This window comes from Macrotis lagotis, chromosome X, assembly GCF_037893015.1.
Source record: "Macrotis lagotis isolate mMagLag1 chromosome X, bilby.v1.9.chrom.fasta, whole genome shotgun sequence".
NCBI lineage: Eukaryota > Metazoa > Chordata > Mammalia > Peramelemorphia > Peramelidae > Macrotis > Macrotis lagotis.
In genome coordinates, this window is record NC_133666.1 from 423,361,198 (window position 1) to 423,433,286 (window position 72,089).

Genomic DNA, 72,089 nt, shown 5'->3' on the forward strand with positions numbered 1-72,089 from the left:
TCACAGAATTTTGAGCTTGGAAGAGAACTGTGCTCCTATTTAGTCCAATTCATGTCTACAAAAGAACCCTTAATACAGCACCACTTATCAGAATGCATCCAGGCTCTCTTTGAAGTTATCGAATATGACATAGAATACTGGTCTTGGAATTAGGAAAACTCAGGTTTGAATTCTTTCTTATGTTTATTAGCCATCAGCTCCTACCTCAACAAAGGGTTATTGGGAAAATCAAAATCAAATAAGATAGAGCTATAATGTCCCTGTCTTCCTGATATGACCTCCTATAATAACCTATTTATGGGAAATCCTCCCCCCCCCCCCAGAATAAGCCTGAATTTTCTTTTTTACAACCTCTCCCTATTATTCCTAGTTATTTCCTTTGGGGATAAGTAGAGCAAATCTAATGCTTCTTTCATTTAGAATGCCAGGCCTGAATTCAAGAAGAACTGAATTCAAATCCAGTCTCAGACCCTAACAAAATAACTTTGTTACCTGTCTCACTTTCCTCAACTGTAAAATAAAGATAAAAAAATGGCAACTATTTCTCAGGTTTGTTGTGAGGTTCATATTGGTAAAATGCTTGACACAGTGTCTCAGATATAATAGTTGATTAAAAAATACTTGCTTGCTTCCTTCCTAGCTTTCCTTGTCTTTGTATGGCATGACCTAATGAGATGATACTTCTAAAGTGCCAAGCAGAATAGTAGTAGCTATAGAAATGCCAGTTGTTGCTAATGTTGTTGCTATTATTATTATTATTATTATTATTATCTTTCAAATATTGGAGCTCAGGCATCATTTCACACCCTGTGCCTTCTCTTTTTCAGGCTAACTACCTTATCTAAACAGTTAAAATCCAAACCAGCTAATTGTGAGGATCAGGACAGTCTTATGTAAGAGATATCTCTTCCCTATCCTTCTAATACCTTTGCCTGGAGAAGGAAAAAAAAAAGATAGTCTAGAGGTTATTGAGCTCACCACAGTGACTACTGGACTGAAAGGCTGTATTTTCTCTGGCAGTGCTTACCAAGTGACTGACTGTGTGCATTTTATCATCTCAGCCAAGTCTTTTTCCAGTCCATAGAGCAAGCACATGGCAAAGACAATAGATTTTCTCTGATGGTAGAATGTGATTCTCTCAAGTTCAGAGTAGTCTTTTTCCTTCTGAACATTATTTAATTAACTCTGAATCAAAAGGAACAGCCACCCAATGTCAGCAGAGTGAAAAACAGGATTGCTGTCACTCATCAGTCAATGAAATTAAGGAAGGACCCAATAGGGCTTGTCATGAATTGTAGTTATAATATACAAAGCAGTCAGTAAAACAAAACTTATTGTCAGTGAGACAATTGTACTTTGAAGCTTACAAAACTGATAAATTCTGAGGAAAACAACATTGTGAACTTTGTGAGAAGTGTTTTTAAAACAGTCACATGCAGTTCTCTTTGTTGAGCTCTACAATGTGTATTTCTTCCCATTTAGACCACGAAGAGCATTAACTTTCCAGATGGATGGATTTTCTTATATATCTATTTATCTTTCTCTTCACATTTAGGTTTTTATTGCTTTCTCTGAAACAGCTATGTGCTTTTTGAATTAGCTTTAGCAAAAGTATTTCTAAAATCCCCCCAAGGTGACATCCTCAGAGTCGCTGACTGTCGATCTAAAATGTGAAAAGACTTTCATGGAAATAGTTTAGTGCCTCTTAAATGTGCTCTCTAAGGGCAATAGGACATGTTTTCCCCCAACCTTAGTCCTCACTTGAGATGGAAACTCCAAATTAGCAGTTTAAATCTGTGAATTTAAATTAATTAAAACTGCTTAAATCCATGGCTGACGAGAACCTTGAATTATGACATTAATACCTTGACCATGGCAATAACAGCTCTTATTTAAAGAATGCTTTACCATTCTTTCCCCGCTTTCCTTATAGAAGCCAAGTGTGATAATTAGAATAAATATGATTTTTCTCTATTTTGCCTATTAAAAATGAGACTCAGGAAGGTAATCTCTTCAATTTAAAGTTCTATGCATGGCTCATGTTTCAATAAAATGTCACTAGAGTCTAGTTATCCATCTACTCTGTACATTCAAGATAAGGGAAAGGGAAGGGAAAAAGACATTGATAAAAACTGATTTTCTATAACACTAAAGTTTGCACAGTTATCATTTGATTTTTTTTGCAAGGCAATGGGGTTAAGTGACTTGCACAAGGTCATACAGCTAGGTTATTATTAAGTGCCTGAGGTCAAATTTGAACTCAGGTCCTCCTGACTCTGGGATTGGTACTTGACTACATCACCTAGTAGTCCCTATCATTTGATCTTTAAAATAATCTTGAGAGATAACTACTTCAGAGATTATAATTCTCCTTTACAGAGGAGACTGATGCTGAGAGAAATTAATTTTTATATGATCATATAGTTTGCAACTATTAGAGATAGAATTTGAGCTTGGGTTTCTCTTAACTCAAAATTCAGAACACTTCCCCACAACAAGTTTGGGAATATGTCTAAGTAGAAAAACAATGGTACATACAACAGAAACAGAGGAATTTAAAAGAGGGATAAGTTTGTAGGGAAGAGTTCAATTTAGATGTGTTGAGTTTGAGGTGCTTCTGACAGGATATCTAGGTGGAGATATTCGGCATCAAGAGTTAATGTTGTTAGCCTAGAGTGTCTAAGTACATAAAAAGGCAACAATTTTGAAAGATGTTGTGGAGATGCTTCCTAGGAAATATATAGAGAAGGAAAGGTTATCATGAACTATTTAGTAATGGGGAAGAAATGTGGGGAGCATGGGAAATACTTTGATGTAGGTGATACTTGAGGATGTAAAATTAAATTCATCCAAATGACCTAGAGTTCTTAAGTAAAAATAGGAAACAAGGTCCTTATTTGGGGTAGGGAAGGAATTAGACTTAGAAGAAAAGAAAGAATAAGAAAGGAGAGAAAAGGTTTGAAGTAACCATTGTGGGGTTGTAATAGATTCTATCAGGGTAGAATCAAAGGACTTGAATAGGACAGTGATGGTCTTGTTTAGATAAATGATATGAATTTGTTATGCACCCACATTGTGGCATGACTTCTAGCACCATAAAACAGCAGGAATAGATTTTACATATATATATATATATCTCATTATTTTTATAGAATATGTCATATTCTATAAAATTATATTAGACATAGATATGTATATGTATATATATATATCTATTTATATAGATATTATACATATAATATCTATATTTATTTACACCTTAAATTGGGATTTGATAAAGCATAAGAACCAAGAGAATACAGGAACAAAGGATTCAAGGGCCAAAGACAATGTGTAATTAAACTGACCAACTATTGATTCAAGACATAAGTGAGGAAAGGGTGGATAGAGCACCAGTCCTGGAATTGGCAGGACCTGAGTTCAAATTCGACCTCAGACACTTAATAATTGCCTAGCTGTGTGACCTTGGCAATTCACTTAATCCCATTGCCATAAATTAAAAAAAAATTTAAACAAAGAATGAGTATCTAGAGCAGGGAAGTATTAAGGAATTAGAATTTCTAATGATGATGATGATGAAGAATAGTTTTTAAAGGAATAAAATAGAGGAAAAGTTTGGATGCTAGAAGTTTCCAAGCACTGCTTAAGTTCTTGAAGATACTATGACTATGAACAGTAATAAAATCTAAAAAATATCCATTTCTGTGGGTGACTGAAGTGGACTGAAAAATGTGAGTCATGGGAATTGAAGAGACTGACCAACCTGGAAACATGATCTTTGATGGGACAGAAATATGAATTTCAAAGTCCCCAAGGATAAAGGAAGAAGTTAGAATAGTGAGGAAGACTATGTACATTGGTCCTAAACTCTTTGAGAAAGAGGCCAATGAATAATTTTACCAAGTGGGAGGGGAGGAAATACATGTTTATGAAATATTGATTATGTGTTGTACTAGTCATTTTTTTACAAATATTCTATAATTTTATTTTTAGAATAACTTTGTGAAGTAGATGCTATTATTATTCCTATTTGAGAAAACTGAGGCCGGAATCACACAGCTAATGTCTGAGACTGGATTTAAACTCAGTACTTGTGTCTCCAGAACCAGTATTCTATCCATTGTGCCACCTGGCTGCCTCAGGGATTTGGATATATATATGGCTAAAGTCAATCAATCTACAGGCATTTATTAAACATTTACTATGGGTCAGACACTAAGCTAAGCATTGGGTTATATAGTGGAACAGAAAATCACCTTTACCTTCAAGGTGCTTATATTATCAGAAGAAGAGAGTTTTCTGAGTGATTGTGGCAAAGTGATCTGGAAATGTAGGTGTAAAGGGAGCATGTGACTAATTCTGCTTCTGCCTTAGAGTGTTGGGTCTGTCAATGAGAGAAGGAAAGACAGCACTAGAGAGAATTTGAATATACACCCAGTGAGAATTTTCTCCATTTCATTCCAAGAGGGTAGATAACAGAGACCCAGAAGATGGCTCATAAGCAGGGTGATGCTTGCTCTGCCTTGCCTAGTCTCAAAGACTATGATCTTAGATGGAATCCTGGAATCAGGATACCTGGGATTTGGATGCTCAATGCTCATCACAGAATGGCTCAATAAGGTGGGGCAAGTCAGCAATACTTTCCGCCCGAGATATTCTTCCATCTACTATGTATATTACCTTGAAAATACTTAGTTATTTATATATTATCTCCCTTCTTAGAATGTTAGATCCTTTAGACAAGTACTGTGTTTGTATTTTAATTTTTCTCTGCTTTTCTTTATTTTCATTATTTTTTTATTCTGTATTTTAAAAACAAATGTGTCTTCACAGTGTCTGGCACATGATAAATACTTATTAAATTATTATTTATGGACTGAACAAATGCAGTCGTTGAGAGAAAAATTAATTTCTGAGTTAAAGGAATAATGATCCATTATAACAACTTGAAAGAGTCCCTTAATTAAATGGGAAGTGGTAATTCTGATAGGAAACCAGAGGCTGCTTTTATATAAAATGTATGTAGGCATACAAATCTAAGTTCTTATCTTAATAAAGCTATCTTCTAGTCTTAAAGTTCTAGGCAACATTAAGGAGCAGCTAAAATCCTTCTTACATACTTCCTTCTCACTCAAAGTGGTTCTTCCATGGCAAGGGAGGAGGCAACAGCCAACAAGGGTAGGCAGACATCAGGGGATGGGACTACCTGTGGAAACATAACTTTGCTTTGATTATCTTCCATACTTTCTCTTCCTTACACATCCACACAGGCACACACCCACACACCCACACACCCACACACCTCAAATTGCATTCATGATTTCTTTAGAACATAAATCTCCCTGTCACCATGTTCCAGTGACTCACAGTTCAAACTATGATAATGACTCACAGTAGGCTGGCTTTCAGGTTATGGCTGTAGATAAATATTTTTATTTAATAACAAGATTCAGACCCAGAGAAAGCTGACCTTTTCCATACAGAGTTTCCTTTCTAGGGTATCATAAAAGATTACATGAGCTCTATTACCTGAGGGCTTTCAAAAGGACATTTAAGGGCTTTGAAACACAATTTTATTTTAGGCAAGTTGGAAAATGGCAAGGATTGCATTGAGTTGTCACAGAACCAGTAGCAAAGAAATGGGAGTCAAAGCATTCACTGGGATTTTTTTTTGAAGATCCTGGTGAAGCTGAGACTGATTTGAAGCCCAAATCAATTCAGTAAATAATATACCAAGCAACAAGATACAGTTCTGTGCAAAATGTAAATTTTTGTGAACAATATTTTTTTGATCTATTACACAAATAAGGAGTCTTAAACTCAGTTGTCTTTTTTGGTTTGGTTGTGTCCAGCAGTTTTTTTTTTTATTTACAATATGTTTCCTAAGTAACTTTATGGTATTAGAATGTACAGTGAAGTGATTATGGACATGTTCATACACATACCTGCCTACCCTTTTCATGAATTGATCAATAAATCAGTATTCATTGTGCCACCTGGCTGCCTCAGAGATTTGGAGAGGGTATTATAAAAGAATAAAGTCAATTAATCAACAGGCATTTATTAATCACTTACTATGCAGTCAGACGCTAAGCGGAGCATTGGGTTATAAAGTGGAACAGAAAATCACCTTTACCTCCAAGATACGTACATTATAAAAACTTTACTGTTGTGAAAGAAGAAGAAATATTTTGCTTAATGGTCTCACTCAACTCCCTTGCATAACCCTACCAGTCCCTATCACTCCTATGTCTCTGTTGTCTTTATCCTTCTCTTCCATTTGTGCTCTCTGGAAACCTTGTTCTGTGCTGAGCAAACTAATTTTGATACCACAGTACCCTGAAATCATATATATTTCCTATGCATTTAACTGAGACTTTGCTTCACTCCACCAGAATGCAAGTTCCTTGAGAACCAGGACTGTTTTTGGTTTTACTTGGTCATTATATCTAACATGTTACACATTGCCTAGAATATAATAACCACTTCCTAAGTATTTTTGAATTTAAGATGTTTCGCATTTTTCTTTCCTTCAGATATATCTCAGTATCAATGAGATTAGGAATCTGGCTTTAGCCAGAAGTTCTTCAGAAATATACTCAATTTCAGAGCTGCAATACTTTGACCTTTATCACTGGAGTCAAAGTTATGCCAAAATATAATAAATATGTCTGATACATCTTTCTACTGGGGTGGTTTGTCTATGTACCTTTGTTGCCCCTGGGAAAGATAAAGGTTAATGTATGATCTACTTGCTACATAGGGGAAAGGAATATAGTCAGTTATATTGCCTGGGAAAATTTATGTGCATAGAAGAGTGCCCAGGAGTTATGCTCATTTTATTGCCCCATCCTCAATTACTGTTAACTACTAGTTACAATCATGGATGTTGAGAAATATTTATTTTTTCTCCTGTAAAAACAAACAAATAAATAAGCAACCATGGATAGGTCACTTTTAAGTTTAGTTGGCATTAACATCTTCCCCATCACTTTCTTAAGTCTAGACAAATAACAAAGTAATGTCAAATCTTGATTTGATGGTTAGCTGACTGAGGTTTAAATGCTCCCAAGGAAAACATAACAACTGGTTCTCAGGAACTAGTATAACCTGACTCTCACACACCCCAGTTATAATTCTCAAGCCTCCAGAGGAATTTCAAAGTGATATTAAGCCATCCTTTATCTGGATTTTCAGTAGAAGGTAGAATTGGGAATCTCAGACAACAGGCATTAAAAGGGCAATTAGAAACTTGTTGAAAGTAGATACAATGCCTACGTCATTTGTTCACACTTAAGAGAGAAGGGAGTATAGAGTAAGAATTAGAAGGGACCTTAAAGATCAGTTGCACAAAAATGTCAAAAGATAGATGAAGAAATGAAATTCCAGTAAGGATCTATGACCAGGTGTCTTGATTGTCAGCTTCATTTGAAATCTATTTTTTTTCCATTCCATTTCCACAGTACCTATTGTTAAAACTATCTTTGATATTTGATCAAATTGAATGAAACAATATATGTCAAATTGATATGTAATCACATAAGGATGTATAAATATAATGTATCAGTACTATATTAATCTTAGAAAACCACAGTCATCAAATAGACTAATTAAGCTAATTGTTTGCATTAGGAAAATAGGAAGAGAAAAAAGGAATCCAAAATAATTATTAGCATTTCTGCATGTACTAACCAAAACCAGGAGGAAATTTTAAAAGGAAATAACTTCAAAATGCAGAAAAATATTTGAGTGTGAATCTTCTAAGACACAATTAGTACAAAACACTTTACATACATAATTCAAGTAGACAAAGTGTCTACTATGTGCCAGGCATAATGCCAGGTAATGGAGCTACAAAAAAGAAATAATCAAAATTAAGGACTATTTAAACAACTAAAAAAGATTCATTATCTACAATTGAATATACCAACATGGTAAAAAACAACAGTTAGATAAATTGCTTTATAGATTTAGTGCTAAAGCAATTGAATCACTAAGGGGTGACTTTGTAGAACTTTGTAGACTATATTAATTATAGTCATAAATGTTTAATGTCTTTTATTTTTCATATTATTATTTCCTAATGTTTCACACACGCACACACAAACACACACACACATACAGCATTGAACTTTCTCTCATTGCAAAGAAAAACATAAAAAATTAGGGAGCAAAATATACAGACGTGGATACTTCATGTGAACTTTTATGCAACATAAAAAGTCCAACAAGTCAGGGAATATAATGAAGTAAAGTTGACTTAATGGGGAAGTATCTTATCTCAAGCTGTTTTTATAAATCAGTAATGAAACTTTTTGAGACTTTTTATGTATGTATGTATATATATGTAAAATATGCTTATATTATATAATATATATACATATATATATATATATATATATATATTTAAGTAGATAAACAGACCTTATTGGAAAAGCAAAGCTAAGAAGCAATCATTAGCCTCATGTTCAATAAACCCAATAATGCAATGTTCTACAGAGTAATTTCCCAGTCAATAAGAACTACTAGAAAGACTGAAAAGTAGTTTGTGGAAAACAAGTTTAAATGAACATCTTATATTATTTATCACTATTAGCACCATATGGTTAACACAATCTAAATGTAAAAGGTCACACATCATTAAGCATAATAGAGGGAAATGGCTATGGGAAGAGTTATTAACTAAACAAAGGGAAGAGGTGATCATGACAGTTAAAATGAACAATATCTGTTTCATAAAGTTAAAGAGTATTCATGAACTAAATTAATGATAGTAGGACAAGAAGAGAAATTTATAGGAAAAATATTTGTCTTAAATATCTGATAAAAAGTCAAATTACAAGATAGGGAATTATTACAACTATTTTAGGACAAGAACAATATACTACTAACTAATCAAACTATATTAAACAAATTCAAAAGAATTAATTCAAATTATCAATAGCCATAGAAAGATGTCCCCAACCACTAACATAAGACAAATTAAATTCAAATTATAAGATGAATTAATTAAAGTAGATTCTAAGTTTTCACTCATTCTTGCAAATTGACAGGATTACTAAAGATGGAAGACATGAGTTCTGAAGGGCCTACGGAATGAGAGGCATGTTAATAACCATTTTAATGGAACTATAACTTGATTTAATTTCTAGAAAAATTGATGAACTATTCATACCCTTTCATTAAGTGATTTTGCTATTGGGAATATATTTTAAGGAGGCAAAAAAAGAAAAATAGTTCTATTTGTAGCAAAATATTCTTATTTTTGTGATAGCAAAGCCCAATGGGGAATGACTAAATGCATGTATGTATGAGAATTCAGACACACCCAGATGGGAATTAATAACAGCATTTAAGAATATAATCTCATTAATGTAAATGAGAATAGCAATAAAAGGAAGCTGAATTCATATTAACTTTAATAATCAGTCTTGATCCCAAAGACTGAAGATGGATCCTACTTCCTCCCCTACGAGTATAGAAATATGGATTATGGGTGAAGAATTTTGCACAAATGTTTAGATGAGATGTCTATGTCTATAGACCTTGTTCCCTTTTTTCATTGCAGTAAAAGAGTTTAATAGAAGAGAGATTTATTGGAAAATGATTATAATGTAAAAAAATAAAAGATATAATTCCAAACAGGTTAAGAAAATAACCTATTCTTCCTAATTATGGGGCATTTATGCATAGTACAAGAATTGTTGGTATTCAACAGAGTTCTAGGTTAGAGAGGAACTTTTTACACTATAGCCTGATAGCATCATGTCTAATTTCAAAGAAAGCTTGAATAATTTGTTTATATGTGTTTTATTTGATAATGTTTATTCTGATTGAAAATTAGGATTGTGGGGGGTGGAGCCAAGATGGTGGCAGGAGAAGTCTCTCTTAGGTGCTCTTGCCAAAATATTTCAAAAACCTTAAAATTATGATTCTAACTAAATTTTTCAAGACACAGAACCCACAGAAAGATTCAGTGAGGCAATTCTCCAGCCCAAGGTAATCTGGAAAACAGTGGGAATCTCTATTCTACGGGACTGGAGGAGCAACATCATGCCAAATGGAAGGAGCTTCAGCCTCCTAGGAGCAGCCCCAGGGCACCTGAGAGCACTGGCTTCCAGCAACAGAAGCAGTTTCCTGACATACATCCCAGGGAGCACCAAGCACAATTTGGAAGAGCAGCATGGAGAGCTCTGCCAGAGTGAGTGCAAAGCCCAGGCCCTCAGAGAGTCAGGCACTCTGTACAACCCAGATCCCAGAAACCAGAAGTAGGTGTGTGGAGCTGTCCAGAAGGAGTCCCCAGGAAGCTGCACCCTGAGTACTCAGCCCAAGGAAGGTAAAGGAATGGAGGGAGACTGTCAAGATCTGTCCTCTGTCCCTGGAACAGGACTCTGGGGCTGTGACCACATTCAGACCCTGGTTGCAGTCTAGGCCCCCTCCACAGAACAAAGACATCCCTTCCCCTATAGCCTCTGGGAGACCAGGAGAGTAGTCAAAGCCTCACACACTGAGTTTCTTGTGGGGGGGTGTCCCAATAAAACTCAAAAGCTCAGGAAGCACCCCCAAACCAGGCACAGCCTGGGGAAATGAGTAAACAGGGAAAAAAAGGAACCTGACCATTGACAATTACTTTGGTCCCATGGAGCACCAAAACAGTCAATCTGAAGATGAGAAAGTCCAAGTTTCTGCCTCTAAAGATGGAAATATAGAAGTTGGGCTTAGGCTATGACAGAACTCAAAAAAGATTTTGAAAATCAAGTAAGGGAGATAGAAGAAAAATTGGGAAAAGAAATGAGAGAGATGCAGGAAAAACACGAAAATGAGGTCAGCAGCTTAGTCAAGGAGATCCAAAAAAGGCTGAAGAAAATAACATGTTAAAAACCAGCTCAGGTCAAATGGATAAAACAGTTCAAGAAGTTATTGAGGGGAGGGAATGTTTTAAAAAGCAGAATTGGCCAGATGGAAAAGGAGATAAGAAAGTTCTCTGAATAAAACAAATCCTTCAGATGTAGAATGGAGCTAAAGGAACCTGATGACTTTGTGAGAAATCAAAACACAATACTTCAACATCAAAAGAATGAAAAATTATAAGAAAAATATCTTATTGAAAAATTCAACTGATCTGTAAAACAGATCCAGGAAAGATAATTTAAAAATTATTGCGGTACCTGAAAGTCATGATTAGGAAAAGAGCCTTGACCTCATTTTAAAATAATTCCTAGTGGAAAATTGCCCTTAGCCTTGACCTCATTTTTAATGAATTCCTACAGGAAAATTGCCCTGATATCCTAGAAGCAGTGGTTAAAAATAGAAATTGAGAAAATCCACTGATCTCCCCTGGAAAGAAATCCAAACCCCTCCCCCCCAGGAATATTATAGACAAGTTCCAGAACTCCCAAGTCAAAAAGAAAATATTACAAGCAGCCAGAAGGACACAATTCAAATATCATAGAGCTGCAGTCAGGATCACACAGGACTTAGCAGCAACTACATTAAGGGCTCGTAGGACTTGGAATATAATATTTTGAAAGGCAAAGGAACTTGGAATGCAACCTAGAATCAACTACTCAGCAAAACTGAACGTTTTCTTCCAAGGGAAAAGATGGACTTTCAATGAAACAGGGTAATTTCAAATGTTATTGTTGAAATGACCAGAGCTGAACAGAAAGTTTGACCTTCAAGTACAGGACTCAGGTGAAGCATAGAGAGGGTGGATGAGAAGGGTAAATTATGAGGGACTTAATGATGATGTACTGCATGTATTCCTGCATGGAAAGATAATACTGATAATACTTATTTGAGCCTTCTCAGTTAATAGAGTAGGTCGAAGGTACAGGAGACAGTCGAATTTGAAGATATAATATATGGTAAAAATGGAATCAATGGGTGAAAGGGAAATGTACTGGGAGTAAGAGAAAGGAGAGGTAGAATAGGTTTAGATATTTCATGTAGCTTTTGCAATGGTATGGAAGGAGGTAAGACAAGGGAGGATGAGGGAGCCTTCAATTCTCGTTGGAAATGTCTCAGAGATGAAACAGCATACACACTCATTAGGGTATAGACATCCAGAAGAAAAAGGAGAGGAAGAGGGATGGGGGAGGGGAGGAGGAATGTGGGTGATAGAGGAGAGGGTAGATTATAGGAGAGGATAATCAGACAAAACACATTTTCTTTTTTTACTTTTTGCAAGGTGCTGGGATTAGGTGGTATGTCTGGGCCACGGGGTTGTGTGGTTGCTGGGTCTCTGGAGTGGGATGTGGGCTTGGGGCCTCTTGACCCCAGGGCCAGTGCTCTGTCTGCTGCGCCACTTGGTTGCCCCACAACACAATTTTGAAAAGGGGCAGAGTGAAAGGAGAGAGAAAATATAATAGATGGTAGTGGGGAGGAATGAATGGAGGGAATTACAATCAGCAACAACGACTGTGGAAAAATATGGAAGTAACTAATATAATGGATTTGTGGCAAAGAAAGTGATCTACCCAAGACAGAAGGGATGGTATTAGAACACAGACTGAAACACATTTTTTTCTCTTTCTTTCATTTTATTTCTCATGAGGTTTTATTTTTTTTGTGAGGGAGGGGTATTATGTTTACTCTAAAGAATATTTTAGTAATGTGTAAATAAATTAAATAAAAATTTAAAAAATATGAAAAAATAAAACTAGGATTGCTAATTGTAATGGCAATAAATGACATATTGTCCATTAACAACTTTTTTGGTTGTGTCAAAATTGTGAATAACATTCATATGTTTTTGTAAATCAACAGACAAATGAAAGACCAATTAAAACCAAAGCAAATTGGAAAGGACTGATTTTCTTCTATTTTGTGAATTTTTTCCCATAATAACACTTAGTAGACCAGTGAATATTTGAATTGTACTGCCTAAGGAAGATAACACTTCAATGTGATCCTATTCTATCATCTCTTGTGTATATGGCAGAGTATATTAAAGCATGGGATTGATTTCAAAATTTGGTCTTTTGGTATTTTTGACAAGTAAGGTTAAGTGAAGATTTTTGAATTTAGTTCATTGTAATCATATAGGGAATGGCAGGAGAAAAAAAATCTAAATATCTTTTTACCATAAAATCAATGTTCTTATAGAAATCTAGAAGGCATTTCTAGTCATTGATTCAGAGAGACCTTGATCAGATTTAATGAAACACCCACCAAAAAAGCCCATTATATATATATGAATATAATTTCCATCCCAGAATACCCTGGTCCAAATTTACCTCTAAAACAAAGTAAAAATATCAAGATGAAATGAAGAGATAACTTTTCTTTTGCTTCAATCCCACAATTTCCATTCATGGCAACCTCAAAGATTGTGTAGTAGAATGAACCTTGGAGACATCTGTTTTCACCCCTTCAATTTTACAGATGAGGAATTGAGGCTCAGTGAAGTTTAAGTGATTTGTTCATAGTAACACTTAGAGTATGTAACAGAAATGGAACCTAGGTCTTTTGATTTCTGAAATTTTAATATTTCAGAGTAGAAGTGGTGGGGGTGGACAGGAGTTTGAATGTAGCAGTGTGATAAGGTGTCTTTTCAGGAAGCCAGTTGAATACATGTTTGATTTATTGAAGTAAGATGATCTCATTTTCATGAAAATAACCATCTTGTCCCCAATTTAGGAAGTTTTAACTGGGAAAAATAATATATAGAGATGGAAGTTTATCATATCCATTTTTATTCTTATCTGTTTCTTGTGATGGGAAATACATTTCTATTTCTTTTTTTCTTTTTTTTTCCATGACATTTATAGAACATTTCTCAATTGCAGAAGCTCTATTTTCCCCCTTTTCATTTTATATCTCCCACTGTTTTCTTAAATATGAGATTTCCTCTCTCCCTCCCTTCTCTCTCTCTTCAATATGAGATTTCTCCCTCTCCTCTCAGGTTCTTCTTTCTTTCTTTAAATGTTTCTCAATAATCTCAATATATTTTATTTCTGAGAAACCGGGAAAGCATCATAATGGGTAGTTCAAAGAATATAGGAGAGCAATCAGTTCCCCACCCACACCCTGAAGGAGCACTCTAGTAGTGCACATTAATGTTATTAAATCAGATAATTCATTTTTTTTTTTGCAAGGCAATGGGGTTAAGTGGCTTGCCCAAGGCCACACAGATAAGTAATTATTAAGTGTCCGAGGCCAGATTTGAACTCAGGTACTCCTGACTCCAGGGCTGGTGCTCTATCCACTGCGCCACCTAGCCACCCCAAGTCAGATAATTTAAAGAGTCATTTCATGTTTGAGGTTCTTAATTTGTAGGAAAAGCAAACCAGAAAATTACTTTAATGTTTCTTCTGCAAAATGGCAGCCTTGTCCACTGAATGATTGAAGTACATGAGTTTATTTTTCTGGACAGTGTCCAAGGTGGTATTCAGCTGTTTAGAGTACAGAACATTCTCAGAACTTTGCAGGTATTTAAAAAGATACAGAACCACCAGCATGGCCACACCTCTTTTTCATGTTCTAGGGAGATAGGAGCCCAGCTGGAAAAGAGATAATCACTTTGCTGTTCTTAACTAAGGTAGATAATGCTATTTGTGTCAGATAGAGAATGATAAGGAAATAGAGCCTGTTGTGTTCTATCCAAGTACAAAAAGAAGAGTAGAATTTAGATAAGGGAATACAACCACATATAGAAATTAATAAGGTGTTTATATGGGACATCTTGAGCCTGAGGACATTTGGCTTTTTCAGTCCCTTGAATCAGGGCTGAAAGGTAAGTGAAAGGAAATTGGGCAATTTTGATGGCTAGCAAATTGCTTTTCTTGTAACCTTTGTAGTGTTTAGTAAAAGAGCATTTCTGCTCTTCTATTAGTGCAAATGAACCAGATTTCTTATCTTTGAAAGAACAGTAGTATGTGAAATGAATAATATAGGTAAGCAAGAAGGATCTTGGGGACATTTGCAGCACAGTTCTTAATTTCAGTGAGTTGCCATTGCTAGCTAGTAGGTTACAGTTCAGAGACCATAAGCCATTCAGACTTAACTAGACTTGGTTCTACCTGTTACTGAATTCTTTGATGATAGATGTTCTTTTTTCAGGAGCATTTTAGTAGGTTAAAAAATAAAATGAAAAACTAGTTGGTGTAGTCAATAGAGATGAATTCCTCCAGGAAGTACTACTTTCATAATCTACCTCTAAAGAATACTGGTTATGTGACCTTGAGGATGTTACTTAACATCTCAAGAATTCTCAGGCCACTCTCTAGGATATGAGCAATTGTTGATTTATATTGGTAGAGGGAGTTTACATTCTGGGAGTTTTGAATCCCAATGAAATCACAGATATAGTTCAAAATTATGAGTAAAATATAGTCTATTTATGCTTGCCAACACTTAACTCAGGCAAATATGGTAATTGATTCTTCATGGGTTGTAGCTAACGATTTTCAGGTAGCAGAGATCAGTAAGAAGTCAATAAGCTGAAAGCAGGTATTCTTTTCTTATCAGAGAGTTTTCTCTATGCTGCCACTTCTTTGCCTGATCTAATCCAGGTGTTCTTTAAGAAACTGTCCCCCAAGAACCTATTATAATTTTTCTTTTTTCTTTTATTTTTGTCACATTTCTTCTCTGTACATTTAGGGGCTCTTTGTATGCTTCCAAAACAATAAAAAGAATATAATCATGATGTCTCATAATCCCATCTTAACCCAGAGTCTTGATCTGTTTTTTTTTCATCAAAGTACCAAGAAAAATCTGTGAAAGAACTCATTCATGACATCCAAAATGTATTTATTTCCTGTGATCCATGGTTTTTAAAACCTATTTTAACTAAAATAGGAAGGTTTCAAGAAAACCTTCTATATTTAGTTATCCTTTCCTTGCTTTATGATTCTTTTTTTCTCTATGTTTCTGTTATTATATAATTTGCATTTATATGACAACTTACAGATTTTTTTTTCTTTACAACAACCCTGTGAAAGTAGATGCTATAGATGAAGGCACAGAAAGATCTAATGATTTTCCCAGATGTTACATAGCTGATGAGCATGTTCTTTTGACTTGTTACTTAAAATTCATTCTAAGTAGATGAAGCAGTTAGAATCTAAAAGTTCTGATTTTTTTAGTCCTTGAAAAGACTCCTTTTTAAACAATTCAACACATATTTATTAAATTATTTTATGTTTCTTAATTTCCAATAATATTTGTGAATCTATGTATGTGTGCATTTATATATGTACATTTGTATGTATTTGAGGAACAAAAGAACATTAATAAATAGAGAGATCAGAGACCACTTCATGTAAGAGATGGTATCTCAGTTTCAAGACTAATACCAGCTTAATGAGAGATAGCCTTACTAAGGTACAGGGGTGGGTGAATGGATGCCAAATTCAAGATTATATTTCTGCTTGGGGAAAACTGTTTTAGAAGGTGTGTGGAGGATTAAATGAAGAAAAGAGAGAAACAAGAAGCCAGGAGACTCACTGAAAGAATAGAGTTAAGAGGAGAAAAAGGAAGTGACTAGGGTAGTTGTTATATAAAGAATAGTGTATACTTAGAAGTGGAATAAGGAGAAGTCTATGTCCTAGTGGGTAGAACAAAAAAAGACAAAGAAATTGAAGAGCTGGGGAACTAAAATCAAATTTCTATTTTTCTAATTTGACAAAAACCTAGTTCTGGGCATAAGGAATATAGTTTAGTTTTTCCCAGTAGGTGAAAATAAGAGAACAAATTAAGAAATGACAAACTTAAAACTGGCAATCATAATTATTGAAACATGAAAATTGTTGGGGAATAGATCATATAATGTTTTCAGCTACATAAAAGGATTTCAGATAAAAAGAACATAAAAGCCTTCTATCAATTCTTTGTTCAACAGGACTTGGTCTTCAAGAGATTCTAGTACTCTCCTCTGTGTAGGACTGACGCAGGGAAAAATCTCTCAGAGGACATTTTTGAGATCCACGTCTCTAAAATATGCCATCCATCTTCTCAGGAAGAAACAGTTAAGTCACGGAGGGTACATGGTAGCATGTGTGATAAAATGAATACTGATATATGTCCACAATGTCTGAGTCTGGTGATGGTTGGAGGATGCTCCTGTACTATCCTTGCCCCTTAAAATTTCTGAGGAGCATGTGAAGTAGTTTTGTCACCCTTGACTGGTTAGTGCTACAGCTTAGTTGAGCTTCAGTGCTAAGCCAAGAGTTTGTGTGGGAATACCCCCTCTGCCTAATTCATGCATATCTAGCAAATCCCAAAACAGAGTCTAATATAGGTTCTTATCTTTTGTGGAATACCTCAAGAAACTGTAGCATGTGAATGTAATGGACAATTACTGCATCATTAAAAACATATGAATAAGAATACATAGAAACATGGGGGGACTATGAACCATTTTGAGGGAGGCAAGCAGAATCATGAATACAATAAACATGGCAATAATATAAATAGAAAAACAGAAACAAAATAAACAGAACACCGTATACTTATATCCAAGTTTACCCCCAAAACAAAGTTTAGGAAATGCATATCTCTTCCTTCAATACAAATAATTTGGGATTGTGAGTATGGAATTCTTTATACCTTGAGTCAGAATCAATAAATGTATTGGTTAGTTTTCCTCCTTTTTAAATATGGCTCTCTAGAGAGGGAAGGGGGGATACATTTAAAAACAAATGTGATGAAATCCAAAAGATACTATTAAAAATAAGTTGTCATTTTTTGAAAGACAGATTATACTAGAAATTGTACAGCTGGCTAAGAATTAATGCATTCTGATCATAGGGCCAAAAAGTATAATTAGTAACTTCAGTGGTTCTTATAGTGACATTGGAGTAGGATATGCTATAATAAATTTTAAAGCAAAATTAAAGATAAAACAAAAATGCAATCATAGAGCACATATTTGACCCAGTATATTTAGCTCACCATAGGATATTTTCCATAGACTCTCAAAAATCCCACATATTTCCAATACTTTAGGTTTCCAATAGCTCTCACAATCTGAATTTTCCTATATTTTGTAAGATTTGAGTTGTTGGTCCCAAGGCACCACCATCTACTGAGCTGACTGGGTTCAATAGCTCATACATTTGACTCTTCCATCATTTTTCACATCTAAGCAAACAACATGTCTTATAAAATCTTTCTCTGAAAGGTCTCTCAAATCTTTCCCATTTTTTTCAATTCCATTGCCACATACTTAGTCCCAATCTTCATTATCTATATTTGATAATTTTTTCACTTTATATGCATAATCAAATTTAAGCCAATTATTTGTTTACTATAGGTATTATTATCCATATTTCAAAGATGAAGAGAGTGAAAGACAGAGTCCAGTTGACTTTCTCATAGTTGCATAACTCAAGAGTCTCTGGGCTTCAAATCTAGTAGTCTCCACTGTGATGCATTATCTTGGTTGCTTAAAATACTTATTTGTCCCACAGACAAAACACAGGATAGGAGTGCACCTATCCGAGTATCTTTGTTCTCCTGGAATACATAGCACAAAGCTCCTGGGGCCAATCTAAAATGGCCAGACTTAAGAGAAGGATATGAAGCCATGCTGTGGGTTAGTAAAGGAAACTATCCCATAACAGTGAGAGAAATATGAATGTGGCTTTCACCTCCAAAAAAATTCCCCAAAACACAAAAAAATAACAACAACAACAAAAGTTTTGAAATATAATAACTTATCTTGAGAACTAAACTGAACCACAGAATTGTATCATCAGAATCAAAGTCATCACTAATGCTAGTTTTAATAGATGGAAACAAATTGCTTCCTGTAGATCTGAAGTATTATCTCAGGTGTGCTGCTTAAATAAATTAATTCTGTGTCTCTAAATCACTCTATATATCTTACTCTTCTTTTATCAATATTGTCTACAATCTCTACCTTACAACATTCTAATGAGAAAATACTTTAAAATTCAAACATTTTCTTTCTTTAATTTCCTTTTTTAAAAATTTTGGTTGCATTTGGTTGAATTCATGATTTATCTCTGGGTTATAATATGTGATTTCTCCAAAGAATAAATGTTTAAGATTTGCTCTCTTTACTTGTTACCAATATGTATTCTTTCCAAATATTTCATGAATATGATTTGTTATTGAACTGTACTTTTTTTTTTAAAGGAAGTACTTTTTCTTTTAGGTTTTTGCAAGGCAAATGGGATTAATTGGCTTGCCCAAGGTCACACAGTCAGGTAATCATTAAGTGTCTGAGGCCAGATTTGAACTCAGCTACTCCTGACTCCAGGGCTGGTGCTTTATCCACTGCGCCATCTAGCCACCCCTGGAAGTGCTTTTGATATGTCTATTTTTAACATAAATTAATCATCAAGCATTTCTTGAGCATTTATTATATGCTAAACACTACCCTAAGACTTGGGAAAACAAAGAAAGGTCAAAACACAGTCTTTGCTTTCAAAGAGTTTACATTCAAATGGAGAGACAACATACAAGATTATATTTATGTGTGTATATATGTATTTTTGTAAGCATGGGTACACACTTATACCTATATATCATATATGTACACATAGATATACATATATTCCATTCACTATATAATATAAATGTAAATAGAAGTGTAAATTGAATATCAGAAGTAGGGTACTATCAATGAACATAATTGGAAAAGCTTCCTGCAATGTGTCCTTTCCCTTTCCAGAGACCAACCCCTTATAACTTGGAAGACAAAAAACAGTTCAGCCAAACAGACTGGCATCTTAATCTACATCTCACTATATATTTAATATTCCATACACATATTCCTAGGATTGTCAAAAGAAATAGGAAGAGATTCCTTCTCATATCTCTTCTTTGGAGTCATTTTTTAAAATTTCCACTTAAGTTTTCAGTCACCATGTGCAGTATTTCCTTAGTTTTGCTTTCTTCATTTGATATATATTCATATAAATATTCCCATGCTTCTTGGTATGAAACATATTTTTCACTTCTTAAAGTGGTGTATATATTAACTGAACACATATGTAAGTAAAATAAAATAAATACAACCAAATATTTGTCTTTAAAACAATGAAAAAGGCCAAAGGGTTCTTTAGTACCCTCAAGAATAAGACCTCTAAGACACTGTATTATCCTCTATGGAGAATTTATGGACAGTCATGGACAAGAGTGATGCAAGATGAAAAAAAAAGAACAGAATTCACATTGACAATATCATGGATCCAACAAGACATCAAGATAGTTTGAAAAACCACACAATCAGGGCATGGAACTAAATAATAAGGAATAAAATACAAGCAGCAACTAAAACACTTGGAAAAATCATCTAGATATCTATTGCCTCCTTATCTATTTCTCTATCATTCCTATATTTTCAAGAAATTCTTGTTACTTCTACCCTTTACAAATACCAACATCTGTGCATTAGTTAAGGAAACATTTTCTCTGATGACTTTATATTTCAAGGTTATGGATACATATCATTTTATATGTTCCAAATTGTATAGAATGCCATCTTTTGGTTACCTTAATCTACAAAAGCACAAATTATTACTGCTGCAGGAGAAATTAATTTAACATTGGTTTGCCTAATGAATAAAGGCCAGATTTCTAGTTAATGTAAAAAGCAGCAGGAGTCTAACAAGAAATCTATAAAACTGCTGTTTGAAGCAAATGAGATAACTATGTTACTGTAGCCAGTTTAGAGTTGTCTACAACGCATTCCACGGTTCTGACCCTTTTTCTCTAACAAATCTGCTAAATGAGAACAGCCCAGAAGATATTTAATTCATTTTTTTTTCATATTTAACTTTCCTTCTACTTGTGGAAAGATTACAAGAACAATAATCAGGGACCCTATTATGGTATAATTCAAGACTGTCCACAGATTGACTTATTGTTACTTTGTGAAATTTACCAATCTTTGACACGAGAACTAAAGATACTTATACTACCCATCCCATAGTGACTGTGAGAGAAACATTTCATTAATGGTTAAATATTAGATAAATGGAACACAATATGCAATAAGCAATAATGCCTTGGATTTAGAGTAAGGAAAACTTGAATTCAAATAATACCTTTAACACTTATTAAGAGAGTGACAGTAGGACATATCCACTTTGGTATACCCCTCCTACTATAATCAGGAAAGAACAAATACAGAGAGAGAGAGAGAGAGAGAGAGAGAGAGAGAGAGAGAGAGAGAGAGAGGTAGACACATACTACCAGCTGCCCTGTCCAGGTAGAAGACTGATTCCCCCCCAATCACTAAAAGTATAATATACAAGTTAGTTTTGGCTCCTCAAAGTAAAAGCAAATGAGACTAAGGGATTGATATTTGCACATTTTGTACACATATACTCATTACTTCTCAGCAACTCCTAAGTCAATGGTATTTCTGACTCCACACATAATTATAAGACTTTTTTTTTTAAAATGAACACACATTAGCTGAATCTTGTTGATCAAAAATTAATACCACCCATGTTTCTACATTTTATTCAACTGAAACCAGGTATGAGGGATATATCTACATACTTGAAGAATTTACGTACTTGGTTGCCTGGTCAATACCATTAACATAAAATATTTTGAAATTTTATATCTTGAACTCACATAGTGCTTTTTTTTCATCTCCCTAAGTCCCTTCATGTCTCCAAAATGTTTAAAATACATTTTTGTGCTATTTACATTCTAGGACCCTCTTGACAAATTGATAGAAGCTTTTAAAATTTCTTCTTTGTGTATCACCCAACTAAAAATTTTAGTCCTGAAAATAACCCCAAACTCCTTGTTAACTATATCTAAAGGCTTTTTCACAGTCTTCATGTTCCTTGACCTTTGCCCCATTTGAAGCACTTGACATTACTGTCTCTCCCATCCTTCTCTCTTCTGTGTCACTAAACTATTCTGATTTTCCTCTTCTTATTGGCAATTGTCCTGACTGTGATGTTGGCCCTGTATCCACTATAATTTCATTCTGCTTCTCACATGTGCCTTCAAGAGGTTATTCTGTCAATGGCTTAGATAATAATACATTAGAAAAATAGAGAATAGGAGAAGAGAGACCAATTGGGAGCCTATGAAAGTTGTTCAGGTGGTAGGTGAGAAGGATATGAAAGTGTGGTAAAAATGTAATTATGGAGGAGATGGATATAAAGGATATTGCAAAAGCAGAATGGACAAAGCTTGGCAATTAAATTACATATGAGAGATAAAGGAAAAGGAAGAGTCATGATGACTCTGAGGTTAAGGACATGGTTGATGACTGGGAGGATGATGGTGTCCTTCATTAGAGATGGGGAAGTTTAGAAGAGTGGGTTTAATTATCTTAATTTCAATTCAACAATCATTTAAGCACCAACATGTTCAAAGTACTATATGTTTAGGGGAAAGGTAAATCCTGTTTTGGATATCTAGTTTGAGATGTTTGTTTTTTTTTAAAAATTAATTATTACATTAAATAGAATTCTTTAAAAATAAAATGTCACTAATGGCCCCCCTCCCAGAAAAGTATTTCTTGGCCTGGTCTCCCAGAAAATGGATTCAGTCCTGAGGGAGAATCTGACCCAAATAGAAAGGATCAGACTTTTCTCACACTCTGCTGCATATTACCATGTAAAATTCCTGGGAAAAGCTCTACAATTAGTAAATAGGCTCTTTCTATTAAAGGTATTCAGTGCATAAATTAGATTTATCAGGTTAAAGATCAATATTTCCTCAACCACAAAAGAATTACTTAAAAAAATAAAAAGATTTATAAGTCAGCACTAAGTAACACTTGAAACATAAAAAGAACTTATCTCACCTCTTATATACTTCCAAAGGATAAAGCACTATTTTGGGGAGGAGGAGGAGGAGGGGGAGAGATATATATTACTTTCTTTCTGTTCTATGTTGTCTGTGCAACCACAAACTTCCTAGCATTTCAGGATGTGACAGACTTTCTTTTCTTCTTCTCTTTTTTACATTTAATTTTCAAAAACTTCTCTCTCTAAACAAAAATCTTTGACATTGTCTTTTCAAAATCTTGAATTTCAAATTATCTCTCTCCTTTCCTCTTCCCTGTGAAGGCAAGCAATTTGATATAGATTATATATGTTCAGTCATGCACATTTACTTCCATGTTATCTATGTTTCAAAAGAAAATGCAGATTAAAAAAAAAAACCCCCAAAAAATAAGTTTAAAAGAATGTTGCAATCTTTATTCAGTTTCTTTAGTTTTTCTTTGGAGATGATAGCATTTTTTCTTTATAAGTCCTTCAGAATTGTTTTAAATCATTGTATTGCTGAGAATACCTAAGTAATTTACATTTGTCATCATGATGTATTGCTGTTACTGTGTGCAATGTTCTGGTTCTGCTTATTTTACTTTTTCATTAGGTTATATAAGTCTTTGACTTTGAGTTTCTTAATTACTTTAAGCATCTTCCTAGTCATTTCTCTTATCAGTGATATGCCTTCTTCTCCTTATCTAGTTGCCAGAAATGTTTCCAGCTGAAAAGTAAAACTTCTAACCTTTCAAATATATGAATTAGTTGACATAGTTGGAGATATCCAACTATGTCACATTTGACATCGTTTCCCTAGTACATAGATTGGTCTATATTATAGATGCTAAGAGGAATCTAAAAGAAAACTTTCACTGCTCCCTGTAACACTTGGAATTGTTCTAACTTTCCCTTAGATTTCTGAAAAAAGGGAGGGTGGAGCCAAGATGGCAGCATGAAGGCAGGAATTACCAGATGCTCTTCCTCAAAAACTCTTGATGCTGTAAAATAGTAACTCTAACCAAATTCTAGAGGGGAAGAACCCACAGAGGACTGAGTAAAGCAGTTTTCCAGTCGAAGATGGTTTGGTGACTCTGCAGGAAAGAGCTGTTCCACTGGGACGGGGTTGGAAGGAGTTGCAGTCCAGCCTGGGCCACTGCATGCAGTACTGCAGCAGACCAGTCTTCCAGGAACAGCATTCAGGGCACCTGAGTCCTGGCAGTGCCTGCATCCATAGCAGCAGGAGCGGTTCCCAGACCTCTTGACCCAGGAATCTCTAGGGACTGCTTGAAGGGTTGATGGGAGAACTCTGCCACACCAGAGTTAGCAATGAACCAAGGTTAGCACTGGCCTCAGGGCAGCCCTAATCCGGAAACCTATGGAGCCCTCCAGCAGCTGCTTCCAGGATGTTCAGTCCACAGACAGTAAGGGTATCAAGAGAGTTTGCAGAGGTCTTTCTGCTATCCCTAGGGCAGGACTCTGTTAATCTGCCCATTCTCAGATCCAGGGACCAGTCTGGGCCCTCTTACAACCATAGAGAGGCAAGGACCCCCCTCACAGCTCCAGGGCAGAGGGGAGGTCCTGTGGTCATCCACAGACCAGAGCATAAGCCAAGAAGAGCCTCTCAGAGGACATTGGGGGAATTAAGGTCCCTGGGGAGTGGGGGGTGGGGTAGAATGCACTAAAACTCCCAAAAGTTTTGGAAGCATAGTAAATCAGATCATAGGCTGGGGAAATGAACAAACAATAGAATAAAAAGAATCTGACCATGGAAAATTACTTCGGACCCATGGAGGATCAAAATATACACTCAGAAGATGACAAAGTCAAAGTTTCTGTATCCAAAGCCTCTAAGAAAAATAAGATTTGGTCTCAGTCTACAGAAGAGTTCAAAAAAGACTTTGAAAAGCAAGTAAGGGAGGTAGATGAAAAATTTGGAAGATAAATGAGAGAGATGCAGGAAAATCAGGAAAACCAAGTCATTGGTGAAGGAGATACAAAAAAATACACCAAAGAAAATAACATGTTAAAAATCAGATTGGATCAAATGGAAAAAAGCAATCTAAAAGACTAATGAGAAGAATGTCTTAAAAAGCAGAAGTGGCCAGTTGGAAAAGGAGATTAAAAAAAGTTCTCTGAAGAAAATAACTCCTTCAAATGTAGAATGGAGCTAAAGGAGACTGATGACTTTATGAAAAATTAAACAATAAAACAAAACCAAGAAAATGAAAAACTAGAAAAAAATGTGAAATATCTTGTTGGAAAAACAACTGACCTGGAAAACAGATTCAGAAAAGAAAATTTAAAAATTATTGGGCTACCTGAAAGTCATGACTAGCAAAAGTGCCTAGATTTCATTTTTCAAGAAATAATTCAGCAAAGTTGTCTTGAGAGCTGAGAAGCAGAGGGTAAAATAGAAATTGAGGGAATCCAGTGATCATCTCCTGTGAAAGAGCTCCCCCAACATCCCCCCAAAATTCCAAGGAATATTATAGCCAAATTCCAGAACTCCCAAGTCAAAGAGAAAAAACTACAAGCAGCCAGAAAGAAACAATTCAATTACCATGGCATTACAGTCAGGATTACATAGGATTTGACAATATCTACATTAAGGGCTTGTAGGCCTTGGAATATGGTATTCCAGAAGGCAAAAGACCTTGAATTACAACTGAGAATCAATTATCCAGCTTCAGAGAAAAAGATGGATTTTCAGTGAAACACACTTTCATACTTTTCTGTTCAAATGATCAGAGCTGAACAGAAAGTTTAGTCTTCAAGTACAGGACTCAGGTGAAGCATAGAGAGGGTCTATGTGAAGGGTTAATTATGAGGGCTTTAGTGATGCTGAACTATGTGTATTTCTGCATGGGAAGAGGCTCATATGAATCTTCTCATTTATAAAAGGTATAATATAGCATAAAGATGGAGTTAATGGGTGAAAAAGGAATGCACTGGAAGAAAGGGAAAGGAGAGGTAGAATGGGCTTAAGATACCTTACATAAAAGAGTCAAGAAAAAGCTTTTGCAATGGAATGGAAGGGGGGGAAAGTGAGGAGGGAATGAATGAGCCTTCATTCTCATCTGGCTCAGAGAGGAAATAATGTACACATTTAATAGGATATAGAAATCTATCTAGAGGAAAAAGGAGAGGAGAAGGATGGGAGAAGGGTGACAGGGAAGAGTGCAGATGATAGAAGAGAGGAAGGGTAGTTAGATATAACACATTTCTGAGGAGGGATAGGGTAAAAGGAGAGAGAGAGAATAGAATGAGAGGAATAGAATGAAGGGAAATAACAATAACAATGTGGGAAAAATACTGAAGCAATTTCTCTGATGAACTTTTGATAAAGAATACAACCCATCCCAGAGACAGAGCTGATGGTATCTGAACACAGATTGAAGTACACTTTCTTTTCCTTTTCACTTCATTTCTCTTGAGGTTTCTCTATATTTTTGGGAGAGGGGGGGGTTGTGTTTATTTTCCAACAAGACTATTGTGGTAATGTGGTAAAAAATTGTGGTAATAATAAGTGTGGAAATGTGGATGATGTGGAAAATAAATTATTTAAAAAATTTCTGGCAAAGGGAAGGGATTGTTTTTTCTCCTATCCCTCCAGCAGCCATGGTAACTATGAGCTTATGGTAACTGGACTATCTATCTATTGATCTATCTATGTACCTATCTTTCTATCTATCTAATCTATCTATTACTCTATTCACTGCTCCAGTTGCCTCAAATCTATATAATGATGAGGGAGTGGAACTAGATTCTAGTTATATTGTGTCATTTGATTCCCAATGCAATCCTGTGACATTGGCATTATCATTATCATTTATTTTATAGACAAGGAAAGACAGAATCATAGATTTAGGAAAGGAGAGACCTCATAGGCATCTAGGTTTAATCTGCTCATTTTACAGACTGGAGATAACTTGTAGATAAATCTAAGTCAGGAAGACCTGAGTTCAAATTCGGTCTCAGACATTTACTAGTTATTTGTTACTGGGTAAGTTATTTAAACTATTTTCCTGATTGAAAATAATAATTTAAAATCCCTTTCTTAATTATTTTCTTAAACATAAAACAAAATTTAAAAAAAACAGAAAAATTCTAGAGAGGAATGTCTGTTAGGAAAAAATGGCAGCAAAAGAGGAAATTTCCAATTCCTTAATGTTTAAATGATTTTCTAGGGAGCTTTTCCTGAGCTAAGATCATATTCACTAGCTAAGAAAAGCCTATGATAAATTTCTTCAAATTGTCAAATTTGTCACTATTGTTCTGTTTGGTCTCAGAGGAATGGTTCCTGAACTCTGCAAAAAAAATGTTAAAAGATTTCTGTAGGGTAGTTCAGTCAGGTATTTTGATAAGTAAAACAAAAAACAGTGTAGTATGGTGAGAAGAGCAATAGATTTGTAGTGAAATTAAATTTTGATCAATTTTTTTTACAAGAGCTGTGATTTTATTGGTGAGACCACATCTGGCACTCATTAATGTGGCACCCATTAAAGGGAAAGAGTATTGACAAACTGGGTCATTCTAGAAGATGATCAAAAGATAGTGAAGACTGAATATTACATTATCAATTGGGAATATGCAGTTAAAAATAACAAATGTCTGCAAATATTTGAAGACTTCACCTAATGATGGGTTAGATTTTTTCTGTTTTCTTGGTCCCAAAAGACAGAACTAGGAACAATGTGTTCAGAAAGGAATATTTTTGATTGATGTAAGAAAAAGCTTCCTGATAATTAAAACTGTCCAAAAGCATATGGGACTGCCTTGAAAATTGTGAGGCTTCCACACTAGATTTTGGGGATGGAAGGAGATCTTGGAGGTCATCAAGTCATAAGTCCAGTAACCCCCCCCAAAGGGTTAAGTGACTTTCCAAAGATTGCATAGCAAGTATCAGAATCTGGATTTGAACACAAGGCCTTTCTTTCTAAATCCAAAACTTTTCTATTACATGATGCAATCAGAAACTTAATGAGTATTTGTCAAGGATATTGCACAAGATAATACTGTTTAGATACTGAATGTATTATTTTGCCCTCTGAAATCCTCTCCAATTATGAAATTCTATGATTCTTTGACCTAGCTCAGTATTTTATTTGGAGAATGAAATGTTCAGGAATGGGTACAGTAAAACAAAACTAGAATTTAAGGGCATAGTACAAATACAAAATTCCCTTTAATTAATAGCTATACAAAATTTCTGGAAGTTATACTTGCATGTTTTTTAATTTCATAAGATAATGAATGCCATGTTTGCAAATACTTCTGAATAAAAATGTAAATCATTATATTGCTTTACTCCTAAAATTAAGCTCTGTACTTTGTGAAAGATGCTCTTCAGATAGGTTGCAATTCTTTTGATAATTGTTTTCCCCCCATAGCTTTTTTCTTTTATTTTGAGTGGTTATATATCATTTTATCTATCTATTTATTTATTTATTCTGATTTTTTTGTACAAATGATGTTTTTTATACAATACTAAAATATTCTTGTTTAAGAGTAAACATAATACCACTTCCTCCCCCCAAAAATATAGACCTGCATGAGAGATAAAGAAGAGGAAAGAGAAAAAAATTAAAAATAAAGTTAAAAAAAATAATAATAGGTGTAGCCAGGTGGAGCAGTAGACAGAACACTGGCCCTGGGGCCCAAATCCAGCCCCAGACACCCAACAATCACCCTGCTGGGTAACCCTGGGCCAGCCACACCAACCCCATTGCCTCATAAAAACAACAAAAACAAAGAACCAAAATAAAATAATTAATAATAATAATAATAATAATAATAATAATAATAATAATAAGGGAGGCCAGGTGGTGCAGTGGACAGCGCACTGTCCCTGGAGCCAGGGGCACCCAGGTCCAAATCTGGCTTCAGATACCCAACAATCACCTAGCTGTGCAGCCCCAGGAAAGCCACACAGTCCCATTTGCCTTGCAACCCACCACCCCCAAAATAATAATAATAATAATAATAATAATAATAATAATAATAATAATAATTAATAATAATAATAATAATGAAACATGCTTCAGTCTGTGTTCCAACACCTCCAGCTCTGTTGCAGGTGGATCACATTCCATTTTTTTCTTTCCCACATTTGTGTTTATTAAAAACTGACATCATAAACAAAACCTGTACAAAAACATCCTGACTTTAGAGGAATTGCATAACAGTACTCATGGAAGAAATTATTATCTGGACCCCACCTCTTCCTCTGCTATGACCACTGCCTCGTCCTCTACCCCAACCTCAGCCTCTTCCTGCAACAGCTTCCCTTTTCTTAGATTTCACCTTTGGATCAACATCCACAAATAAAGTATCCAGAGAAAAACTGTCTGGGAGGATGAAGTACCAAATATTATTTCCTCGTATACTCAGTGCTTCCAACTGTATAGGCTCTCTGTTCTTGAGGATTATTTTCACAGCTTTAAGATGTGTATTCATACTGAAATACACACCTGTGATTGTTCCATGTACTTGTGTTCCATTCTTCAATTCAATGGTTACAGTTTCATGACTCAACTTTATCAAAAATCTCACGAGCTTTATCCTTCACGGCACTGTCAACCTCTCGGTCCTATAGGCTGCAAAACCACTACCACTATGGCGCTAACCCAGACTGAGGGAATGAATCAGATCACATTCTTTATGATAAGCTAATAACAAAAGCTACTTCCATATTTTTCCACTGTTGCCACTGATGATCTCAACTCCCTCCATTCCTACTTCCCCACTACCATATAATATATTTTCTCTCTCCTTTCACTCTGTCCCTCTTCAAAAATGGGCTATAGGGTAACTGAGTGGCACAGCAGACAGATCCCTGGTCCTGGGGCCAAGAGGCCCGAGTCCACATATCACCCCTTAGGCCCAGCATCCACACAGCCCTATGGTCCTGGACAGGCCATCCAATCCCAGCCCCTTGCAAGAAGTAAAAAAGAAAATGTGTTATATCTGACCACTCTCCCCCCATGGTCCATCCTCTCCTCCATCACTTACATTCCCTCCTTTCGTCCTGTCCCCCCCCTCTCCTTCTTACTCTAGATTTCTATACTCCATTGAATATATATGCTGTTTCCTCTCCCAGCCACCTCTGATGAGAACAAAGGGTCCCTCATTCACCCTTGCCTTCCCCCCTTCCATATCATTGCAACAGCTCATTGTAATAAAAAAATCTTATTATAAGAAATATCTTAGCCTATTCCACCTCTCCTTTTTCTTTCTCCCATTACATTTTCCCTTTAGTCATTAACTCCATTTTACACTATATTATATATCTACAAATTCAGCTCTCTTCTGTGCTTCATCTACAAAATTTCCTTCTACCTGCTCTATTAAAAGAGAAGGTTCATATGAGTATTATCAGTATCATTTTTCTATGCAGGAGTACATGTAGTTCATCAATAAGTCCCTCACATTTTACTCTTCTCCTCCACTCTCTATGCTTCACCTGAGTCCTGTATTTGAACATCAAACAGTCTGTTCAGCTCTAGCCATTCCAACAGGAACATTTGAAATTCCCTGGTTCATTGAAAGTACATCTTTTTCCCTGGAAGAGGACATTCAGTTTTTCTGGGTAGTTGATTCTTGGTTGCATTCCAAACTCTTTGGCCTTCTGGAATATTATATTCCAAGCCCTATGAGCTTTTAATGTAGTTGCTGCTAAGTCCTGTATGATCCTGACTGCAGCTCCACGATATTTGAATTGTGCCCTTGTGGTTGCTTGTAATATTTTCTCTTTGACTTGGGATTTCTGGAACTTGGCTATAATATTCCTGGGAGTTGTATTTTTGGAACTCTTTCTTGGGGAGATCAGTGGATTCTCTCAATTTCTATTTTGCCCTCTGCTTCTAGGATATCAGGAAAATTTTCCTGTAGTAATTCTTTGAAAATGAGGTCAAGACTCTTTTCCTGATCATGACTTTCAGGTATTCCAATAATTTTTAAATTATCTTTTCTGAATCTGTTTTCCAGATCAGATGTTTTTTTCAATGAGATGTTTCACATTTTGTTCTAATTTTTCATTCTTTTGGTTTTGAAGTATTGAATCCTAATTTCTTGTAAAATCAGCAATCTCCCTGATTTCTATTTTTTGTCTGAAGGATTTGTTTTCCTCAGAGAACTTTCTTATCTCCTTTTCCATTGGGCCAATTTTGCATTTTTAAATTAATTTTTATTAAAGATATTTCAGTTTTACAATTTTCACCCCAATCTTACTTCTCTCCCTCCACCCCTCCATGAAAAGCAATCTGTCAGTCTTTACTTTGTTTCCATGTTGTACCTTGATGCAAATTGGGTGTGATGAGAGAGAAATCATATCCTTAGAGATGAGACAAGAAGTCTAAGAGGTAACAAGATCAGACAATAAGATATCTGTGTTTTTCTAAATTGAAGGGAATAGTCCTTGAACTTTGTTCAAACTCCACAGCTCCTTATCTGGATACAGATGGCACTCTCCTTTGCAGAAAGCCCAAAATTATTCCCGATTGTTGCACTGATGGGATGAGCGAGTCCTTCAGGGTTGATCATCACTCCCATGTTGCTGTTAGGGTATACAGTGTTTTACTGGTTCTGCTCATCTCACTCAGGATCAGTTCATGCAAATCCCTCCAGGCTTCCCTGAAATCCCATCCCTCCTGGATTCTAATAGAACAATAGTATTCCATGACATATATATATATATATATATATATATATATATATATATATCTATCTATCTATATATATATCACAATTTGCTAAGCCATTCCCCAATTGAAGGACATTTACTTGATTTCCATTTCTTTGCCACCACAAAAAGGGCTGCTATAAACATTTTTGTACAAGTAATGTTTTTACCCTGCTTCATCATCTCTTCAGGATATAAACCCAGTAGCTGGGTCAAAGGGTATGCACATTTTTGATGCCCTTTGGGCGTAGTCCAAATAGCTCTCCAGAAAGGTTGGATGAGTTCACAGCTCCACCAACAATGTAATAGTGTCCCAGATTTCCCACACCCCTTCCAACATTGATCATTATACTTTCTGGTCATATTGGCCAATCTGAGAGGTATGAGGTGGTACCTCAGAGATGCTTTAATTTGCATTTCTCTAATAATTAATGATTTAGAGCATTTTTTCATATGGCTATGAATTGCTTTGATCTGCTCATCTGTACGTTGCTTTTGCATATTCTTTGACCATTTGTCAATTGGGGAATGGCTTTTTGTTTTAAAAATATGACTCAGTTCTCTGTATATTTTAGAAATGAGTCCTTTGTCAGAATCATTAGTTGTAAAGATTGTTTCCCAATTTACTACATTTCTTTTGATCTTGGTTACAGTGGTTTTATCTGTGCAAAAGCTTTCTAAGTTAATGTAATCGAAATCATCTAATTGGTTTTTGGTGATGTTCTCCAACTCTTCCTTAGTCATAAACTGCTCCCCTTTCCTTAGATCTGACAGGTAAACTAGTCCTTGATCTTCTAATTTGCTTATACTATTGGTTTTTATGTCTAAGTCCTGTAACCATTTGGATCTTATCTTGGTAAAGGGTGTTAGATGTTAGTCTAATCTAAGTTTCTTCCATACTAACTATCAATTATCCCAGCAGTTTTTATCAAAGAGGGAGTTTCTATCCCAATGGCCAGACTTGTTGGGTTTATCAAACACCAGATTACTATAATCATCTCCTGCTTTTACACCTAATCCATTCCACTGTTCCACCACTCTATTTCTTAGCCAATACCAAACAGTTTTGATGACTGATGCTTTATAATATAATTTTAGACCATGTGGGGCTAAGCCACCTTCTTTTGCACTTTTTTTTCATTAAACTGGCAATTCTTGACTTTTTATTTCTCCATATGAATTTACTTACAATTTTTTTCTAACTCATTAAAGTAATTTTTTTGGAATTTTGATTGGTAAGGCACTAAACAGATAGTTTAGTCTTGGTAGAATTGTCGTTTTTATTATATTAGCTCTTCCTATCCATGAGCAGTTGATATTTACCCAGTTATTTAAATCTGATTTGTGTGAGAAGTGTTTTATAATTATTTTCAAAAAGATTCTGAGTCTGTCCTGGCAAATAGACTCCCAAGTATTTGATATTGTCTGAGGTTACTTGAAATGGGATTTCTCTTTCTAGCTCTTCCTGCTGTATCTTGCTAGACATATATAGAAAAACTGAGGTCTTATGAGGGTTTATTTTATAACCTGCAACTTTGCTAAAATTGCTAATTGTTTCCAGTAGTCTTTTGGATGATTTCTTGCGATTTTCTAGGTAGACCATCATGTCATCTGCAAAGAGTGAGAGTTTTGTCTCTTCCTTTCCAATTCTAATTCCTTCATTTTCTTTTTCTTCTCTAATTGCTGATGCTAACATTTCTAATACAATGTTGAATAGTAGTGGTGATAATGGGCATCCTTGTTTTACCCCTGATATTATTGAGATGCCTCTAGCCACTCCCCATTGAATATAATGCTTGTTGATGGTTTCAGATAGATACTGCTATTTATTTTAAGGAACAGTCCATTTATTCCTACACTCTCTAGTGGTTTTAATAGGAATGGATGCTGTATTTTGTCAAAAGCTTTTTCAGCATCTATTGATATGATCATATGATTTCTGATAGGTTTGTTGTTGATATAATTGAGTATACTAACAATTTTCCTAATATTGAACCAACCCTGCATTCCTGGAATAAATCCTACTTGATCATAATGTATTATCCTAGTGATAACTTGTAACTGTTTTGCTAAGATTTTATTTAAGATTTTTGCATCTATATTCATCAGGGAAATAAGTCTATAATTTTTTTTCTGTTTTGACTCTTCCTGGTTTAGGTAACAGCACCATATTGGTTTCATAGAAAGAGTTAGGCAGAGTTCTGTCTTTCCCTATTTTTCCAAAGAGTTTATATAGAATTGGAACCAATTGTTCCTTAAATGTTTGGTAGAATTCACTTGTGAATCCATCAGGTCCTGGAGATTTGTTTTTTAGGGATTTCAATGATGGCTTGTTGAATTTCTTTTTATGAAATAGAGTTGTTTAGGTATTTAATCTCTTCTTCATTTAACCTGGGCAACTTATATTTTTGTAAATATTCATCCATTTCACTTAGATTATCAAATTTATTGGCATAGAGTTGGGCAAAGTAATTTCGGACTATTACTTTAATTTCCTCCTCATTGGTGGTGAGTTCACCTTTTTCATTTATGATACTAGCAATTTGGTTTTCTTCTTTCTTTCTTTTTTTTTTAATGAAATTGACCAGAGGTTTATCAGTTTTATTGGTTTTTCATAATACCAACTTTTGGTTTTATTTATTAATTCAATAGTTTTTTGCTTTCAATTTTATTGATTTCTCCTTTAATTTTTAGAATTTCTAATTTATTAATTAATTGGGGATTTTTGATTTGTTCTTTTTATAATTTTTAGTTGCCTATTTAGTTCATTGATTTCTTCTTTCTCCAATTTATTCATGTCATCATTTAGAGCTATAATATATCCCCTGAGAGTCACTTTGAATGAATCCCATAAGTTTTGGTATGCTGTTTCATTATTATCATTATCTAGGATAAAATGGTTAATTCTTTCTATAATTTGTTTTTTGGTACACTCATTTTTTAAAATGAGGTTATTCAGTTTCCAATTTGTTCTGGGTCTATATCTCCTTGGCCCAATATTGCATATGACTTTTATTGCATTGTGCCAATTCTGCTTTTTAAAAGCATTCTTCTCCTCAATACCTTTTTGAACTGTTTTATCCATTTGACCTATGCTGGTTTTTAACATGTTATTTTCTTCAGCATTTTTTTTTGATCTCTTTGACTAAGCTGCTGACCTCTTTTTCATGTTTTTCCTGCATCTCATCTCATTTCTTTTCTCAACTTTTCTTCTATCTCCCTCACTTGATTTTTTTCAGTCCTTTTTGAGCTCTCTTATAGCCTGAGCCCAGATTCTGTTTTTTCTTGGAGTCTTTACATGCAGGACCTTTTACTTCCACATCTTCAGACTGAGTATTTTGATCCTTCTTGGGATCATAGACAAAGTATCTCTCAATGGTGTTCCTCTTTTTTCTCTGTTTACTCATTTCTCCAGCCTGTGCCTGGTCTTAGGGTGCTTCTTGAGCTTTTTAGTATTATTGGGACACCCCCCACTCACAAGGCTCTCAGTGTGCGAAGCTTTGTCCTCCCTTGGTCTGTGAATGATCACAAGCGCAACCCCCTGCCATGGGGCTGAGGTGGGGGGCCCTGCTGTTCTATGGGGGGCCTAGACTGTGATCAGGATCTGAATATGGTCAGAGGCCTAGAGTCCTGTTCTAGGGACAGAGGACAGACCTTGGCAGTCTCTCTCCTCTCCCCTACCTAGGCTGAGCACTCATGCCTGGGGGCTCCTGCTTACTGGCTCCACCTGCTCCTGGTTCCTGGATCTGGGCTGCAGTGGCCATGCTGCTTGCTGAGTGCCCTAAGGGCTGGGCTTCATGCACTCACTCTGGCAGAGGGCCCCACTGATCTTCCAAGTTGTGCCCCATGCTCCACCCAGGTGTAGGTCAGGAAACTGTCCCTGCTGCCATGAGCTGCAGCTCCCAGCACCATGGGGCTGACTCTGGGAGACTGAATTTCCTTCACTCTGGCAGCCACCCCTAACCCCATGGAGTGGAGCCTTTTTGCTATTCTCCAGGTTACCTTGGGATGGAGAACTGCCTCACTGGATTCCTCTGTGGGTTCTGTCTCTTGAAAATTCAGTTAGACTCCTTATTTTATAAATTTGGAAATATCAGAGAGAGAGCACCTAAGACAAGATCCTCTCTTGTTGCCATCTTGGCTCCGCCTCCTCCCCCCATAGTTTTTAATCACTTCTCTTGTATGGAATGTCTATTAGACTTATATATTTCTGTTGTTATCTAAGTTCTATCAGAGATATTTGAACTAAAATTTTTCTTATTAAATATTAAATGAATTGCTTTTACACATGCAAAAACTTTTCATTTTAACAAAATAAAAATTTTCTGTCTTTTTTTTCTGTCAATAAATTTGTATTGACCTCATTTGATCATATTCTGGAAAGCAATTGCAAAGTAGATCTCTCTCTTCTCCCCTCCTTCCTATCTTACATCAATTGGATACTTTCTAATGTTGTTTCCTAGGAAGCTAGTTGACTTATTGCATGACCTTATTTCAGACTGGATTGGTAGTCAAGAAGAGGTAATTTTTGCTCAAAGTTCTTTTTATTGTAGTTCTTTTTATTTAATTTTATATCAGTTCATGTCAATGGTACCATCCTTATCTACATTAATCATTTTTCTTATCCTCAAGCAATACTCCATTACATTCATGTATCATGACTTATTTTCCAGTCAATAGGAGTCTATTTTGTTTCCATTTATTACTTTAAAAGGTGTAGTGACAAATACATTGGTATGTATGGAACTTTTGTTCTTGACAATGACTTTCTAGGCTTATGGAGATTTTAGTAATTTTATTTTTTAAAGTCCAAATTGCTTTCCCAGAATGCTTGTACCAATTCACATATCCATGAACAAACTACAAATATTCATTTTCTTCATATTTCCTCTAACATGAAAATTCTGTCAAATTTTGTCAAATTATGACAATTTTGCTAAACATTCTAATTTGCAAGATGTGAGGTAAAACATCAAGTTTTTTTCAATGAGCATTTTTCTTATTAGTTGCTTGGAGTATTCTTTCATAAGAGTTTGAAAATCTTTTACTTATGATCACTGCTCTGTTGTGGGATGTCCTTTGGTCTTAGGCATTTTTATTGTATATCTAATTTCTATCCAAGATATTTGTTCTTAAATTTTTCTTTTTTAAATATTTAATTAATTACTTTTATTTATGCAAAAGCTTTTCAACTTACAGAATCAAAATATTTTCTCTTAATTTCTTTCTCATGCTTGGCTAAGTATTTGTCCCCTACTGTTCATTGTGAAAGATAAGGGAAATAGTTCTCTTCTACTAGTTCTCTTCATTGATATTCATGTCTTTGGCTTCATTTTATATTTATTGTGGAATCTGGTAGATGATGCTGATCTAAATAGCTTTTTTTTCAAGTTTGATTCCTAGTTTTCACTGAAGTTCTCATTAATTAGACAGTTCTTAGATAATTAACATTTTTAGATTTATCAAAAGTGAGTTCTTGAATTTAATCTTTCATTGCTCTACATTACAGTTTTTAATCAGTATTAGATTTAATAACTACTGCTTTATAAGTATCCCTAAAGTCTCAGTGTAATGTTGATCTCTAGTAATTAAAACTGCTAGGTCTAAATTTAACTTTTAGAACATTTCCTATAGTATAATAAGTAGAGTTCTATTATAACCTTTCCATTGCTATTTAAAATTTCCATTGATTATTTAGACCTTTAGGTCCTCCAAGTGAATTTGTATTTTATTTTACCTAACTCTTAAAAATATTCTTTCAGTAGGTTGTTTAGCATACACAGATATGGCATTAGTATTACATTAAATCTATAAATTAATTTTAGTATTACTGTCATTTCTATTAAATTATCATGATCTATTCATGAACACTCAGTTGTTTTTAATTTTTTAGGTTTTTTTCTTTTGGTGAGGCAATTGGATTAAGTGACTTGCCCAAGACTACACAGCTAGGTAATTATTAAGTGTCTGAGGTCAGATTTGAACTCAGGTCCTCCTGACTCCAAGGTTGGTGCTCTATCCATTGCATCACCTAGCCACCCCAACACTCAGTTTTTTAATAGCTATTTTAATTCTTCATTTTTTAAAAGAGAATTTTGTAATTGAATGTCTGTAAATACTTAATGTCTTTTGGTATGTTCAATTTCAAATATTTTGTGCATTTTGTAGTTTAATAACTCATTTTTGGTGGATTTTTTTTATTATTATAAGAAATATTACTGATTTTTGTTGTTTTATTTTGTAATTGGAAACTGTACTGAAGTTATTAATTTTCTCAGTTAGCTTTTTATTGATTCTGTATAATTTTGTAAATAAACACTGATATGAGAAAATATAATATTCTTTCTTCTTTTTTTATCCTATGCTTACTTTTTTTCTCATTTTACTGTCATTGTTAGTATTTGGTGGGGGGAGGGGGGAGTTTTTGCAGGGTAATGGGATTAAGTGATTTAACCAAGATCACACAGCTAGATAACTAATAAGTGTCTGAGGTTGGACTTGAACTTAGGTTCTCCTGATTAGGACTGGCGCTCTATCCACTGCACCACCTAGCTGCCCTATTATTTAGCATTTCTATAATTATATAGTTACAGAGGGAAAGGATGCCCTTTCTTTATTCCTAAAGTTATAGGTAAAGCTTCTGGTGTAAGGTTTCTTAACATAGCATTTGTGTGTGTGTGTGTGTGTGTGTGTGTGTGTGTGTGTGTGTGTGTGTGTGTGTGTGTTTGACAGATTCTTTTGGGAAATCTGGTGAGGCCTATGGAATTCTCAAAATGATATTTTTAAATAATTAAAAATGACAAATTTCAATTATAGAATAATGAAAATAAAATGCATTTTTTATTCAAGCTCATGAATCATCTAAAATCTATTCATAGATTCATATTGGGAGCCATTAGACCCATTTTAAGAAATTATGTTTCTGTGTATATCACCACTGGATATTTGTTTTTAGATAAATATTTTTAACATTTAAATATCTATCTGTGCCTATATTTCATTGAGTTTTTAGCACAAGTATCTGCAGCATTTTGACAAAGACTTTTTCTTCTCTACTGAAAATCTTGTATGCTTTTAGATCTAGAAATCTTGGATGCTTTGTTTTTAACACATTTATGCAAATTATTTTGCAATTTTGAATCATCATTGAACATTTGACCACAATCACTGATTATTCTGTATAAATTTTACAAGCATTTTATTTAAATTTTCAAATCTATGTTCATTGATATATTAGTTCATATTTAATTATTTATCCTTTTCTATTTAGGTATCAGGACCATATGAGTCACCAAAAATAAATTTAATAGAGAAATTATATTCTTAATTTGGGAGAATAGTTTCTTGGAAGTATTTATTCTTTAAAAGTTAAACAATATTCCTTTATAAAGATATCTGGAGAAGTTTTTTCCCCCCTACTTTGGCCATTCTATTTCCTTTTATTAATCAATATCATTTTTTTTCTTAGATTGAATTAATTGTTTCTATTTGGCTTTCCATTAGTTTGGGGGTATTTTATATTGAAGGTAGTTCTCTATTTCTTTTATTTTCTCAATCATGTTGGCATATAACTATGCATAGTAGATTCTGATAATTTCTTTTATATCCTCTGATTTTGTTCATTTGCTTTTTTGTAGAAGGGGTAATGACAAGGATAAGTTAAGACTACTTGGAGAGGTGGATAGATTAAGGCATAGGAGGGAAAGGAAGATGATTAAGGAGGGATTCTTTAAAAGGGTGAAGATTAGGGAGGAGACAGAATTAAATCAGAAGTGTGACAAGGGGCAGGGTAAAAGAAGATGAGAAGGATAATAGAGAGGAAAAATATAATGGAGGGAATATATAATTGGTAATTATAACTTTGAATGTGAATGGGATGAACTCATAAAACTGAAATAGATAGTAGACTAGATTAAAAATCAGTGCAACAATATATTCTTTACAAGAAGCACATTTTAAAAATGAGAAATATAATGAGTTACAATGAAGAGCTGGAGTAGAATTTATTATGGTTCAGCTGAATTAAGAAAGGAATAATAGTGGCAAACATAATCTCAGAAAAAGATAAAGTAAAATAAATTTAATTAAAAATAAAGGGGAAAATTCACTATGATAAATGAAGCAATACAAATACTAAATAGAAAATATAGAAAATGTGAAATAATATCAATACTGAAGGGATTTATACCAAATGCTATAGAATCTAAATTTTTAAAGGAAAAATTAATCAAATTACAGGTTGAAATATATGATAATACCATATATATACATATATATATATATATGTATATAGATAGATAAATTTACACATGACTAAAATATTCTTGTTTAAGAGTAAACATAATATCCCCTCTCCTACAAAAAGATAGAACCTCATGAGAAATAAAGTGAAAGAAAGAAGAAAAAAAATGTGTTTCAGTCTGTGTTCTGATTCCATCAGCTCTGTCTTGGTTGGATCACATTCTTTATCATAAGTCCATCATAGAAGTTACTTCCATATTTATCCACAGTTGTTGTTGCTGATTGCAATTCTCTCCATCCATTCCTCCCCGCTACCATCTATTACATTTTCTCTCTCCTTTCACTCTGTCCCTCTTCAAAATTGGGCTTTAGAACAGCCAAGTGGCCCAGTGGACAGAGCACTGGCCCTGGGATCAAGAGACCCCAAGCCTATATCCCATCCCAGAGACCCAGCAACCACCTAGCCCCATGGTCCTGGACACCCAATCCAAGCACCTTGCAAAAAGTAAAAAAAAGAAAATGTGTTTTATCTACCTATCCTCTCCTATGATCTACCCTCTCCTCTATCATTCACAGGCCCCCACCCACCCCTGTCCCCTTTCTCTCCTTTTTCCTCTAGATGTCTATCCCCCTATTGAGTGTACATGCTGGTTTCCTCTCTGAGCCATTTTTGATTAGAATGAAGGTTCCCTCATTCACCCCTCCCCTTCTCCCCTTCCACACCATTGCAAAAGCTACATGAAATATTTTTATATGAAATATCTTAGCCTATTCTACCTTTCCTTTTTCTTACTCCAGGATATTTCCCTTTCACCCATTGACTCCATTTCTACCATATATTACATCTTCAAATTTGGCTCATTCCTGTTCTTTATCTATAAAAGTTCTTTCTACCTGCTCTATTAAATGAGAAGGTTCATATGAGTATTATAAGTATTATCTTTCTATAAAGGAATACATGCAGTTCATCATCATTATGTCCCTCATAATTTACCACTCTCGTCCACTCTCTATGCTTCACCTGAGTCCTGTACTTGAAGGTCAAACTTTCTGTTCAATGCCAGTCATTTCAAAAGGAACATTTGAAATTCCACTCTTTCCTTGAAAGACCATCTTTTCCCCTAGAAGATTATGTTCAGTTTTGTTGGGTAGTTGATTCTTGGTTGCATTCCAAGCTCTTTTGCCTTCCGGAATATTATATCCCAAGTCCTATAAGACATTAATGTAGTTGCTGCTAAGTCCTGTGTGACCCTGACTGCAACTCCATGATATTTGAATTGTGCTCTTCTGGCTGTTTGTATTATTTTATCTTTGATTTGGGAATTCTGGAACTTGGCTATAATATTCCTGAGGGTTGTCTTTTGGGGGAGATCTCTTTTTGGGGGATATTGGTGAATTCTTTCAATTTCTATTTTACTTTCTGCTTCTAGGATATCAGGGCAATTTTCCCTGTAGAAATTCTTTAAAAATGAGGTCAAGGCTCTTTTCCTGATCATTTCAGGTACCCCAATAATTGTTTTTTTGTGTTTTTGCAAGGCAAATGGGGTTAAGTGGCTTGCCCAAGGCCACACAACTAGGTAATTATTAAGTGTCTGAGGCCGGATTTGAACTCAGGTACTCCTGACTCCAGGGCCAGTGCTCTATCCACTGAGCCACCTAGGTGCCCCTACCCCAGTAATTTTTAAATTATCTTTCCTAAATCTGTTTTCCAGATCAGTTGTTTTTTCAATGAGATATTTCACATTTTCTTCTAATTTTTCATTCTTTTGGTGTTGCACTACTGTGTCTTGATTTCTTGCAGTCATCAGCTTCCTTTAGTTCCATTCTTTATCTAAAGGATTTGTTTTCCTCAGAGAGCTTTCTTATCTCGTTTCCCATCCAGTCAGTTCTTCTCTTTAAAGCATTCTTCTCATCAATAACTTCTTGAGCTGTTTTAACCATTTGACCTAAGCTGGCTTTTAACATGTTATTTTCTTCAGCATTTTTCTGTATCTCTTTGACTAAGCTGCTGACTTCATTTTCATGTTTTTCTTGCATCTCTCTCATTTCTTTTCCCATTTTTTCTTCTCTCTCCCTTACTTGTTTTTCAAAGTCTTTTGGGGGCTTAAGCCCATCTTCTATATTTCTTGGATTCTTTAAATGCTGAAGTTTTGACTATCTCATCTTCAGATTGAGTATTTTGAACCTCTATGGGATCATAGAACAAGTAATTGTCAATGGTCCACTTCCTTTTTTTTCCTTGTTTACTCATTTTCCCAGTTTGTGCCTGGTTTTGGGGTGCTTCCTGAGCTTTTGAGTATTATTGGGTCACCCCCACAAGGATTTCAGTGTGTGAGGCTCTGACTGCTCTCCTGGCCCGTGAATGACCGCAAATGTACCCATCTGCCATGGGGCTGAGGTGTGGGGGGGTCTTTGCTCTATGGGGGGGGCTAGCTTGCCACCAGGGTCTGAATGTGGTCAGAGCCCCAGAGTCCTGTTCCAGGGACAGAGGACAGACCTTGGAAGTCTCCCTCCACTCCTTTATCTTCGGTGGGCCTAACAGTCAGGGCACCACTTTCTGGAAGCTCCTGCTGGGCTACTCTCCTGGCCTGCTTCCATTTCCTAGATCTGGGCTGCTGTGGCCACACTGAGTGCCACAACTGTGCTGAAGACCTGGACTTTGCAGTGTGCTGTGAATATGCAGAGGGCCTGGACTCTTCCCTCACTCTAGCAGAGGTCTCCCTGCTGATCTTCCAAGTTCTGCTTGGTGCTCCTTGGGGTGTAGATGAGGAAACTGTTTCTGCTGGGAGCCTGCACTCCCAGGCATCCTAGGGCTGTTCCTGGGAGGCTGAAACTCCTTCCCTCAGCGGGGTGCTGCTCCTCCAATCCCGTGGAATAGAACTTCCCACTATTTTCCAGGTTACCCTGAGCTGGAGAATTGCCTTACTGATTCTTTCTCTGGGTTCTGTCTCTTGAAAATTTAGTTAGAGTCACAATTATAAGGTTTTTGAAATATTTTGGAGAGAGCACCTAAGAGAAGCTCTTCTCCTGCCACCATCTTGGCTCCACCCTTAATAAAATCTTAGAAAATGCATATATACCTTCTCTATCAATTTATCTGTCTATCTATCTATCCTTAATATATATATATATATATATATATATATATATATATATATATATATATATATAAGAGAGAGAGAGAGAGAGAGAGAGAGTAAATTAAATGGAAGTAGAAAGTAATATAACACTTTCTCAGTGGGATTTGGTATCTTTACAAAAATTAACCATATGCTAGGGTATTAAAATCTTTGAAATTGGGAGAAATTTTTTTATAGATAGCTTCAGATAAGTCTTATGTCTTAAGTATATAAAGAATCTTGCTAATTTTACAAGAATATAAATCCTTCCCTAATTGAAAAATGGTCAAAGGATTTAAACAGAGGAGCATGGATGTACAGGGGACAGAGAGCAGAGAGCCAGCTCAGGGGCAGTAGGCTAACCTGAGAATAGCCACTTTGGCTGTGTGAGTGACAGGAAGGAGAGCTCCAGCAAAGTGACTAGACATCGATCCAGTTAGCCTCGTATTTTCAATGGAGTCTCAGTGTTTCCAGTTGAGTCCGTGTGAGAGAAAGGGACTCTTCCCAGAACAAGCACAATAACAACCTCCCCACCCCCCAGGCTCAGGTATAGGCAGCACTTCTCTCTCAATACTGAGTGAATAATGAGACTAACTATCTAGCCTGAGGACCCAGCACACATTGTTCAAGGATAATTCAGACCTTGCTGCCCCACCTCTCCAGGCCTAGGGACTGGGTCATGAATCAAGGTCACAGACACTCCAGAGAAAGTAATCGGCACCTCCTACTGGCTGGCCCACTTGGAGTTAGTAAACCCAGTGAGTAAAGCCTCCAGGTTTTAAAAGCCTCCAGGTTTTTCAAAATCAAAGGTCTGAGAATCAGCCCTTCCCTCAATACAAGATCTTAGGAAAATGAAGAAATTCCAGTGAGGGGTCCATTGAAAGCTAACCTGAAGACAAAGACCCTATCTCAGAGAGATCTAGCACTTCTAAAGAGAATATGAATTGGTCTCCAACCCAGAAAGACTTCTTAGAAGACATCAGGAAGGAGTTTAAAAATCAATTGGAAAAATAGAGGAAAGAAATACAAGAGAAAATTAACATCTTGCAACAAGAAAACAAATCCTTGGAAAATACAATTGGGCAAATGGAAAACATCAAAAATAGAAATAGAAATGATGAAATGGTTGAGCTTTCGACAAACATGAAAATACTTGTATGAAATCACGAAGAACAAAGTGAGTAGAATGAAGAGAATGTTGCATCCAGCAATATCATACTATTCTAGAAAGACTTAGAATCACTAAGTCACTTTGAGTATTTGAATGCTCAAATATCTATGAAGGAAGATGGTATTCACATTCTCAGGAAGAAGTGTTAAATAGAAGTATGTATAATGTGGTTTTACATTATATATGTATGTACATTTATGTGTGCATACACAGATTTTTATGTCTAATGATAACTTTCTCTGGAATGTGGTGAGGAGGGAGGAAGAAAAATTAAAAAGTACAGAGCAAAAAACAAAAGAAAACTTAGAAACACAGAAAAGTGTTGTAGCTTTGAAAATTTTGTGTAGTATTTATTACATAGTTTTCAAAAACCAAACTGTGAAATGGAAATTCATGATTTTATATTGAATCCTATTTGTATGTTGTACTGTGCACATGAAAATGTTCTTTTTTGTCTTTTGTTTTTGCCTTTCAATATATTTACATTTTTGTTTCTATTTTATGATGCATTTTTCACTTAACTAATCTTTGTAGTATTTTTTAAAGGAATGCTTCAAATTCTTTTCTTTTACTGGGAACTTTTTTAAAAGGACTTAGTCCCTGGTTTATATCTTGAGTTCCCTTACTTTAAGAATATAATATTTTATTCATTTCTGAGGTTTCCAGTGGGTTCAAAAAAATCTTATGCTCCATAAATTCCTTTCCCTTTAGATGTGAAGGGTTTTCTTCTGCATATTTATATATAATTGTTTGTTATTGAAATGGCTAATTTAACCAATATGTGCCTTAGAGTTAAAAATTAAATTTTTGTTTTGCTTTTTATTCTTTCTGGAGGCAGTTGTTGCATTCTTTCAATTGATGCTTTGATCTCTGTAGTTAGAATTTCCTGTATTATTTTCTGAATCATATTGTTTATTAAAAAAACCCAAAACTATGTTGTACTCTTCTGATAGATCTAAGATCCCTAAGTTGTCTATATACATGCTATGTTTGAGATCAATATATTTCACTTATATATATGCACAAACATATGTACATATATATATATATCTGCATATATCAATCACATTCTTTTAATGTTATTGTCTTGACTCCACACAGATTTTTTTACTTCAATAATATTTATCCAAAATTTTTTTTGCTTTTTCTTTCATTTTTGGGGGAAGAGTCTCACTACTATGCTTTCAAATTTTTCTAGTCTGATAGTTACTTCCACTTTGAAGTCACAAGCATTAAATCTGTTTACTTCAAGCATATTTTCTTATGTTTTTAATTTTTGAACATATTGAAACATTTTTATATGTTCCATACTATCTTAGGAGTCCATAGAAATCCATATTTCATCAGACAGTGGTTTAACTTCTGCTGTCTTATACTAATTATTTTTAAACTTTACAATCTGTGTAATGTTTGAGTACTTATACTTCCAATTTAATGTTTGTTGTCTGACAAATTATTTTTTCTTTTCACAGATGGATATATATATATATATATATATATATGTATGTACATATGTATTTATGTGTGTTCATATACAGAACTAAAGTAAGACATACAAAACAACTGAACTGAAAATGGAATAAAATTGGACAAGAAATCAGGAAGACTGGAGTTCAAATCTAACCCAAGATACTTACAGAAGTTTCACCTAGGCAATCCACTGAAGTCAGTTGGATTCATTTGCCTCCACTGTAAAATGGAGATAAAAATAACACCTACCTTACAGGGTTGTTGTGAGGATAAATGCAAAAACAATTTGTAAAATGCTTAGTACAGAGACTGGTATATAGTAGTCTTTATACTAATGCTAGTTGTTATTTTCTTAGCATATATTTTTATCCTTGTCTCTATCCATCTATTCTTTAATATTTCTGTTCCTTACTTCATGATTCCTTTTTAATGGGGCATATACCTCTCTATGGATGAATTGCAAAGCTACTTTCAACCTCCTCTCATGCCAGAGAATTTACTTTTCATCAGTATGGTTCCTGCTCTAATCAGCTTCTTAGGAAAAGGCAGAATATATAACTAGAGCCAACTCTAGCTATATTTTAAGCCCTCTTTTCTTCATGCCCATTACAGATACATATTAGTACCTAGTTTCAGTTGTGTTCCAGATTCTTTTCCTCCTTTGGATTGATTGATCAGCTTCTGCCATTTTTTGTAGAGTTAGATATGGGCAGCTTACATACTATGGACAGAGTATTAATTTGAGTTTCCTAAACTAAGAATGAATCAAAGCAAAAAGAATTCTGATTATCCTATATTATCCTCTTCAAGTGATGGAACAGAATTAATGTCTCCAGTTTGATACACATGTAACAAAAGGGTCTCAGAGAAAGAAGAGGATGGTTGTGTATATATTCTGAGTACAAGTATCTTAATCTGTCTCTGTACCTGCTGAGAGAGAATGAGGGGTGAATGTTGAGTGTGTAAAGGGTTAACTTTTTTCCTGCTTTTTTTTTAGGGTTTTTTTGCAAGGCAATGAGGTTAAGTAGCTTGCCAAGGCCACATAGCTAGGTAATTATTAAGTGTCTGAGATCGGATTGGAACCCAGGTATTACTAACTCCAGGGCCGGTGCTTTATCCACTGCACCATCTAGCCGCCCCTTTTCCTGTTATTTAATAAAGTTGTTTTCTTATTGATTTTCTTGTTTTCTTTTTCTATAGATTCAACTATAATTTATATACATTTATATAATTTATCTATTAATTATACTTCTGTCTATTTCTCTTATCTCTGTAACTATTTGTCAGTCTGATTGTCTCTATCTTTCTCTCAAACTTTTGAGACCAGGAGAAAAACTATAGATTCCATCCTGTTGGCCATATGACCTAGAAGAGTAGGCATATCTTTTTTTTAAAAAGTTATATTCCTTTCACCTATCCTCCTTTCTTTTGGAAATTTATTACCTTCCAGAGCTTTATTCTAGTATCCCATTGTCTCACTAATTCCCGGTAGGTCAATTTAACTACTTGCATCAGGAATTCTAATTTATCTTGAGTGTGAGCCACACTTTGTGCACTTTTGAATAAACATCTAAGGCAATAGCCTTATTATTTGCTTTTTTTTTCTTGGATTTTGTCTTCTCTGAACTTCTACGTACCTCCACTGCTTTTTCTTTCTATACTCCAGCTATTCCCTATAGTATCTGACTTGGTGGAGCTTTCTCCTCCCCCTTCTTTTCAGTTTCAGTTTATGTTGTTTTTATTAGATTTATGGGATACCAGGCAACATCTTTGCCAGTTCTTATTAGGAAGGATACTATTTAATTGATAGAGGCCTGAACTAGAGGAAATGAGTTTCATTTGCATTGAAAAAGTATACTTAAACATACGGAAGAACATCTTGACTGTGAGAGTGACTAATTACTAGAACCAGCTACCAAAGGAACCTGTCATATTTCCATCCCTGGGGCTCTTAAAATAGGTTGTAGTCCTCTGGAATGATATAGATGTTTACCTGTCTGAAGAATGGGGGATAGACCCCCTAGTAGTGCCTTCCAGCAATAAGTCCATCATTTTATGGTTGCTATAAAAACATGCTACATATAATTTTTCAGTTCAAGAAAAAAAATCAATGTAGTGAGATGGCTTAACATTTGTATTACTGAAAACAGACCATTAAGGAGTGATTATTCGTACTCTTTAACCTCCTTGAATAGGATGGCAATAAATGTAACTGAAAAGCAGAGGGAAACACACTAAGACAAGTGTATAAAAATTGGGAATTATCTCCAGTGATGATAGTTTTATTTTTCCCACTCCTGGAAGTGAGATGATTGTGTTACAAACTAATGAAATTTTTGCCATTTGGGCAGATTGATCATTGAAGCCCAGCGTGACAATAACATTTCACAGTCTGATGTGCCCCCTGGAAATAGGATCAAGAATGCATATACTTTTGTATTCTCTCAGACATATCTTTCATTACTCTGAGAGGCCCTAAAAACTTCCATTCTATTTCAGCAGCACAGTGATGTCTAAATAAAATTAACTCTTTATAATATGCAATATGTAATCAAAATTGTTTTATATATGATAATAATAATCACATTTATGAATATATGTATCTATACATCTATGTATATGTGTATTATATATATACATATATATATGTTCAAAGTGTCTTAAAGTTTGCTGCATATATATGAGATTGGATGTCAACAGAGATATTGGAGCAAAATAAATGAATTTGGTAATCATCAGCATAGAGGTGATAATTAAATCTGTGGAAGTGGATGAGATGATCAAGTGAAACAGTATTGAAAGAAAAGAGGAGAGGGTGCAGGACAGTCCTGATAGAAAGCCTATGGTTATAGTATGTTGGATGAGGGTCCAACAAAGGAGATAAGGAAGGAACAGTTAGATAGGTAGAATGATAGCCAGGGGAAAATAATGTCCTCAAAACCTAGATAGAAAAGAGGATGAAGGAAGAGGATGACTTAACAATGTCGAAGAGGAGTTGAGGATAATGAGTATTAAGGAAGGACATTATTAATTAAGAAATCATAGAGCAATGATGGTGGAATGATAAGATTAGAAATCAGATTGTAATGATTTAAGAGTGTGAGAGGAGAGAAAATGGACACACCTATTGTAGATGCCTTTTTTAGTGAATTTAGACACAAAGATTAGAAGAGATACAGGACAAGGGGATAGGAGAAATTTCACACACACACACACACACACATATATGTATACACACACACACACACACACACACACACACACACACACACATATAAGAGAGAAGCATGTGAGGCAACAGTGCATAGAGTAAGGACCTTGGAGTGAGGAGGACCTGAGCTCAAATCCAGCCTCAGCCACTTAATTTCCTGTGTGACCTTGGGCAAATCGCTTAATCCCATTGTCTTGCAAAAAAGAGAGATAAAGAGAAGGACATTATAGAGTTGAAGTAGTTCATCAAAAAGTAAAGATGGGAGAAAGAGAAGAGAGTGATTATTACAAGAGAGATGGCCTGGGAAAGAATTTAAAGATCTAATGCTGGGAAACCAGATTGTGTTTGAAGAGTAGTGTTTTTAAGGGAATCTTTCATATTACCTATTTTATTAAATGATTTGATCCAACCAGCAATACTGTGAATTAGGTGCTTTTACTATCTTCATTTTATAGATGAGGAAAATAAGGTTGAGAGATTTTTTTTAGGTTTTTACAAGGCAAATGGGGTCAAAGTGGCTTGCCCAAGGCCTCACAGCTAAGTATTTATTAAGTGTCTGAGGTCACATTTGAACTCAGGTCCTCGTGACTCTAGAGCCGGTGCTCTATCCACTGCACACCTAACCACCCCAGATTGAGAGATTTTAAATGCCTTCTTCATGATCACATACATTAGGAAATATCCTACACAAGATTTGAACTCAGTTCTTCCTCCACAAAAAAGTCAGAAAAGCACCTTAGGAGGAACCCAAAGTGTCAAAAATAAAAAAAAAAAAGAGTTGGGACAGAATTGTAGACCTCCTGGGACAACCAGAGAAGAATGGAAGATTCCCAGACAGAGGCATAAATGAAGTATTGACATCTTGGGCTAGCTCCCTTAACTTGCAAAAAGCGACTCCTAGGGCAGTCAGGTTAGGAAGTAGCCTTTGCCTCAGTCACAGGAACTCTCACCTCTGGGACAGTATGAGGAGTCAGGTGTCTGAGCTGTGGAAAAGAGGTACCTTCTTTTCCTTATTACCCTCCACTAATAAAGGACACCAGGCCCAGATACACTGCAAAGTGAGACTGGGCAAGAAGGAACCAATACTCTCCAGGTGAGTATGAAAGCAGTAGTGGGCTGGTTGTCAACCCTTATGGGAGAACTGAGTCCTTGGTCTTGGTTCTAGGCCAGAGAGGAGAGATGATGGTTTATAGACACTGGAGGATTCTCAGGGAGTAAGATCATTTCCAGCACAGTGTGCAGAGGGGCCCCAATTGTGGCTTAGAGGCAGAAATTACTGTAGAGGTTGAAAACAGGACAAAATTCCTGAAACCATAGGCAACCCTCACTCCTCAGAGCCATTAAAAATAAAAATAATTTTTAAAACTTCTGTTAAATGATCAGGCAAAGGAGAAAGAAACCAACCAAAGACAGCTACTTTGGGAATAGAGAAGACTGGGATTCATTTTTGGAATGATACTGAACAAGAGATACTGAACCAAAAACAACCTCTCACCTCAAAGAATAATGTCAAATGGTAATCTGTTCAAAAAGAATTCACAGAAGAATTCAAAAAAGACATTAAAAACCAATTAAGACAGATTGAGGGGAAAACTAAAAGTTAAGTAAATTAAAATAAGAATAGTCCAAGAAAAGTACAATTAGAAAAAGTAATCCAGAATCTTAAGGAAGAAAATGACTGCTTAAAAATTAGAATTGGGGAAGGGGAAATCCATGAAGTTTATAAGACTAAGGAGTAATAAAATGAAATAAAAATAACTTTAAAAAAGAGAATGTGAAACACTTCATAAGAAAAACAACCAGTCTAGAGAACAGATCAAGAAGAGAAAACATAAAATTAATTGGGCTACTTGTAAGCTATGATTAGAAAAAAAGAATCTGATACAAAAACACAAGAAATAATTAAAGAAAAATGTGTTGGAATAAGAGAGGAAAGTAGAAATCGGAAAAAAAATCACTGATTACCCCCTGAGAGAGATTGTAGGAGGAAAACTGACAGGGATATCCTAACCAAATGCTCCAAACCCTCAGGTTAAGGATGAAATATTAAGAGTACCAAGGGGAAAAAAAACCCAACTCACACTTGGTGGAGTTGCTTAGAAATACACAAGACCTAATGGTGGCTACAATATAAGACCACAGGTCTTGAACCACTACATATGGAAGAAAAAAAGAAACATGGTTGTAGCTAAAAATATCATTCCACAAAGTTAAGCATAACCTTGATTGGAAAAAAAATCATTATCTGCATGGAATACCAGACTTTCAGGATTTTATTGCAAAAAGTCCTGAACTTAATAGAAATTTTGGCATACAAGATCCAAAAGAAATATAAAGTAAACATCAAGGACTAATTACAAGGGACCCAATAAGGGCAAATTGTTTATAATTTACATGTGGAAACATAAACCATATATCTAAGATTATTACTAATGAATGAGTAATATGAAGGAAATGAATTGGTGTAGAGCCGAGCAGGATGGGAATATAAAAAGTAAAATATTTGGAAAAGACTTTTTAAAAGGAAGTTATCATCTTATAAAAATGAGATATGAGAAGAAGAATTGATATAGAGATAAGGAAGGGGAACTGGTGGCTATGAAAACCTACTCCCATCAGAAATGGGTTAAAGAGGGAATGACAATGCATGCATACATACATACATATTCATGTGCATATCTGCATTTATACATATTTATGCTTTTTTAAATAAAAAAAGGAGGAGAGGAAAGGGAGGGTACTGAGTTAGAGGGTGAGAGTATAGGATACAGGTATATTTAAAAGGGAGTGTAGATCAGTGGCATGGGGTACAGAGAAAGGTGTGTAAGGAAAGAATTCTTGGAAGAGCAGTAAGTCAAGGAATAGGAGGGCAGGTAATGAGTAGAAATAAAATAGAGGAGTAAGGAGGGGTTGTTACTTTTAGAAAATGTTATAAAAATGAGATATATACACAAACCAAATATCTAGATATCTATGAACATGTTAATATGTATGTATATATAAATGGATTGGTGTATATATGTGTGCATATGTATACATAATATTTATGTGTATGGGTATACATGTGTGCATGCATATGTGAGCATATATATGTGTAAGGATATATGCATCTGTATGAATATACCCAAGCTTAGTTGTAGCCTTTGGGGGAAGAGGGAAAAAATAAGCAGTGCACATCAGAGAAAGAAAAAGAAAAAGAAAACCTAAAAGGAAAGAAAGAAAAGGCGGACAATTTTGAAAACAATGTGTTGTATATCCTATATAAAGTTTCTTGAAATTCTAATTTATTGTTCTATATTATGAATCCTCTCTTATGTTTTTCTGTGCATGTGACAATTTTTTTCTTCTTATGTTGTATTTGTCTAAGTTTTTTTAATTTAAAAAATAACTCAATTCTCTCTTCCCAATTGTCACACTTACTTAAACTAGATTTTTAGCTGATTTTGTAAACACATGTATTTCTTCCTTTATAACACTATTCTAGTTCTCTAGAAGATGAAATAAAAGGTGAACTAAAGTCATATTTTGAAGGATTGTAAAAACTATATGCCTTTTATCATTGACATGATAGGGAACTTCTTAAGTTTATTTAGTAGGGGAGCAACACATGCATTAGAGAAAATATTTTGCCATGTATATAAAGGATAGAATGGAGAGTGAAGCCAGGAATGTAATTAGGAACTGCTGAAATACTGCATGTGAGAAGTTATGAAAGTCTGAGCTAGGATAGCATCTGTGTGAGTAGAGCAGATGTATATAAAATGTTGTGGAAGTAGAATTGATGGAATCAACACAGTTCCTTGTACTTAGTAAATGCTTAATAATGTTGATTGATTGAATTGATTAAATATAGCAAAGTGAAGTATTAAAACTGAAGGAAATTTGGCAGATATTGCAAGAGATCAAGAAGAGTGAGAAATGAGTGTGAAGACAATGAATACAAATGTCTTTCTCCCCACATTTCTTAGTCAGAAAAGGAAAAGAGAAATGGAAAGCTAACTAGAGAGGATAGGGGTCAAAACAACATTTTTTAAAGAATAGAGCACATGGGACAGCTAGGTGGTGCAGTGAATAGAGCACCGGTCCTGAAGTCAGGAAGACCTAAGTTTCAAATCTGGCCTCAGACACTTAAGAATTACCTGTGTGACCTTGGTCAAGTCACTTAAAACCCCATTGCCTTGCAAAAAAAAGACTAGAGGACATCAGATTATGTTTATAGGCAGCAGGGGAATAACCAATTGAGAGAAAAATTGAAAATTAGAGGGGTTAATAGAAGCAAGGAAGTAATGAGATCAAGGACACAAGTTGAAAATTTGGTCATAGAAAATGGAAAAGTCACATCTTTTACAGACTTTGGATAATTCATTTTTCCTATATATAATTCCATCCTTTCTCATTTCCTGCATTTACTTTAACTATTTCCTATATAAAGATGCACTCCTATCAAGTTTCTGAAATAATTCATTCTTGAAAACATGTCTTGACTTCTTCCTTTTTTTATTAAACTATCCTTTATTGCCCCAATCAAAAGTCATAATTTTACCTTTTTGGAGTTTTTATATCACTTGGCTTGCACATTTCCTTTATGTTTATTATAGTCTAATTTGTTTTACATCGGTAAGCCTATTTCAGCTTCCCTACTTGTCTATAAACACATTACTTTCACTTTCCAGACTTATGAGCTTTTGTGGAGTAATTAGAGTATGTACTGCATATGCCATTTGTTCCTTTCTAAATGGCATAATCAGATCCCCATTGACACCAGGTAAAACTTTACATCAGTTATTTAAATTATACCTTGCAATTCAGCTCCTCCTACTGGTCATAATAATAAAACTAACTTGCCTGCCATTTCTGCAAAAGCAAACACAGATTAAATATCTTATTTATTTTCCTTCTTCCAGCAAAAAAATATGATAATGTTTACCATGGACAATTCTTAAGAAATGTGTGTTGAATTGAATTGAAACAGTGAAATTAATTTAGCCCTGTAGAAATTATCTCGTGTTTTTATACACAAATATTTACTTAGAGCTAAAAAAAATTTATTTTACTGTATTTTGATCTCTCAATAAAACTCTTATACCATCAACAAAGAATGGCAGGCAGAATCATGATTTCAAGCTCCATTTGAGGTGGGATACTCATCAGGATGAAAACATCGATCTTTGAAAATTCAAGTACTGATTCCTAATCAGTTAATGAGTCATTATTGAGTATCTATTATTTGCCTTCTCATTCTACTAGTCTTAGATGTACATATACCATAGACTTAAAATATTCAGGGAAGGCCAAAGGAAAAAAATTTGCGAAGTAGATGGAACTTGTCTTCAGCATGCATAATGCAATCCTATTCTTTACTATATCTTCTGTTTTCTCTCTTTTTAGTGAAATAGCCCCCACTTCTTCTCAAGTGCCCAGTCCTCTGATTTTTTTTTTATTTTCTACCCTCTCAAAAATTATTTTCAAATTCTTCATTCAAATTAGGATACAAGTGGATAAAAGAAAAAACTTTTAAAAATGACTTCAGTTTTTTCTAATAAACCATGCTTAGTAATCCTATGGTAACTATTAAATATATTTTTTTAAAAAGACTAGCCATTTAAAGGGGTGATATAGGATTAAGATTGTGGAATCATTCAAAAATATTGTTCTGAAAAGTTAATTAAATAAAGCTAAGGACAAATAGAACTTAAGACTGAATGATCATTTCAGGGATATTGTCAAGGTTATTCGTATTCAGTTATTAATGAGAGTAGATCACTTCTTCCTGCTTTAAAAATCTGTGATTCTTCTGAGATCATGGCATTCTGTGATTCACAGCTATTTAACATTACCAGAAATTTGTGAGTGCTAAAAAATGAAATGAGGAGGACAGGAAACAGCTCAAAATAATTTTAAAAGTGGTATAATAGGGGCAGCTAGGTGGTGAAGTGGATAAGAGAACTGGTTCTGGAGTCAGGAGGGCCTGAGTTCAAATCCAGCCTCAGACACTTAATAATTACCTAGTCGTGTGGCCTTGGGCAAATCCTTAATCCCATTGCCTTACATTGACAATTTTTTTTAAAAGGGTACAATTTTCCACAACAGTTCCTTTTTATTTTTCATTTTATTCCATTCTAGATTTAACTCACTGTTCATATTTACTGCCTGTCCAAGGTACATGGTTGGAATTAGTTCCTGGAAACTTAAATATATCATCTATTTTCTGGACTAAATAGTCTTTTATGAATTGGTCTGTGAATTCAATCTCCAAGTAAATCATTATTGGCTTCAAAGAAGTAACTTACAAATGAATTTTGGACCATAATACATTTATAAAGTAAGGATTGCTAATATAATATCTTGCTTGATGTCTTATTTAAGATAACTCAAATTGATCTATGAGTTCATCAGTCTGAGAGCTCCCTGCAGTAATTCAAATGGTCATCTATGAATACTTTCCCATACATATCCTCCTAAGATTTCACAGTAGAGGTCTTCCCAATGTGTTAGAAGCCTTTATTAGATTTTCCTGATATGATAAAGGTACCAATTGAGAAATATAGTTGTCTTCCTATCATGCCTCATTCTTGTCCCATAACCAGTTCATATTCTCTTCCTGACAAAATCTTCCTCATAGAAACATCAATAAAATATCAGAAAATATTTCTTACTTTTAAAATTCAGTTTAAATTTCATATTAATTCAATACTATTGGTACATGAAAATGAGCATTTACTGAACCTCCTAGCTTTTTATCTTTAGATCAAAGAAAAAAAGTATGGATGTACAATTGATGGTGTATGCAATTTGAATTCCTATGGTTTTTTGTTTTATATATTTTATCTAAAATTTGATACCCTGTATTTAAATCTACTTTCTCAGTATACAATTTTATATCTCTAAGTGTTTAGTCATATTCATGTAGCAAATTAAACAAGGAATCAGTGGTAGTCAATTTATATCAAGAATGGGGCTCTTTATCCAATTTGAGATTAGCAGCCTTTAGGATTACAAATTTTGTTTCTGTTGCAATTATAATTCCCTATATCTTTTCCATGGCAGTCAACTTACATCTCCACCAAATTTCTACATTCACCATTCTCCTCACCACTCTCCTCTTTCCCCTGCATCATACATATTGCTTAAACATATATAATTATATACCAGTTACTATCTTTGAGCCTAAATCACTGGGCAATTTGATTTATTCCTAATAAATATCCAAATAAATAAAATAAAGCAAAAACTCCCAGAGACTATTCTAATTGCTGAAAAACAAAATATAAGTGAGCATGTCATTCTCTTCTCTGATAGCTCATTGAGGTGTGAAAATAACATTGAATTCTGAAAGGCCTTGCTGTAGAGCATGAACTCTGATAGATCCTTCCAAGATAGTGGGGCAGCCAGGTGGTATAGTGAATAAAGCACAGACCCTGCTGTCAGGAGGACAATATGACCTCAGAAACTTAATAATTACCTAGCTGTGTGACCTTGGGCAAGTCACTTAATTCCATTGCCTAATAAACTGCCTAGCATTTCAATATTACCATAGAAAGTACAACTATGATAAGCTGGATACATTGTTATAATGCTAGACATATGCTTTTTTGGAGAACTCACACAGGGCAAGTGATCTCAAGGGGGTCAGAAGAAGCAATACTGAGACACTGTGAAGGTCTCATTGCAGAACATTAGAACCTATTGTATAGCGTGGGAGTTAACTGGCACAGTGCCACCCAGTATGGTGTGTCCTCATTGGTGAGGGTGCTGCACTCCATGATGAAGGCAAAACTGAAACAGCTCAAAGGAAACATGACATATGCAAGCTTAGAGTACCTACCCCAGAGGTTCACACAGACTATTTAAACCCAACCTGTGGAAGAGCAGTCTGAGCTCATATTGGTCTGATTAGTCACAGGTAGGACATACATAATTTGTCTCAAACATGGTGATATCTTTAAGTATACCCTTAAACCCAACAAATTTGCAAGATAACAGAAAAATACAAAAATAAATGCAGGAGGGAATGTGAAAAAATAAGTATACTAATGTATACTGGTGAAGCTATGAAATAGACCATCTATTCAGAAGAACAATTTGGAAACATACACAAAGGACTATGAAATTGCACAAGACCTTTGATCTAGAAACACCATTGATAGGTCAGTAACCCAAAGAAATCAAATAAAATTCGCAATTTTTTGGCTGAGGCAACAAATTAAGGACTGAGGATACCCATTAAAATTATTATATGTGGATGAGATGGAATACTATAAGAAATGATAAAAGGGAAGATTTCAGAAAAATGGGAAGACACATGAATTGCTGAAAAGTGAGCTGAATAAGATGATCATGATCCACTGTAAAACTCTTAGTAACTTTGATCAATACAATGATCCATCAAGGACTCATAATGAAAAATGTTATCCATCTCCACATAGAAAAAACTGATGAATTCAGAGTGCAGATAGAGACTTTTTTCCTTCTCCATTTTTTTCTTGCCAATATAGAATTACATTTAGTATGACTGTATATGTATGATTTAAAATGAGAATTGAATGTTCAAGGTGAATTAATATCTTTGATGAGAGATTCTGAAGAGTCCTTTTTTTTTTTTTTTAGTTTTTTACAAGGCAATGGGGTTAAGTGGCTTGCCCAAGGCCACACACCTAAGTAATTATTAAGTGTCTGAGAACAGATTTGAACCCAGGTACTCCTGACTCCAGGGCCGGTGCTCTATCCATTGCGCCACCTAGCTGCCCCTGAAGAGTCCTTTTTCAAAACCTCTCATTTATTTTTGGTGCCTGGCACTCAACTCTCACCTGTGATTGGTAATTGGTAATTGAAAATAAAAATAAAATTTTAAAAAGATCAAAATAAGAATGTCACTTTACAATGGTTGAACTAGTAAGGGAGCATAATGTAGACATTGTCCACAAGTCCACTATACTTGTCACCAAGCTATTGGTCCTATCAATTCTTTGTGATTAAGAGTCTTTTCATGTTCATATAAGATCAGTTGACACTACAAAAGTAGTTAAAAAAACAGGAAGAGAACCTCACAGACCAAGTTCAGAATTCCATTCTATGGGTTCCTATAAGATATTATCTTTGAGGGGCAGCTAGGTGGCGTAGTGGATAGAGCACCGGCCCTGGAGTCAGGAGTACCTGGGTTCAAATCCGGTCTTAGACAATAAATTACCTAGCTGTGTGGCCCTGGGAAAGCCACTTAACCCTGTTTGCCTTATAAAAAAAAAAAACCCTAAAAAACCCCCCCTAAAAACCTAAAGATATTATCTTTGATTACAAAAATAGGTCAAATATAGCTCAAATACACTGATTCTAGTTCTGGGATGTTGTTTAGTTTAGTGTAGAACTTTTACATTTATTTTACAAAACAAATCAACTTTATATAACTGCTTAGGCTTTTAAACACATACACATGCATTAAAATTAAGTAGAAAACAAAAAAAAAATTGTGCTTGTCCTCTCCTTGTGGAGTATTTCATTTAATCGTGTCCTAAAGTTTTCTCTTATAACTTCCTCTCATTTATCCCTCTTAGTTTCATCACAAATATAATTCTGAAACACTCCATTCCCTATTCTACTTTTATTCATCTATACAGGTCATGGATCAGATCAATGGAAGTGTTTGACTGCATATAACCTGCCTGGGGTCAGTTCTGCCATCAAAAAAGAAAGAAGGAAGAGCAAGGAGGTGAATAGCTTCCCTTCCCTTCACATTTGTTTGGCAAGAGTCACAATAAAAGTTAATCACTTTGTGCTCTGATTTTGTTGTCCCTTTGTGTCTCTGGCTTCAGGATCGGCTACCTGTAATGAATGTTAGCCTCAGAGTAGATGCTGTCCATCAGCACTATGGAACATGACAACTGTGGCCTCCGTCCATGAAGGCTCTTTGGTCATACTCCATCTCACATGCTCCTTCTTGGGTCCAAAAGGAAAGGCAATATCTTTCACTGGAAATCTGACCTCTCATCCTTAGAATCAGCTGCTGCTAGCTCATAGGGAAATCAATATCATGGACTTTTTCTGGCAATTTGGAATTAAGCATTCCAAATTCTTTTACTGCAATGTGGAAAACAGTGTTCAAGATGGAAAAGAGGCTATATAATTCAGTATGCTATACTGTTGGTTTGGTCAACATTGGTATCTTGTATGACATTTTTGAGACATGATTATGTATGTGTTTAGTGAAATCCTGATGATGATAAATGAATGAAAAATAGGATGGAACAAGCACTTGCTATATTTGAGACTCTGCTAAGTACTTTACAAATATCTCATTTTATCTCCATAGCAATTCTAGGTACTATTAAATCTCTAGGTAACATTAAAATCTCTATTTTATTATTGAGGAAACTGAGGCAAACAAATATTAAATGACCTGCCCAGTCATACAATTAGTAGTTGTTTGAAGCCAGATTTGAACTCATTTTCCTGATTCTAGACCCAGCACTCTACCTATTGCACTACCTAATTGCCTCAGAAAATGTAATTGTATAAAGAATTCTGTTATTTCTCTTTCCTGAACTACTATCACTCTGGGCTCTGGTAAAAAAAAAATAACATTAGGGTATGATTAGAGATTACTAGTTATACTTATGAACACAAAAGTTAAAGAAAATATTTCCAATCTCAGTGTGGGTAGGGGGCACACTGAGAAGTAGATTCCAGTCTTCAAATTCTTCCTAAAGGAGAAACATTCAAGAATTGCTTTTGGTTTATTTGATTGAACAATTTAATCTATGAACACTCTTCATATATATACATATATATATATATATTACTACTGTGTGTAGTCCATCAGACAATGGGATTCATTTATTAGGAATCATCTTCAAGTGTTCCCAACACATCAGGGACAGTTAATGAAGAGGGAAGGGCACATTGAATCTGGACATAAACATTCCCTATGCTGCCCTAGGGTAGTTAATTCTTATTACAATAGATTGGCAATTTAAATGTCAACAAAGATCTCTCTCTCTCTCTCTCTCTCTCTCTCTCTCTCTCTCTCTCTCTCTCTCTCTCTCTCTCTCAGTGTTGATTGTTGTTGCTTCTAAGATATCCTATGGGAAATTTCATGTGGAAAGATTAGCACAAATCTCAATACCAATTTAAATGAACAGAGAAGTAACATTAAGTTCTGACATTCAGATAATGATGTTTTCCTTTTGCTCATAGGTCATTTTTAAGAATCTTCTTCCTAGGATTTTGAAGCAGTCATTTTGGATATAATCACAACAAATCTTTTGTATAACAAATACTGAAAAAGAGATAATTCTTTTATGTTAAACAGATTTTTGATTATGAACCCTTTCATTCTTGTCCAATAATAATATGAAGCATTGAGAGATGTTCTGATAATGTTTGCATAGTATTATAATTATTTCATTTTGTTTATCATGAGTATTTATCAAGTATTTCCCTGTGTACCTACACACATATAGATGTTATATATGCATATGTGTGCATCATATATAATAGGCAATTCTGGGATTTGTAGCTTTGCAAAGTAACCATATTTTCTCAACCAAAATTAAGAACAATTGATTTGGTAAAAATATTACTTTATTAGAATTTTACTATAAATTTTTTAAATTGAAATTCCAACACTGTTGGAAAATCAAGATTGGATATAACTACCACCAAACCCTAATGATACCTCACTAGGTTCTCACAGAACTTCATTAAGTCAACAAATATTGTGTTTACCAACTGATAAGCACTGTCCTAAGTTCTCTAGATTTAAGGAATAAGTAAAAAACACCCCTTTCCCTCAAATAATTTTACATTCAGTTGGGGGAGGCACCATGTTAATTAATAGATGCACTAATGCTTATGACAACAGTTCCCATTAAAAAAGCAAAGTTTTTGAGTATGTGCCTGTTGATTGACTCAAGAACTATAAATGGACAAAATTATGCCTAGATCTAATTCAGTTTGGGGGAGTAGAGAGAGCTGGTGCAGTGATGCAGATGGTCAATCGTATAGGAATGCAGCAAATGATAGGGTGGGTATTGCTGACCTAAAGGATAAGGTGTAGCTATAATGGGAAGAGTCTGTGAGATGTTTTCATAATATGCCCCTGAAGGACCCAAAGACATATTATAGGGAAAGAAATGACATAGGTAGGACACAGAAGTTTATTTTTCCTGGGGGAAAAAGACCATGGGGAGAAACTGCTTGTCCATAGTTATAGAAACCACTTGTCCATAGTTATAGTTCAACAAAAGTGGCTTAAAGTTTATGGTACTTTTGATTGCTTTGCTCAATAATTACCAGGTGGAGAATGAGTTATTCTTTAGGTAAATGGGTGGCAGAGTAGATAGAATGTTTCACCCAGAGGCAGGAATATCTGAGATCAATACAGCTACAAATACTTAATTAGCCATGTAACCATGGACAAGAATTTAATCTCTCTATATCTCACCTACCTCCTAGGGTTGTTGCAAGGATAAAATAAAATAACATTTGTAAAGGGCTTCACAAATCATAACTGCTAAATAGTGCTGTTGTTGTTTTATTATTATTTTCATCCCTGGAAATTTTTGACAGCCTCTTTGTACCTCAATCAACATTTTTTCTTTCTAAGCAAAGCTAGATATGAAAATTTTATATATAACACATATGTATTCACCTTCTTTTTGGATGGGTCACTGGTGCCCTAATCTTTTGGTATTAGATAATGGCACAAAAGCTTTCTGCTTTGTATTTGATTCAATTGGGTTTTTTTCACCACATAGATGAGCATACAACCACAAATTTTTCACATGCTCCTTTCTCTAATCATGTAAAGTATTTTGCAACCATTAAAGTGATTATTTATATTTTTGGAGGAAAGATCCCAAAATATTTATTAAATTTGTATTGTGTGATGCTCTGTAGGAATCAACCTGTTGATTATATTCTTAATGGAAACATAATGGGAGAAATAACAAGCATTTACAGATAAGTTTTCTATTGTAGGTAACATTTTTCACAGACATAACTGATAAGGGTAGACAGTGAAAGATCCCATTGTATTTCTGACTTATTTACCAAAAAACCCCCCCAGAACTATCAATTACCCTGGTAGAGTAGCACCCAGTTTCTAATTCTTCCCAATGAGGCGATCTTTTGTACATATATTAAGATTTAAAAAGTGGAATTTAATTCTAGAATCATCCTGAAACATCTCTGCTCAGTTTGCCCAGGCATTTCTACATAATGTCTTTCTACTAAGTGGCAAGGAGTTACTAGTGAATTCTCCCTTTCCATTGACAAAGGTGGGATACTCTTGTTCCCATTCAGAAATTTTAGTCATGTGGAGTCTTCTAAATATATAAATAGCATACATCTGTTCTGAAGAAATGTTTGCAAATGTGAAATTTCTCTTTCTGTTATCAGACAATTCATATGTATATTGATACTATAACAGTCTAAATTCTTGAAATTTCCTCAGGATTTGCTTAAATCTATGCAATAAGAATTGATCAGGTTTGGTGTGAAAGGTTTTGACCTTTGAAGAAACAGTGACTCATTCTAGCCCAGTGTGTCTTCTGCATCCTGAAGCAAGTGTATATTTGGCATCTGAGACTTTTCTTCTATTGCAATGATTATTTCCCTTAAGCAACACCTGTGTAAGGATGGTTAGAGGCTGCTTATCCACTTTTTCCCTGTGTTTTGGATTACTTACTGGGCCTGGTTCTTCTTCAAGTGCTCAAACATTTCATTCTCCTCATCCAGCTCCATAAGATTATAGATATTCTCTTCTTCAGCGCTCAAGAAATCATTTATTTATTCAAAAATTTATTTTGATATTATAACTTAATTCTGTCCATAGGACAGCCCTTGTCCAAGGTAGCTTCTTTTCCCCTGGCATTGACTTCTGAACATCTTTTATGTATCAGTTTCAGATTCTCCTGAGGTTTTTTCCCTTATAATCCTTAACAGCCTCTTTTATGGGTGAGAATGTGAGAGCCTTGTGTTCCTGGGACGGTGAACAGGTTATATAAAGTAGGGTCTCATAATCCTTATCTGAGCCTCCTGTGACTCACATTTGTTGCATCCCACAGGTGTCTGTTGTTATTGTTTAATGGTGATAGCAAACTTCCTTTTCTTTTTTTTTATATGTCTTTTTTTAGGTTGTTTTTTTTGTAAGGCAAATGGGGTTAAGTAGCTTGCCCAAGGCCACACAGCTAGGTAATTATTAAGTGTCTGAGACCGGATTTGAACTCAGGTACTCCTGACTCCAAGACTGGTGTTTTATCCACTATGCCACCTAGCCACCCCTAAACTTCCTTTTATTTAAAGTGGATCTAAAAGCTCTTGCTGAATTTCTAATACAATTTTTTCAGACTCTATTCTGTATTTCCTTTTCATTGTCTTTAATCAGATGATGTGGAATTCAAATTTTTTTATTTACAATCTACATAGGGATTTAATCTATTTTCTTTTTATGGATCTACAGTAATTTTCTCAAGTAGCTTTTGCCAAAGTTTTGATTTTTACTGAGTAATCCTATATCTAGCTTTCCTTATATGCCCCTTACCATTACAAGAACTGCAGCAGATTGAATGTAAGTCCTGAAAATAGTTTTACATTCCTTATCAATTAATGTAGAACAATGTGTTTGTTAGTGATAGATATATCAGATTTTTCAAATATCCATAGTATAACCCATCTTTTTTTTGATCTATTAGATGATTTCATATCATCTATTGACTTTTCAAATTTTAATTTGAAATAAACCCTTTTTTCCCAAAATATTTTAGGATATTGTCATGATTTTTACCAATTCTTTTGTTACTGGATGGCATTTCTGGGAGTTCTGTATAGGATAGGTTTCAAATACCATCTTTTTATCTTTTCCTGCTTTAGTTTTAATTAATACGCAAGATCAATTTTTATTTCATCTAATCTGGGCTCAGAAAATATATTTTTCTTATTTTAATTTGTATTGATCTGTAGTATATTGTTTTGTAACTTGGAAGTAAAGAAATCATTGACAAACAACAAAGCTTTTATGCATGGTTTGAGTTCTGTATTCAATTTTATTTTGTATTAGTTGCAAGTAAAATATGTTACAGTTCATTTCATAAGAAGTCAACTTTTACTTATTTTAAGTTCCATCTTCACTAAGCTATTTCCAGTAGGTGGGATATTGATATCTCTGGTTTGTTTCAGTATAACTTACTATGAAGGAGCTCCATTTTCTTTGCTTTTATTTGTGTAAAGCTGATCTTGTCAATAGTTCTCAGTAGGATTGGTCTGAAAATATATGTGTCCCTGTCAATTTCTTAGAATCATAGCAGTAGTGAAATCACACTGTTAGGGCTGCTCATCTCAGTAGCGGTATTACCCGGGATGATTAACTCAGTTTAGGCTTCTTCCCCAACCATCAAAGCTACTATAGTGGTCTCAGTGTACAGAATACTTGTTGCCCATTATCATGGCTGATATTGTCTTACTTTCCTTTGCCCCATACTTTATGACATGGGAAAATCTCCTACTTTCTCCTCCTCTTCATCATTATCAATGATGATGAAGTTGATGATGTAGATGCAGGAATGGACAAGTTGTAGTCTTGTGGTAGTAGTCAGATCAATAAGAGTATAGATCCTCCATTAAAGTATTCAGTATATTGTTGACTGGTGAGGTCTCAACACCATGGATCACATCACCAATACTTATGTGACTATTTCAACACACAGATGGATGATATGCATTGATAGTAAATCACCCTAAATCTTCTGAAAGTTTGGAGGGATACATAGCAACATTGGAAGAGGAGAGACAATGTTGCTGATGTTCTGATTCAGTCATTTTCAGTTATGGTTGACTCTTCACGACCCTATTTGGTTGTTGCTATATTTTTACTCATGGTGATGTGTGGGTTTGATTTCCTTGAATCTGCTACAAGAATTATTATTTCTTTATTTGTGGAGAGAAAGCTAGTAATAGTGTTGCAAAAGAAAAAGAAAGAATGGGAATCACTGAAGCATTTTAATGCACAAAAAAGAACAGAAGAAAGTTCATAAGGAAACAAGACACATTTGAAGGTAATATTGATTCATATACACACATTTGAAACAATCTATATGTAACAGAAATCCATGGTTTTACATATAAAAATATTCTTTTTTCTAGCCTGCTTAGTCTATGTGAGAGTTCTCTTTGGATTTTTATTAAATTCAGAATAAAATTTAATTAAAAATGATGGATTATTGCAAGGGATATTTTATGGAATAATAAAGTTCAGTTTTATTAAAAATCCTCATTGCCTCATACTTCTCAACACAATTTCAAGATATAGTTTTACTTACATTTGAAAGGGAAGGAATCTCTTCTAAACCATTTTAAGGATGGACACAGATGACTATTTGAAAAAAATCACTGAAGATGAAGAGGGATCCCCAAAGACCTGTATGACCTCTACAAGAACATAAAGATATAATTTTAGTCATATATTAAAGAAATAAGTATAACAGACAAACGACATTTCTTTCATTTAGAGAAAAAAATTAATCCCATGGAAATAACTACTATAAACAGATACTGTTTCTACATGGAATGAAGTAATCAAATCAGGAGCAAAATTCTCAGTGAATGTATTCAGCCTCTCTTCTCAGTATGGTGCCCACATTGAAGCTTAGTGTGGCCTCTGAATCAATATTTCTGCTTAAAATTTAAGAATCCATTGTTCCATATAGAAACATCTATTACTCATCCAAATTTGTTAACCAATAATTTATTTTCATAAAATAGTGAATTCTATTGATTTTTTGCTAAATATTTTTTTAGTTTTTGCAAGGCAATGGGGTTAAGTGGCTTGCCCAAGGCCACACAGCTAGGTAATTATTAAGTGTCTGAAGCAAGATTTGAACTCAGGTACTCCTGACTCCAGGGTCCGTGCCCTTCAATTTATTTTTGAAATATTACTAAAGGAATCTCACTTCATTTTAATTGTGTTGTCATATATATTAGAGCAAAGTATATCTTCACATTTTCAAGTCCCTTTTGAATTCAGTTCAGATGATGAATCCTTCATGGTACAACTGGGAACTCTACTTAAGCCACCACCAGTAAGAGAATTTCAAAGTTTGTACAGTCTTTGAAATTTAAGTTCCTGAGGGCAAAAAAAAGTCCCTCCAAAATGACTTGAAAGCTGGAAATATTCTCATATGAAAGCTGTAGATTATACATTCTTTAAGTACTCAATCACAGATGCCAGAATAATGTGATACCAACAGTAGTTTCAGAATATATACTATGGATTACAAGTCTTCTATTCTCAGTAATGTCATATATTTTGAATAAATTATTTATAATTTTCTACAAATATAATGTGGAAAATGTTCTTTATCCATGAAAATGATAAATTTATGTCTATATCTATTTTTTATTTTTATTATTGTTATTATATAATGCATACTTTTTAAAACAAAGAAATGAAACCTATATTAATGAGAGTATTGATGAATAAGAGGTAGCTGGCATGACTTATTTTATCTATAACTCTTATAGGTTAATCACAATAAAACTTCATTTTTCTTTGAATTTTATTGGTTAATTTTGAAATGCTACAAATTGTCTACTAAAAAGAAGAATCGAATTATGCTTTAAGTTTTCAAGGACCCATAAGCATGTCACCTGTTTTATCCCTTTGCATACCTAAAGAACAAAGCTCATTAATACCATGCCAAGGTCAGAAGAATCCTGAATTTATGAATACCTAATGTTAGAATGGCTTGGCCAAACACATGGCACACTTTTAATTTTAGTCTTCTTTATTAACATTTTCGCCATCACTTTCCTAAGTCAAGGCAATCAATAAAATAATAAATCAAATCTTGACTTATAGCATTTGCTGATTTCTGAGATATAAATGATTATATATAAAATTTAACAATGAGTGTTCTCACATCTCTGGTTTTATCTCATTTATCTCATTTTATCTCATTTATCTCATATTTCTAATGGATTCCTTCATTATGCAAAATGCATCGTGTAAAATTAAGCTTTATTTCCTGGAATAACCCAATGACTTAAAATAATAGAAATCAGGAATAGAATAACTAGAACATGTGTCTTTGTAGCAATACCTTAATTGAAGACTCAATTTTTTTATACCATTATGGAGAGCAGCCTCCAAATCTCAATCTAGTGAAATGATTTTGGTCATCTTCCAGTTTTGGAGAGAGGGAATCTCTCTGGGAAATCTGACTTAGACTGATGTGTGAACTACTTAGGACAAGCAATAATTGTGATAAAGTTTCATTTTATGACAGCCATGGTCCTTCAAGAGTGTTTCCATTAAAAATAGGTTAACTCAAATAGCAGGCCTTGATCAGATAAAATTGGATGAAGATTAGTTATTTCTCATGCTGAATTTTATGGCATACATGTGTATTTGATTGTTTTCTTATTCTGTTTTTAATTCTAAGATTACATTTAGAATGGCTATGGAAATGTATGGAAGTTGCAACTCTGCAGGAAAACCTTTTGCCAACTGAAATATTTCGGTGTCCACTGGTCTCAAGAATACAAATATTTCAAGAATAATTTCAATCCAAGAAGAAACAAGATCAATTACATTAAATTATAAAGGAACCAAACAAACAAAAACAAAAGCCAAGAGCTGACAATATATTCTTTTTAAAAATTTTTTTTAAGGTTTTTGCAAGGCAAATGGTGTTAAGTGGCTTGCCCAAGGCCACACAGCTAGGTAATTATTAAGTGTCTGAGCTCAAATTTGAACTCAGGTCTTGCTGACTCCAGGGCCAGTGCTCTATCCTCTACACCACCTAGCTGCACCGGACAATATGTTCTTGAAACATTGTCTAATTAATAGGATAAAAACAAAAACCCCTGGAAAAGTTATTGATAATTCCTTTCCTGTGCTGCTTTAGGCTTCTTAGAACTGGGAGAAAACTGATAAGACTAGTTTTTTTTTTGTTTGTTTCTTTTTTTAAGCAAGTGTTACTTATTAAGGAAAAAAAGACAATTTTTATTGGCAAGATAACACAAAAACTGAAGTATTTGAGATCAGAAAAAGTAAGTTTTAAAAATGAAAGTTTTTTTTTTTGATCAAGGCCTTTTACCCAAACTCTTGTTAAAAGAAGTCCAAGTGAATATAAAATCTGGGCAACTTCATTGAACTGTAATAGATCTACCCAGAGTGGGAGATTTTTGATTTCCAGTGGACCTAGAATGCTTGTTCTCACCAAAGGAATACTGACCTATGATAAATATGCAGAAATAATGAGAAGCAAAATTGTTCTGGAATTACACAAATTACTATCTGAGATGGAACGACCTTGCACTATGCCACACATTATAACACAATGGTAATTATATCTCAGAAATAGATAAACATGCTTCGGTGTTATAGGACTTGTCTGATGTTAACTCTATGAAAAATCTATGGGCTAAAATCGAAGCTTGACTTGGAAAATAATATCTAATGTGATAAAAGTGGACTTTCTTGATGAAGAAATATGTGTGATAGATACTCCTGTGAACTCAACATCAAATTATTTTAAAAGTGATTGTATTGAAATATCTTTTATTGAAGTATTTTCAAGTGACAATAAGATGTGAGTTTATTGGTTAAGCCAATACATTTAATTATTTAACTTTGTTGCAGATGACTGTGGTTCATATAGTTCAGAACAACAGAGGAACTTTAGATTCTTTCCATCAAGTATGTAAGTATTATGAATAGTTTTCCAAGGGTATGATGATAGAATCTAGTTGGGAAGGGGATATTAAAGACTTCCAAAGCAATGAGAAGTGAAAGAGTCCTAATCAGTCTTAAATTATATGGGTTCTCTACTGTGAGTGAAAAATATTTGCTACTAAGTGGCTAACACTGTGGCAATCAATCTAGTCAACTAATCAAAACTTTACAGAAATAAGAATGACTTATAAAATATTATGTAAAAATGGGCATCTAAATTTCTCTAAAAGACTCCCAGGAATGGAGAACTCATTGTTCTTCAAGGCAATCCTTTCTATACTTTTAAAATTCTATTTGTTCGAAATTATTTCCTTAATTAATCTCCACTCATTATTCCAGGTTCTTTCTTGTGTGCTGAACAAAATAAGTATAATCTTCCTTCATCATGTTAATTCTTCAATGCTTTCCTCTAAGTATAATCATATTGTGAGAGACAGCAATGGCATAGGGATAAAGACCTGTCCTTGAAGCCATAAAAGGCCCATCTTTAAATCTTGCTTCTAATACATTTTGACTTTGTGAGTGTAGGCAAGTTACATAATTTTCCTATTCTCTAATCAACTCTACAATTTTAAAGTGAAGCTCATGACTTAGATTAACAGGATTTTCTGCTATCAGTGAAATCATAGGTTTATGTCCCCATTCAGTTCTCCAGGCTAAATACCCCCCCCAGTTAATTTAATAATATATTCAGATATCATGATTTCCAGCTCCTTTATCATTTTGTCTGAGTTTCATCTTATTCATTATCTTTATAAAATAGGGAGCTCAGAATGACCTAAACAAAACGCTGATCTCCATTTTTGGTTGTTTTTGCAACATAGGAGAACATTTCTTTGGGAGCTATTGTTCCAGAATGTTTAATTATATCAAACTTTTGACTCACTAAAACTCATGTATTATTTTCAATGTAGTTTTATCTAAGCATGTCTCTGCCATTATGTATTTATGAAGTATATGATTTTAGGTGAGTAAAGCAATATTTTCTTACTTGAATTTTAGTTTTTTAGATTCAGTCCAAGGTTTAAGTCTTAATAGGTATTTTGTATTCTGACTTTCATCCAGCATCTTAGCTCTCTTTCCCAGTATGTTTTCTATCTTTTTATTTCAATTACTTATAATATTGTATCTATATATATAACTGTAATTTCAATGACATTCTTAGAATTTTTGATTAGAGATTCCCCTCTATGATAATAATGACCTAATAAAAGCTATTAGCTGTGCTCATTTGACCAGCTCCAGATTTCTATAATTGTATCATTACATAGCCCTCATAATGTTGTCTTCTCCATATTATAGCATGAGATGTTATCAAATTCTTTGTGGATAGTGCATTAAACTATGTCTACAGTACCTCCCTAATATCTCATTCTAATTTCACTGTCAAAAACAGAGATGAAATGAAGCTAGTCCAATATGACCTATTTTGGATGAATCTGTTTTTAAATATTACTGCCTTTTTTATAGATGTTTACATTCTTAAAAAATGTCACAGGAAGCATATGGCAAAATGGTTGAGTGAGAAGTCAAGCCTAAGCCTATGGATCATTCATCATACCAAAAGAGAAAAAAAAGTATCAAAGGAAGAGAACAATAAATAAATAGAGGAAAATAAAGGAAACAAATATTTTTAAAAAATTTTTTTAGGTTTTTGTTTTTTGCAAGGCAGTGGGGTTAACTGGCTTGCCCAAGGCCACACAGCTAGGTAATTATTAAGTGTCTGAGGCTGGATTTGAACTCAGGTATCTTGACTAGAGGGCCGGCACTCTACCCACTGTGACACCTAGCCACCCTGAAACAAATCTTCACAAGAAAAAAAAAAACTTTTATAAAAATCAATAAAGATATTGGTGCAATAAGTAAACAAAAAGGTAATGATTTAATAAACCAATATTCCTGGATTTAAAAAAAGTAATGAGAGATTCATAAGTTATAAATATACTGAAATAACAACTTGGCTTCATTAATTCAATACAAAAAAATAACTTTAAAGAGTTAGAAGTTAAATGAAAGATTAAAGAAAATGCCGAGGAAAATTAAAACTTTAAAAAATTTCAAAACTACAAATGATAAAATATATAAGATTTAAGATATAATATATAATAATATATAATATTTAATAATTGAGATCTTCATAAAGCACTGGAAGGCTGAAAAACATTAGGACAAGGACAAAATGCAAACATGAAGAGTTTTAAGAAAAATATTTAAGAAAAAATATGAAAATTAATAAATGAGTTGTGAACATATGAGCAATATGCTTTAAAGCCAAATTCACAACAGAATTATCTTACTGACCTCTCAGGAGAAAATAATAAAACAAATAACTTCAGCAATCATACTTTAAAATTTCCTGAAGATATTGAAATGGAACAGAAATTATAGACTGATAGGACTTTACAGGATATATCAGAAAGGATTTCCAATTAGATACTGAGAAATTCAAGAATTTTAAGAAAAGCCTGGTAAATGGCTTGTGACAAAGGATAAAGATTCTCTATAACTGATTTGTCTCTCTCTATAATATAATGACATATTGTATATATATATATATATATATATATATGTTAATGAAGCTTCAAAATAATTACTTGTTCCTCCTGAAAAATCAAAGAGAGTTCTTAAAATGAAAAATTATTAAACAAAAGCAAGTGAAAAGTTTATTAAATGTCTGGAATATAAAATAATATTCAGCTTCTCCAAAAAGAAGATTACTATATCTTAAAAATCCTTATTTAAAGATTAATGAAAGAACAGAAAAAATTTTTGATGGGAAAATTGAATTTTGATCAATCAGATTTTTTTAACAAAAGCAAGGAGATGAAAAGATAAATGGAGGAGTCATATTACTGAGAAAGATCATACAACAAAAGAGGTAGAGACCTGTAAACATGAGAGAGAGAATTATGGAGTATACACTCCCATAAATTGGAGGAAGGGAATTATAAACAGTGGAGAAAAGGTAGATTATGTCCATCTGAGGATAGATGAAGTTGGAATTGCTTCACTTAAACTTTTATTAATCCACTGTAAAAATGAAAGATAAATGAGAATAAAATTATGGAGCTGAAGGAAATATTGAAATAGATTTGATAGACCCTTGGTTATGATTATTAACTATTTAATAAGCATTCTTACTTTTTTTAATCACACAGAACCTTTAAAATTGATTATTTACTAGCACATAAAGTATGAAAAATTCAGAGAGAAATGTTAACTTTTGAGCTGGATGAGTTGATGATAACTGAAAACAAAGGTAGAATAGATTTGTTCAACTCTTACTTTGTTTCTGTTTCCTCTTATAGCTATATTTACTTTTGATTGAAAAGGATAGTGTCAACAACTACTACAAGGTTTTCATACCGAAGATGAATAAAAATATAATATGATAAAAAGAGTATCTTTATCAAATTATGTTTTATTTTTAATCAGTAACAATATTCATTTTTTACCTCCTACCCAGTATCAATTGAGAACAAAAGAGAAAAAAACCTTGTTGTTAACATGTATAATTAATTAAAATAAATTTATTCATTGACTACATAAAATTATATTTTGTAATTTACTCTAAGGTCTTCAGCTTTCTATCAGGAGATAGGCATCAAATTTCACCATTAGTTTTCCTATTATTGTTATCTTCATATAAATTATTCTCACATGTGTTTTTACTTCACATGGCATCAGTTTATACAGTTTATACAAGTTTTCCCAAGATTTCTATAAAACCATCCTTTTTATAATTTCTTAGAGTAT